General features: G+C 40.1%; 1 protein-coding gene across 2 annotated transcripts; it reads left to right on the plus strand.

Annotated features, from left to right (window-relative positions):
- The first annotated feature begins 28,608 nt into the window (after positions 1-28,608).
- GPR149 (G protein-coupled receptor 149) lies at positions 28,609-56,287 on the plus strand. Of its 2 annotated transcripts, XM_049803292.1 has the most exons (5): positions 28,690-29,664; positions 30,693-30,885; positions 33,833-34,080; positions 34,201-34,386; positions 55,658-56,287. In XM_049803292.1, the coding sequence occupies exons 1-5, from the start codon at positions 28,696-28,698 to the stop codon at positions 56,228-56,230; spliced, it is 2,169 nt and encodes a 722-aa protein (XP_049659249.1). In that variant the 5' UTR covers positions 28,690-28,695; the 3' UTR covers positions 56,231-56,287. The 2 variants fall into 2 exon arrangements, with proteins under 2 accessions (XP_049659248.1, XP_049659249.1); XM_049803291.1 differs by having other exon boundaries at positions 28,609-29,664; positions 33,833-34,386.
- Positions 56,288-60,948: the final 4,661 nt, after the last annotated feature.

The following is a 60,948-nucleotide window of genomic DNA, read 5'->3' on the forward strand; positions in this document are numbered from 1 at the left end:
ATCCCAGAAGCACAACTCTGAGTTTGTGTCTTACACTGATGTTTACTTTACCTTAACCCAGCTGAAGGCAGCAGAATATACATGACTTAAGCTCCCTAAAAACATTGCATTAAGCTAATGATGCCGTTACGACTAAATCCTAAAGGAGCTCTTTACTAGTTATGGTTAAACTGTTTTATTGATCAGTTCATTATTTTGGAGTATGTTATATCATTCAGCTAAGTAGTTCTTACCAAGGACTTACAAGCCGTTGAAATGTTTTATTTAAAATCTCTGATCAAAGCTAAGCTTTGGGATGAAAGGAGGTTTTTGGGTAAGGGGAGCAGTATTTTGCTAGTTCATCTACTTAATTTTTTTCTGAACGTATTTTGGGTACATTCTGAGGTATTTTTTACATTTCCATCTTTGGTCTTGATGCAATAGTTTTACATCAGAGGAGACTTTTTTTTTAGAAGGAAAGTGAATGTGAGAACTCAGTGGAGTTTTCTGGATGATGCTGCTATGTGCTGTTCATATTCTTGGAATGAAGCAGGGCTGAGCATATGCCAGGTATGTCAAGTGCCGTACAAATTATCCCTTGAAGTTATGTCTGCCTTGACTGTTTTAAATGTTTAGCTTGAACATCAATCATAGATTGTATAAGGGGGCCTTTTCTTTTATATTTGGAGAATCCATAAGATATGCCACGCTTTGTACAGCTCTCAGCAAAGATGGGAGCGTGTTTTGCCATAAAAGCATATCTGTCTCTTGTTCAGGGATCTGTGGGGAGATGTACAGCCCTCCCTGCAATGCGATAAGTGTAGATTACAAGAATGACTTCCAACGTGGATGCTACCTCTTTTCCAGGTCATATTTTTTTTCTGCTAACTAAACCAGTTCCCATTAGTTATCTTTTTCATCATCTAGATCATCTTTTCATACTTTAAAGTTAACAATTTCCTTCACTTTTTAAATGCATCATCTTAAAATGCTTTAGCTCTATATCTTTGTGTAAGCTCTGGCCAGAAGGAAGGGGCATGCTGCCGTTTCTGGTGAAGGGAAACCGTCTGGCATCCACAGATCCAGGGCTGAGATAGCAGTGAGAGAAGAGTCTTAAAAAGACAGCTTGGGCCTCTGAAGTCTGCTTTCCAGTCTCCTTGTCCTGGTTTCAGCTGGGATAGAGCTAACTGTCTTCCTAGTAGCTGGTACAGTGCTATGTTTTGAGTTCAGCATGCGAAGAATGTTGATAACACTGATGTTTTCAGTTGTTGCTCAGTAGTGTTTAGACTATAGTCAAGGATTTTTCAGCTTCTCATGCCCAGCCAGGAGCACAAGAAGTTGGCACAGGACACAACCAGGACACCTGACCCAAACTGGCCAACGGTGTATTCCGTACCATGGGATGTCCCATCTAGTTTAGGAACTGGGAGGTAGGGGGAAGGAATCGCCGCTCGGGGACTAGCTGGGTGTTGGTTGGCGGGTGGTGAGCAATTGCCCTGCGCATCATTTGTACATTCCAATCCTTTTATTACTACTGTTGTCATTTTATTAGTGTTATCATTATCATTATTAGTTTCTTCTTTTCTGTTCTATTAAACCATTCTTATCTCAACCCAGGAGTTTTACTTCTTGTTCCCGATTTTCTCCCCCATCCCACTGGATGGGGGGGAGTGAGTGAGCGGCTGCGTGGTGCTTAGTTGCTGGCTGGGGTTAAACCACGACACTCCTTATTCGAACTCTGACCTCACGTGCAAGCCTTTCGATCAGGGGCTGTGGGGGGATTTATCAACAGTGTTATTCTCTTGGAACTGGTCTGGAGCTGGTGAGCAGAGATCACCTTCTGCCTAATAGGTCTATGCAGATCTGAGTTTGTGCATAGATAGAGAAAAACATAACATTCATTCTCTGTGTGCCAAATATCACATGAAGTAGACCTGGTCCTTAACAAAAAAGCAAGAATCAGGTATTCATGTGCTATTATTTTGCATCAGTGAAGTTAGTAATAAAAGAAATGCAGACAAGTAAAAGCAATGACTTTGGTATGTTTTGTAAGGAGGGTACTTGACATGACAGTGGGGTTGCTCTTTTGGGCCCAGCCCTGGTAGAGCTGCAGATATAGCTCAGGGATATTCTGCCTGCTTTGACATTTGGCTCCCTATCTTCCGTTGCCTTTCCGTTCCTCCCAGCATGCCTCACACCCACAGGATTACTTTGTAAGAATACAGGGAGAAGACACTAAAATTAAGACTCTACCTCCAGCCAGTAGGTCTGACAGTAACCTAATTTTCAAGGACCAATGCATCTGGCAGCATCTGTGCATGTAATTCTGGGAAAAAAAGGTTCCAAGTGATTAAAAATAATACCACCCCACCCCCACCCCCCTGCAAAAAGTCAAGTCCTGTTTCCACAGTGGAGAATCAAAGCTTCGTTGTTTCATGGAGATTCACTCACTTGGTATGAGAATTGTAATAATGTTGCACAGCACATAGACTGTAGTTGGTGACTGGTCAAGACTGAGAACCTTTGATGATAAAGAACAATATACACATTTTGAATATACATTTTGAGTATCATAGTTGAAACTGACCACAGCATAGGAGTAAACTGAGCAAAAAGTGCTGAACAAATCTCACAAATAAGTAAATATAAGAGAAAAAATGTTTTTCTGCTGACAGACAAGTGGAGCTCTTCAGGCATGATCTTAACATTGCTCTATGCCTTAGTTTCTGTCATTCCTCATCTGGCCTAGTTGGCTTCATGCTCTCTGGGGAAGTGGTACGTCTCTTGTGATGTGTTTGTTCAGTTCTCACCGCAGTGGGTCCCAGACCTCATTTCAGGCTTCTGGAGTTACTGTTACTAGAAGTAGTCATCATCTTGGGCTTTGAGTTAATAGTTTTCTAGTTTATCTCTCAGGTCAATAATTGTAAGCTAAAGAAAGTTTCATATTTGCATTCATTTTTGCATACATAGCAATGAAGTTAAATTTAGTCCTGCTTTAAAAAAAGACCAAAAATACTATATAAGCATACAAATCAGGCTGTTTTTTGAAGCTCAGTAAACATAAAGGAAGCAGCATTTTAATCAAAATGAAGAACTGCATCCTAATCACATCTCAGCACATGTATATTTCATAAGTACATTTTCTGCAAAGCAAATACATTATAAGGGATTGCTGTTACACAGTTTCTGATCTCCTTAGCTTTTTCATCACAAACTAGACTGTTGCTGCATAAACTAATGATAATGTGATCCATATTTTTTAATTTATGTGGAAAATAGTCTAGGAAAATAAAACATTTTTTATTTTTTGGTGTTATTTTCTCTTGTCGTTTTTCAACTAATAAATCCAATCTTTTCTGTTCAGTTTATTGGTGTGGCTTTGAAACAAGTCCTTGTTTGTACCTTTAGTTACTACAAACAGGCTGATTTCTGAGGATGAGATAGCACTGTGTGACAGATAAAAGGAAAAATGGGAGAAAACAAAGCTTTGTATCTCTTGCGTTACACAGAGTAATTAGGGAAGACAAGTCTTGCTTTGACATAGACTATCCATCGAACTACATAGTAGCCATGTGTGCGTAGAGGGCAGGATTGATCTAAAGCTAACATTTGACATGCTGTAGTGGAAAACTTTAAAAAGGCAGAAAGGGACAATTGTCAGAGGCGTTCTAAAAAACTCTGGGAAGACTCAGCCAGTAAATGCATTCAAACTATGGAATACGTACAGTGTGTGCTGACCAAGTGCAAATAGGCCATGACATCACCTCCTACAGCTTCTGATCTTTTAGAAATGGGTATCAGTCCTGACATCTGTTCTTTGAAATTTTGTGTCCTAAAAAGAAATGGGAATAGGCTGTAATGCATTTTTTTAAGGTACGTCTTTGAGAAAATCCACAATTCCCCTCATGCACAGGCTTGTTTGAAATATACACACCTCAGGTGTTTTTACTTCCAAGTAATATCTTACAGGCAAAGAGCAGCAACCAATTTTCTTAGCAGCGCTAAGAAATGGATGCTCTGGCTACCAGTCTCTTAACATCTCTGTTGTTTGTCTGCTCTTTCCAACTGAAACTTAGCCATCAGTATTTGTTTCTTCCTGAAGCCTTCTTAAAACCTGTGCTATGAATAACTGCTTATTTAGTATTTAGAAGAAAAGAAATGAAATATTTTTCATCTGCCTATTTTGTTGTGGGACCAGAACACACCAGATACAGGGCTACTAAAACATTTCAAGAAACCTACATGAGATTCTGAGGAGAGACAGTGTATATTTGCTTGAGGTCTAATGCTCATTACCTAACAGTCAGTTAGATTTTTGCGACAATAGTAAATTTCCTAAAAATGAGGCTAGGCCCTCTCCGATTAGTGAAGTCAGGTCAGATTCACTGGGCAGTTTAGATACAAAATAATTTGCAAGCTAGGAAATGGAGGTTAAAGAGTAGCAGAGTTGTTGGAGAGGAGAAGTGCATTTCCCAGAGGCTGGCGGTTGGAGCACTGCGCAGGTAGCAGAGGGTGTTTGGATACTCTTCTGTATCTGCTTGAGTGGGTCTGAGCCCACATCTTTCAGCATTAGACTGTGGAGCATCCGAGTCTGCTGGCAACTCCAAACCTCTCCAGCTAAGCTAGCCTGAGGATGGATATGACCCTGCATCACTGTCTCCCACAGTTACGGACTGCCTAACCCAGCCTTCTGCTCGGTGAGCCTTCAACTGTGAGTGGTCTTCCCACCCATTTCGTTGGAGTGATTCTACTTTGTATGGCACAGAAGGAAACTGAGATGAAGAAAAAGGATGGCTTTACAGCCTGGTCATTCAGACATTCACCTGGGAGGGTAGGCACCTGTATTCCACTGCTGCCTAAAATAACTTTCAGTATTTGAGGATAAGGACTCTTGTAAAATCAGCTTTGGGAGAATTTGTGGTCTACCATTATAATCTGTTCTGTGGCTTTACTGGCTGGACCCCTGGAAGGTACCAGACTATTGCGTGAGTACTGAAACAGTTATGACTGGACTTAAAAATGGAAAAGAGAAGTGAAGAGTTATTAATGATACATGTAGAAAGTCAATATTCATTTACCTAAATCCCCTCTGGTATAATAATTATCATCTGGTAAAAGAACAAACTCCATGCTACCCTGTGTAGCCAAATTTTATCCTTTGTATTAAGTATGTGGGAAAACTTTGTCAAACAAATTTAGAGTAGCTGAAAAATTTGAGTTGCTTCTGGTTTAGGTGTCATTTTCCCAAGTAAGTTATTTTTAAAACTCCATTTCTTTTTCACTACATGTCTGATAATATTTCTTCACATACAAAAGGCAACACTGTGGTCTTGGTGTCCTGAAGTCTTCAGTTACAAGTTTAATTACCTTGGAACATCATTTCATTCTAAATTAGCTATCAGAGACAAGAAGATGCCCATTTCCAACTGCTCAATGACACTACCTGAGTGGACTACAAAACACAGTAAAAACAATAGTAATCTTGCATTTATTGACTCTTTCCTACTTTAGTTTAGTGGTTTTTAATAAGTGGCTGTTAAATTGATCAGCGTTCTGTACGCTATGGAGTCTGAAGTAGTAGGTGATGAATGAGGGCGGCTGGAAATGGGGCAAATCAAATACCTTCTATAACTGAATTGACACAAGGCCAAATCCCACAGTTTATTAGACTAGAGAAAACCTTGGGTTTCTACCAAGCTACTAGAAGGAGCTTTGTCTACCATTTTCATTGCTGAACAGAGAAGATGAGATAGAAATAAGCACTACTAAGTGCATGGCTGGCAATCACACATCAGCCAAATCCTTGTGCTGGCATTGACTAGCCCTCAGAATACCTGACTTTGCATTTTGACTACAACAAATTAAATAACCTTAATATGATTCTGCCACTTTCTCTGAATAAAAAAACCAAAACAAAAACCCCAAAAAACTTTCAGGAAGTAACTCCTTGAAATTGAAAGCTCTGAGTTACCAAAAGCCTGGGTATGGATCGCAATGTGAAATACTATGCTCCGAGAGATTCATTAAGCTTTGTTAGCATGCTGTGGAGTCTTACATTAGGGAGATGATCTAGTGCTTTCTCAATGTCTTAAGTCTCACTAGGTTGTATTATAATAAATAAAAAAAGTTAAAAGAGCCTGACCAAAACACTAAAGTGAAACCAGGAGAAGTTATAGTAACTATCCGTTTTTTCCTTATTGTAATGCAGTTATATGTTTCTTTGCTCTCGTCTTGTGTTGCTCTCTTGCTGAGGTTCTTTTTGTTATGTGAATGAATTTGTCCAAAACTTTCTTTACAAACTTTTACTTTACAGACTTTCTTTACCTGTAGGTAAGGTGCTGTTTCATTCTTAAAACAGACTGAGACATCACCCCATTGCTGCATGAAGAAAGAAGTTTCAGACATAGGGCATGACATACCAATGAAGGGTACCTGCTTACAGAACATATCAGGAACCTGAAATATGCCATACTCGTCTTAGAAAGTAGATACTCACTATGGGTTCTTTCAACTTTCTCTACTTGTTCAAAGCTTTCAGCTTTGGTACTTGTTTCAGCAGTGAATGGGTGATTGCAGTTGTGTTTCTCTCATCTGCCCTCAAATGGTTTTCCTTGAAAATGCTCCTCCAGTTGTCACCCACACTGCTGACAGATTTTTTTCCTCTTTAGACACTTCATGGATGGAAAAATATTTTCAGTTTGATAAAAAATGGAAAGCTCTAAATTCCAGCTAACACTTTTGTTGTTGCTTCACATTCCTTTGATTTTTTGGTGATGTCCTGTTGACTGTGATTAAAGAGCATCTCCCCCCTCTTTTACCTTTCTCACAAAAAAATTACTGATTGATGTAGATGAGAGGACTGTAGTATTTCAAAACTTGCTACTGGTACACCTACCTCCTGGTGTGAAGCACAGTGCAGCTGCCTGAGGCTGGGAACTGTGTATGGCTCCAGCCTTTGCCCAGTGGAAAGATGAATTTAGAAAAGACACTTAGGTCTTGGGTGTCACTGTGTTACATAGCAGGACTCTCCAGTTATTTCTGGGCTTTTAAAGGCAACTCCTGTGATTTTGTTTCAAGTTCTGCATTAAAGCACTGTAATTAAATAAGACTACCAAAATTGTCTTGAGTTTAACTAATGATGTATTCATGTCCTTTTGCCAATTTGGTATCATAATAACACTCTAAATCAGAGAAATATCTGAGTAAGCTTCAAATCCACAGTGTAAAGTCCCTGCAATAAGCTTGAATTTTTCTGTTTTTATCCTCTTAACTCAGTCGTGCTTTTATGAAACCTGACTAACTTGAATATTTTTCTTATTTATCCACAGTAGAAAATCATGTTTACTAATATAAATCTCATACTTTTTCCTTACAGTTTCTTTAAACAAGTATGAGGATTAGGAAAAACTGTCTCCTTTTTGTGGAAAGGTTAATTTTTGGTATGGTTGTCATACAGTTTAATTTCATCAGTAAGAGAGAACTGTATTCCTCTTCCCTGATGCACATATGCAAAAGTCTCAACCCTGCAATCTGTACTGAAATTAGTAACCTTGTTTATTTAAAGAAAAGAATTCAGTAGGGGTGGCAGCATGGTTCCTGAATCCAGGGTTGCAGAATAAGGCTGTAAATCATTTTACCCAATTTCTCTTTCTAGAATTGTATGTAGTGCGTGATGTTGGATTGTAGTATTGTAATACTGTGTTGTAAGTTGATCTAATTGAAGAGGAATGTTACCAGTTACTGACCAAAGGTAACTGCAGGGTCTCTGTGCAGATGAGTGTGTTTAAATTATGATGAGGTTGTTCAGTGCCATGAAATATAGGTTGTGGTGAATTGGAATGTGGAAAACAGGGCAAGAGAAGAAAAGGTAAACAGGATACATAGAGGCAGAGAAAGAACAGAAGAGGTGAAAAGGTAAAATAGTATCAGGAAACAAAAAAAAACAAAAAAAAAAGGAAGAGAACTAGATGAGTGAGAAAGGAAATGGAGGAGTGACACCAAAAGTCGTTCTGAAGTGAGTAATGGAAAATCTATGAGCAAACCACTGTAAAAAGATGAAAGCAAGAAAGTGGAAGGAAAAAAAAGTCTTATTAGTATATAAGGCCAAGAATAGGATTTTTTCTTCTTCCTGTTTCCTTTCCTGTTATCATCCCTGTCTGCTAAAGGTTCCTCTTACTACATTGTGATGTCTTCTGTTTCTTTTTTCTCTATTCTCCTTGTATACTGTCTTCTAAGAACACTCAAAGCCGCGTTTGATCAAGGCAGATAGCTGACAGCAGCTTTTTCACTGCACAGTAGTGCTGGGAAAACAGCTGATTTTAAACCTTTTTTATTCCAGTTCAAAACCTGTTTATATTCATAACAGAAACAGAAAAAGCTAGCATTGTCTGTCAGTTAAATCATGGAGAAATAGAATCCTCAGTCTTTTCACTGAAAAAAAATGTTAATGCATATTTTACTTTTTATGTTGCCAACTTTGACTTAAAACAGAAAAGGCTTTAATTGAAAATATGTATAAGAAGAATTGATGCTGGCTGGTCTGTTTCCTTGGAAAATATAGTGCTTGCAGTAAGCTCTTACTAATCCCAGTGACTACCTATATGACATTATAAATGATACTTTAGCAGCGAGATCTGGTCTAATTCCTTCTAGAACAGAAGAATCATGTGAAAGTAGGGAATGAGCTATTTGACTTAGGGAAAGACCTGAGGAAATTGTAAGAATGCTCTAGTTTTGCAGCTTGAAAGAGAAAAAAACCACCTAAAAAAGGGTATCTTTGTTTTCTGATCATCACATGTTTGCTGGGCTGCATTAGGAGCGTCACAGCAGGTCGAGGGAGGCGATCCTTCCCCTCTGCTCAGCACTGCTGAGGCCATGCCTGGAGGACTGTGTCCAGTGCTGGGCTCCCCAGTACAGGAGAGACATGGGCATACTGGCGAGAGTCTAGTGAAGGGCTGCTGAAGAGGGCTGGGACTGTTCAGCCTGGAGCAGAGAAAGCTCAGGGAGATCCTGCCAATGTGTATAAAGACCTGCAGGGAGGGTGCAAAGAGGACAGAGCCAAGCTCTTTCAGTGGTGCCCCGCGACAGGACCAGAGGCGATGGGCACACACTGGCGCACAGGAGGTTCCCTCTGAACATCAGGAAACACTTTTTCACTGTGAGGGTGACCAAACACTGGCACAGGTTTCCCGGGGAGGTGATGGATTCTCCATTTTGGAGATACTCAGAAGCCATCAGGACATGGTCCTGGGCATCTGGCTGTGGGTGACCCTGCTTGAGCAGGGGCTTGGACCAGATGGACCCCAGAGGTCCCTTCCAACCTCAACCCGTCTCCGATTCCTGGGTGTGAATGTCATCTGCTGTGGCTTTAAGTAAAAGGTCTTAAAAGTTTTACTGATCATTCACATTAAAACTAAATTAAGAAACAGATGATGAGCCTGACCTTGAGTCAGTTCTTATGTTAATTACAGTGTATTTTGTATCTGTTTCAATCCAAAAAACCCTGTTGTGTACTTTCTGAAGAGACACACAGGGAGCAGCCAGTGAAAGTCATTGTTTTTCCTCATTAGATCTGAATGACTGTTTGCCCATAGACAACTGAATGGGAGAAATTTTTTCATATTCCTTCAGAATTATTTTAGCAAACCTAAATTAACAGCAAAATGCATATGAGAAAAGCAAACTGCTGTCAATATATGAGGGGCCTTTAAGCAATTTCTTGCATACCACTAACCCTCAGACTGGGGTATTTATAATACAGCAACCAAACCTCAACATTTAAGGCATAATTGAGTGAAAATCAATCTATGGGAAACTGCATGGCCCAAGGGACTTTCTAGATGGATATATCCTTTTTTAAATTCCATGTATTTGCAGGAGAGTTTTCCCAGATTGCTACTGCCTTACAGTCAATATTATGACTTTATCTTGTATGTTTTCTTACTGAAAAGAAATTAAGTAGGGCAGCCTAAATTTAATGCATTCTGAGTAAGTATTTGCATAGAAGTAACTATGGTTTTGAACAAATAGACTTTTTTTTTCCCCTATTATTACTCTTTCTAGATATTTGTACTGATTACTGTTTCTAAATATTTGTAGTGATCTAATTCACAGGCTTTTGGTAAATGATTTCACCAAATATGGTTTGTGTAAAATAACTCTTGGGAAAAAAATATCTTGGTATTCATTAAGCATTAGAGTGTTATGATAATGCTTTGCAGAATCTATGATAGGATGATACTGTGCTGTATATTTACAAACAGGTAGAAAAAATACACTCTGATTTCTTTCATCTCAAAAATTTGAGTTATCTTACAATGTAGACTAACTGCTACAAAGCCACAGACTACACAACCATAAGAACTTGATTGCTTAGAGCTTATTAATGATACTAGATTTTCAGTAGTATCAAATAAGTGCCTGTTGGTGTAGAAAGAATAATCTTTCTGCCTACAGACTGAAAAAAATCTGGGATCAAATTAAACTTCCTTCTAAGCAAAATGTAGTAGTCAAGTAGTTGAAAATTATAGATTTATGGATTGGTGTTTAATCAGTTATTGTTTCCATGGTGGTTGAAACAGTTTTTAAAATGACTAGTGAGCATGCTATACTACATGGAAGCTTTCTGGTTGTCTCAGATGGATTTTTTGTCTTAATACCTTCAGGGAAAAGAGTAGCAAACATACAGTGGTGAGAAATAAAGAACTACTCCATTCCCAGAATGACTGTTGGTTGATGCCTTTATGGTGCTTGCAGAGCACAAGCACTTGGGTCCGTCTTTGTCAACCAGACTAATGCTCACGTGAGACCACACTGGGCACTGAGCTTACTTGGAGGAATAGGTGTTCTCTGTCTCGCACCTGGAGATAATATGCAAGAACCTTATTGCATCTTGTGTCAGATATGAAAGGAAGCAGCAGAATCTTTAAGTACATACATAATACGTACATTCCAGAAACATAATGAACTCCAGACATCTGCCATAAATTGGGATGTTAATCTGAGAATTTGTGACATGAATCGGAGGACATGAGTGAACAAGGTACGGAAAACACTTTAAAGAGAAATGGACAATTCTTCAGAGATTAGATTTGACATCTGAAAACTCTTGGTGATCGTTTAATACAAGGGAAGAAATGATAAACTATAACAGCTGAATGTATAAAAAAAGCTATTTGTGTAATATCAGGTAATGTAAGTGTTTATGGCACGATTGAGTGAAAATCAGTCTTGTGAGTCTAGATGGTTCAAGGGTCTTGTAGGTTGAAAGTGATACTGATTAGTCCTGACGATACAGATGGTCACACTGTTAGCTTCTGTTGCATGTTCATTTATTACCTATATAAAATTGAATAGGAAGTGAAAGACGTAGTTTAATACCTGGTAGATAGCTTGATATCACTTTTCTGAAAAGCACTGTCAGTACTGATGGCTTCAGGAGAAAAAGCAAAGATATGAATAAATGCTAATGATAACTACTCTCCACCTACTCTGAGGTGCTGACCCTCCAACAGTTCCCTCTCCTTATCTCATCAGAAATTAGATCTTCCATCACTGTGCAGGGTCAGGAAAATAAAAGTCAAGGTTTCTTCTGCTGTTGGCAGAATAGCAAATTATGATGGTATCCATAGCACACTGTGTTGTGAACTACAGAAAATCGTGTGCCGTTACTGCAGGCTACCACTGCTCTTAGATGCACTTGGAATGCTAAAAGAGCCTATGGTCGAAGAGCCGATCTGGTATACTTGGGGTCACAGTGCCTGCTTAACAGGAGAGGAACCTTGGGTTCAAGTACTTTGGGCAGGCGGAGCAGGCAGACTAATGATAGTCGCTGGCCTTCTGCACTCCTGTAGTCTTGAATTATCAGTCTTATGTTAATGATTCTGCTCTGATTTTTGGTGATCATGTACTGTCAGCAATGTGTAGATGCTTACTTGACGAAATGTCAGCTTCTCTAGTGTCTCAGAAGGAGGATATGGTTTTCTGTAAGATGCCAGGAATGGACCCAAATCACTGAACAGTTCTGAGATGAAAAGTAGTATTCACCAGAAGAAGTTCTATTATACACCTTGAAGTGCTTTGCTTTCCTATTAATTTCCTATTTTCTTTCATACTAATAGGAAGGGTTGTAGTGCTTTTTCTCCTCAGGACATAGCTAGACATTCTTGCAGAATTTGAATTTGATGGAGTTACCAGAACCTAAGAACCTGATCCATACTTTGTTATATGTTTTTTACTGGATAGTGATAAATAGACTCAGTTATTTTGTGGACTTTACTGAGCAAATCCCCATGTGTTTCACTGAGACATACACCATACGTGTTCATTTGTAAATCTGAAACACACACAGGAATGCAGAGCATAGCAGAGAGAAGTACTTTTAGCTTGTGATTCCAATCAGGAATGTGTTCAATTTTTCCATTAAAATTATCCACTGAGGGTTTAAAAACTGCTGAGAATGCAAGTCTGAGTGTGGAGGGAATCGAGATGATTTATTCCTATGTTATTATTAAATAAGTCAACCAGAAATCTGCTCACTTTACACCTGATTAATATGCGGCACACTGTGACTAAGTGTGCTTATTTAACCACACCTGTTTGCACTAGGAGAGGATGACTCATTTATACTGAGATGTGACCTTTCCAAGCTAATCACAAGTGTCTGTTCACTAGAAAAATACATGGGTTATGTGCATTTTTAGTATGTGTTTCCTGGCTCTTTTGAGTGTCATATGGTAGAAAAAATACTGACAATAGCTTAAAGCGATTTGTGTCCTCCTTCTGTGCCTGGGAACCATGGCAAAGCCATTGGGATTTGGAGCATCTAAATGAGAGGCCTGTATTTAAATTTCTGTGGTGGCCAGTTGCAGGAGTACACTTTTGGTGTATAAATGCAGGCTTTGGATTTTTCAGCCCTTTGTGCCTGATGCTTCCCCAGTGAGCCAGGGTAATAGAACACAGTGCCCAGTTTTTGCAGTAACTTAATGGGAGATATTTCAGACTTCTGCCGCAGTTGAAAACAGCCCAGCTGGGACTTCTGGACTTGGTTTATGGCTGTCCTCTCCAGGACCTCTGCGCGTAGTTCCGGGGAATTGAGCTGGCATCAGCTCTGCCTGCTGCAGTGTTTTCCCTTGTATTGCCACATCAGCTGCACAGAAATACACTGTACTGATCTCAAGCCAGTGTAGGGGGAGTGTCGTGTTCCCAGTTATGGTTGTTATACCAATAGCAACATTAATGAAAACTCAGCCTTGCCCTATGAATTCATAGTGAAGTTTTTCATCAGTCCCAGGGGGTAAGATAAATATATGAATTGAAAAGATTCAGTATTTCAAAATACTCTAACATTCCTCTCAAGCATTTTTTCTCTTCACTTTCTCTGAAACCTTAATCTCTAAGAGGAGTGATGCATGGTTTCCATCTAGCCTGATAAAGGAAGATTTTATGTCAAGGCTTTCCATAGTATCTTAGTATCTTGCCGACACACTATGTCCAGCTTATGTTGGCGTTAAGCCTGGATTCTGCAGTCTCTTTATCACATTTTCAGTCTCAGAAATTGCAGATCAGAGAGGCTGGACCTCAGTGCGTTTGAAAGGCTGTTTTCTAAGTGTGATTTTATCTTGTGCGGGAGTTTTCCATTCAGGATCTCATTAAAATATTCATGAGTTCTTTCTCTTGATTAGAATCATTACGAAAATGCTTGATGCCCAGTGGTGTAGCTCTGCACTTCCCTTCTTGCTGGATCTTTTATTATTCCACGTATTCCTAATCTGATAATTTTTTTACTTCTGTAAATTAGCAGTTTTAAATACCATTACTGGGAAAGATCAAACTGCAATATCAAAGAAGAAAATTTCATTATGAGTGCGCTGAAAATTACAGGAAACATTTATACCTTTGTTGTCTTGTTTTTCTTGGAATTATGATATCTGTAATTTGGTAATAAATATGGAGTTTTAAAAGCCTGCTGGGCTTTCCTGGCTCATATTTCACCAAAGTTGATAAACAAAACCTCCCTGCTTCAGCATGTACAGAATTGAGCCAAAAAAGGAATTATGACAAAGATGGTAGAACTTCCAATCTCAAGATTTAATTTCTGTTCATTTATTAGCTTTCTAACTTGTATAAACAAAAGTCTTTTGCTTTGAGCAAGGCAGAGAAATCAAAGCAACTCTTCGCTTACGCCATCTTCTGGAGGACACCATAGAAGTATGCTATTTTGTATTCTAGACGTGGTTTAGCTACACAAGTTGTAACATTCAAGTAAGGAGGTGATTTCTTAACCTGAGACTGGCACTGAAAATCCTCACGATGAACCTTCCCGGATTTGTGTGCAGATATTCTGCAGCACGGAATGGAACTGGAAGTTTTTAGAATTTCTTACACGTGAGATGTAGCATGTCCTTAGGGCTTATTGTAACTGGGGCTGAGCTCAGTAAAGTACTGAAACAATTGTAAGAAACCTTCTTTAATTACTTCCAGTTTACTCTTAGAAAAACAGCTTGCAGAATCAGCCTGTAACTTGGAGCATGCATTTGGAAATACCTGCTCCTCCTTTTACAATGCAAAAGAGTTTATTTAATAATTATATGGATTTAGGGTATAGTTTTCTTGCCTATACAATGTCTTGTCATTGTCCTTGCCAAACTGAATTCTACATAGACTGTTGAAATTTGTTTCAATTACTGAAAATGTAAAATATTACAATAGATTTCAAGGCTGAATTAAAACATCTATGTAACCTATAGTTTTTTGTGAACTGGTGGTAAAACTATCCTGTTAGTTTAATCAGACTATTTTAAAGCCTCTGAAGCTCCTTTAGTATTCTTTATCTTGTACTCATTATTCAGTAGTCATATGCCGGACTTTGTAGTTTGTTTACAGTAACTATCATTCATTATTTAGGTTTATAGCTGTGTTATGAATTCTAATATAAGGTGTACTATTTTCAAAAGTATATAAGTAGTATAGGATCCTGTTACCTTTTTTCCCTGTATTTTTTATACAACTTTATTTTAAAGTCACTCAGATACCTTTTAAAATATCACATCAGATATTAAAACTACATAATAAAGTAGTCAGTTCTTCAGTGTCATCTTCTGTTAAGTTTGTTAATTTTCTTATTGAAGTAGTCTGAGTAGATGAGCTTCATTCACATGTTTATACTGTTTCAGCAGTGCAGTCTGATGAAAACAGCTGGATTACTGTGCTGAAGTAAACAAATCGTTTGTGTCCCTACAAATGAAGAGGATCTCAAGAAATATAGATATATTTGTGCCTCAGAGATATGAATGTGTATTTTTGCAGATTTAAAAACTAGTCTGAAACTGTTCGGTAGTTCTCGGCGCCTCATTCATTGCAAGTACTGTGAGCAGCAAGACTAACGAGATCTGACTGGCAGTGGTTACTGTCAGTGTCTTTTGCAAAAGAAGAAGGAGCTGTTATGATTTTGTAGCCTTCTTTGCTGTAATGAATTTTTACTAGGATTCTTGAATGGCATTTAGCATACCCTGTCATGGCCCACACTTTCGGCAGGCATTGTAGGATTTAAAATGACCCCTTTGTTGCATACATTTTTAGGATGCTTTATACGCGATATAAATAGACTTGGTGAATACACTGGTGGCCTTAATTTGCTATGTCACTGGGATTATGAGCTTCCAGGGAAGCAAGGATACTGGCTGCTTGTCTTGTATTCTGTACTTTAATTTCCAATGGGACGTAGTCGTGCTTGCCACCTAGAAATGAGCTCTGTGAGGAGACCCCCATGCTGACACCAATGTGTCATGTCTTGCAACAGGAACAGCTCCTTAGAGCTGGGCCAAATGAGAGTTGGAAATGTCAGAGCAGGTAGCTGTCTTGTCCCTCATTGGTATAGGGTTCCTGCACATGGCTTGCTTAAACATCTTCTTAAATCATTAAATCATTACCCAGTCCACTGAAGTACTTGTCAGAGCTATTAATTGCCCTGCTGCATTCCACAGAGAGTCTCTCAAGCCCCATGAGAGCTGGCAGGCTTCTAAAATCCCTGTAAAAACAAGAAATACCAAAACAAGGGGTTCTGTATGTTCACTTGGATGGGCACTTCTGGGAACCCAGGTGTCACAAGGAGTTTGGTTTGATTTTGTTCTGCTTTAGGGAGCTGGGGAGCCTGTCTTTGCTCCTCATGAGTAACCTCATGGAAATACTTGAAATTACTTACATGAGCAGCAAGTAAGAACAGGTTTTGCCTTATGGTTTCGTGTTAACCTGTGTCTCTAAGAATCCTGTCACATTCATTAACATTCATCTATATGCTATGGTCTTTGTGCCTTCGCCTTACTGTATAAACAGGTCCTAAGAGCTTTTTCCCTGTGTTTTAGTAACAAAGGGAGGAAAAAAAATAGTAAAAGAGAAAACTTTTACTGACTGTTAGATAAAATTATATATTATAATTTGGTAAAATGTGGCATATCTCGCAAATGATACGTTGCAACAAGCATTGGTATTTGTCACCTACCCTGTTAGATTAATGTATATGTATAGCATTCTGTGTTAGAAGATACGAGCCTGAGCCAATAGTTAATGCCCGTCTTTCTTAAAAACTCTCTGAACAAATACATGCAGTAAGCTAAACCTTTCTTTCCTTGCTGACTGAGTTAGGGCAACATAGTCACTTTGTGTACAATGGTCAGGGTCTAGCAAAATTGGACCCTTACCCTAGTACTTACGGTAATTCAAATTAGTAAAAAAAGAATAAATTCATGACATCAGGGCTCCATGTGCTATGACTTTGTTGTGGTTCAAAACTTGGCCTTAAGTAATTATCAGAAATGGAGGAGGAAGGAGGTGGCAAAGAGGACAGAAAAGGAAGAGGTAGAACACAAGAGTGTTCGAGGCTAGTCCGGATACCGGTCATTAGAGCACTTTTCTGAGAGGTGGTTCTGCTCTTCTCATACGTTTTATTATTATGTAGCAAAATAGTATATAAAGCAAATTGCGGGATAGATATTAACAGGTATCCAGTGAATAATTTGGTAATAATATAGACATAAAGAAGTTTAATCTTTATTACTAAAGAAACACGTTTTGTATGTATCTGAAAAATGCCTTAACTTCCTGCTTTTATTATAATGTGCTAGATGTCACATCTTCCATGTTACTTACCTAACCATAAAGTTAATGAGTAAATGTGTAAACTGTAAATAGGACTTAGCAGGTGTGTGACAAATTTTGAAAATCAGTCCATATTTATTTAGATATACAAACAAGGTCTTCAGATTTTACATTTACTTGAAAACATTGCTGACTGTGTTTGGTGTTAATTCAGTTAAGTTAAATTTGGAAAGTTAAAGGCTTACCCCTTTTTAATTCTACAGTTCAACATTTGAATAGTTTTGTACATAAAATTCTAAATGACCTCATTAATTTCAATGAGATACTGTGGCTCGTCACAGTAACTGTGGCTGTTTCACTGGCTTGGATTCTTTTGTTAATGGCAAGTGACTTGCCATTTAGACACCATTCAATTAGTACGATTAAAATAAAAGTAACTTTCCCAGAACACTTCTGAACCTCCACTATGAATTTGCCAACAATTGATACAGCTTATCCAGTTGGAAAGGACAGATGAGTATTTAAGTCTAATATTAATCATGGCATTTTACATAGCTAAGTAAAGATAATGAAACTTCTTTTCCTTGGTCTCTCTTCCTTACATCTCTCCTTAAAGAAAAACATATATTAACAAATTTATGCAAGCTGAAAGGACTTAAGCTGTGGTGTTAAATTAAGAGGTAGAGGTGATGATGTAGGAGAAAATCTGGGGTGATGTGATTTTGTGGAGGATTTAATTCTCAGGGAAACATTGGCCCTTTTAAAATGTCTATCATACAGCTGAGAGAGTAAGGCTGACAAATTGAAAAGGTTAGTAATCTAATGACTCAGTGTTTTCCCAACATCAAGAGTAATTATCAGCTGAGGAGTTCAAAAGACTAACCCTGAACTCCTTTGCTGATGATGTAAATAGAAAATTGAAAAACCTTCAATTCCTTGCATCCACAGATACTTTAATGGAGGCTGCATTCATCCAGTGTGACTGCTTTCACCTCTAGGTAGCTCTCCAAAGTAAGAGAGCTCACTGACAATCACACTTATTTAGAGTTTTCTCAGTTGGGATATTTTGCTTTTTTAGACATCCCTATAAACTTAGTTTTTCATAAGCAGATCTATTGTTGAAAATTTTGTAGGAAAGGTTGGCTTTAAGAGTGGATAGCATTGTTAAAGCTGATAGAATAGTTTTCAAATAGATTATGAAAAGCTTTGAAAACTGTGATATGAGAGAAAGTTCTCTGCCTTTCTACAAACTCTAGCTGCAGGAAGGATGATAGACCTTCATCCAAAGCTTGCTGAAATCAATGGGAAACTAACAGGCTTTGGCCACGTTCTCCCTTTGGTATGAATCAGTACACAAGTCCAAATTAATTTGTGACTTGACTTTATAAATTTGACTGGAGCTATCATAGGTAACTATTTAAGTCTCTATTTTAGTGTTGTTGGTTAAAACATTTTGCAAGCTATTCCTTGCAAGAATGAAAAGAAAGGGGAATATTTGTGATGTATTGAGCTAGGTTTTTTTAAATCATGCTACATAAATAACATACATAAAAACCAAAAACAGTAAAGAGGAGGAAATACAAGTTACATCCATAGCAATGGAAATAGCTTTAGGTGTAACTTGTGATAACTTTTCAATGAGGAGAAATCATTTCTGAATACAAGGACATACACAACTTGCAGTGGCTCCAGTGGGGCAAGGAACAAGCTTTGAGCCCGTCTCCGCTTGTCACTTACAACTTCTGGCAGACTGATTAAATGTTTCCATGAGCTCAGGTCTGCTGCTGACTCACTCTGCTGTAACTGTTACGTGTCACTGAAGCTGCACAGATCATCTGGGAATCCACACTGACAACCCTCTTGTTTTGAAAGTTGCATCTGGTTAGCATAATATATTTAGTTTCTTTGCTGGTGATCAGTTTATTTAAATTATTCACTATTACTGCTTTTAAAATGAAAGATGAGTTTCTTTGTCAAAAATGTATGGAAGTACTCCTTGACTGCTTCTACCAAAATCACAACCTCAGCCAGAATATTTTTTTAAAAGGTTGAGCATACAGCTTAGGTCACTTAAAGTTCAGCTTAGTGGGGTGCAACATACCATGGCACAGAGTTTTGTCTTAAATTTGTAGGTGCTTGTAAATCAGAAAACCAGCAAACAGCTTAGTGCCTTTTTTCATACCATGAGCATCCCTTCCTCAGACAACATGTGGGAGTTAGACTTTACTGTGGAGAGTGGTGACACTGACTATGCCAGGGTGTTTCATCAAGGCACAGAATCCCAGAAGAGTTGCGGCTGGCAGGCAGCCCTGGAGTTCCCCCATCCCACCCCTGCTCAGGCAGGGTCAGCAACAGCAGGCTGCCCAGGGCTGTATCCCATCGGGAAGTGTCTACCTCTGAGGACGGAGAGCCACAGGCCTTTTATAGGCCTGCAGAAAGCTGACTGTATAAGGGACATGAGTCTGTATCCATCCTTTGTCAGTATTGTGTGAAATTTGTCATAATCTTCTTTGAAATTATGTCGAGGTTCATGAAGATTTGATTATTTTTTTCCCCTCTCTTCTAAAATGCAATATTCATATTGGGGGTGAAAAAAGAACATTTTTCTTGCTCCGTTCCAAGACTGAACACAGAAAGAAAGTATCAGACATCTCACGAGAGAGATGGATTTTATGGTAACTCTGGCATTGTTTTTCAGCTCCCATATATTGATATAACTTGGTCTGACTTTAAATAACTAATGGAATTACTGGCTGAATCCAGACAAACTCTGAAAATTTTGAGGCTCAGTAATCATCATGCCTAGAGGGAAACAGTTCTGAATGACCTTCCACTTTTCATTACGTCTTTATGCAGAGGATATCTCAGAATTTGGTGGGAAAATTCCCTGCTATCTCAAAATTGGGTGTCTGATCCTTTTCCGTACATTTCTTTTTCTCTGATTTCTCCTCAGTGCCAAAATACATTCTTCACAGATTTTATAAACTACTGTCAGATCTTTTAGGTCACAATACAGAAGCTTTCTGCCCCTGTATTGGAAACTCACCCTCTATTTAGAAACAGCCTCAGAATCTGGTGAGCAGTTGACAATAATAGGAGTTTGTTATGAAAACTAAGTAATGATTAATGTCTTTACAGGAGACCAATGTGTTTGTTTCGCTTCTTGTCAGTGTAACACAGGCTGTTACAGTACTAATTCAGCCCTTACTTGTGTGAAAAATAACCTTATTGAGAACCACTAGGTCCCTGTTACGTAAATACTCACAAATGATATTGAACTGACTGGAGAGGGAAATGGGTTTTGGGAGGAATGTATGGGTTTTTTCTTCAATAATGCATTTTCTTAAGCTCAACTAGTAAAGTTTTTTTATCAGTGCCCATCTTAGTTTACTTTGTGCAAATATATGAGATGATAACCAAACATCAGATTATACTGTGTGGTTTAAAAGCGAAGGTCTTCTATGTGACATGAATTTTGAGCTGATAGTTACAGATAAAGGCACTCAGGCAATTCCCAGTACCTGCAAAGCAAACTGTTGATGCTGTTGCTGCTCTGGGGGTAGGATCAGCCCAATGTTGGCATGTTAAAATTGGTGGTAGTTTTGATAGGCTATGGGGAATATTCCTGAGGAGTGAGAGTAACACAAGATAGCTTTGGGGTTTAACTGTTTGTGTTTTAGCAAAGGTTTTGTGGAACTCCTGGGGGAAGAACGATAGTGCCCATTACCCAGAATGTTAATGCTGTGCAGAAACACCAGAGCTAGAGATGGGTAACCAGCAGAGCAAGATGTAACTGTCTTGGCAGAGTGCAAAATAGTGTAGCTGCCTTGCTTTGTGTACCTGAGGGAGCTGACAGAGAGAAAGCCCAAGTGTCTCTTCATGTTGCATTGCCTCACGATCTGGTGACCTTTGGCCTTGCATAGTAGTTTTTATAAATACTTTACAGACAAAAATCCAATTACTGAAAAGTGAAGTTTGTTTAGAAGAATCTGAAACTAAAAAGCATCATAATCTGAAGTGAACATTTCCTTTCTCAAACACATACCACCTAGTGAGAGATATTTGGAACGTACAACTGATTTCTTTTGTAATCTGCAGTATTCCTTCCTTGCCATTCTTCAGATTTGATGAAAACACTGTCCTTTTGATGAGCTCATACTTCAATGAAACGTCTCCATAAAAAAAAAAAATATTCTTCCATAAGAAGAAAGATTTCATTTTGTATTCCAGTATCCTCTTCTACTACCTTTTTCACCCCTTCCAATACAAACTTAGTCATCCTTTACATCAGCAAAGCTAACAGACCTTTTTACTGTCACTCAAAATAAATTAGCAGCCCCATCTTTGCTCAGTACTGGAAAAACACTTCAAAAACACATGCACATTTGGTTACCCTTTGGGGAAGAAGTTAGAGGCTATGGCTATGTTATGGAGTGTGATTTTTAGGGTCTCCAGAACACAGCTATTACAGAAAGCAGTGGCGAGAGCCAACACATGCATTCTCAGCCGGTATGACTTTTCATATCTTTTCAAATTTATTAAATCTATGGAAAAGAAACATTTAGTGTTGTTTTCAATGGTCTTACAGAATATCTGAAATCCACTGAATTTGCTTTATCTGCTGTATTTGTTTTACAATATTAGTTGTGGTTTTTTTCAGCTTTACCCCAGACTCTCTTTTTTCCTATTTTTCCAAATTTTTCAATGCTTCAAGTCAGAATAGAAGTCTTCCTAAGGAACTCCCAGGAAAATCGCTACAGTCTAAGCCACAGGAGCCTTCCCTAATGGGTGAGCTTAAGAAATTTCCCTGTAGAGACTTTCTTTCTCATTCAGGCTGGTGAAAGGCTGCCATCTTCCTGCAGAGCTGCTCCTCTCCTTGGAGCTGCTCCTCTCCTTGGAGCTCTTCCTCTGGGAAAGAGCAGCACGTTTCTGCTACTCTGCTTATTTGGAGAAGGAATACTAGTCTGCTGCACAAAAATCATCTCTTCCTTTCAAGTAAAGACCCTTAAAGTCTCTGTAACATATGTGGAGAATAGACAGGATTCCGGGTTTTTTTTGTTTGTTTGGTTTTGGTTTTTTTTAGAAAAAAGATGTTTTCTTTGATTTTACATGTGGTAAGCTGTGTCCTATGCTTTGGGTATCATTTATGGTAGCCTTTATATTTGAGGTTTCAGGGTAAAGCAACACTTAAAACACTGGCTTCCTTGCAAAAATATCTGGTGAATAATAGTATCTTTCCAAGAAACGAGTCAGTGCTAGAAAGAGAATAGTTTTGTTGATACAGGTAAAAGCAAATAACCAGCAAATACAAGTTCTTAGACCTCTAGAGGCAGAATTTGGTTCCAGAGCTTTCAATCTTCACTCATTAAAACTTGATTTCATCCTAACTCCTGGGGCTGAATGTCCTGGTCTGCTCATTCAGCCTTCCTTGAAGGTGAGTGGGAGAGAATATGATGAGGAAGTAACAATGGAAAGAGAAGTGAAGGGCTAAGGCAACCCACTGCAGAGCTCTTGAGACTATACAGCAGGCAGTGAAATGTGCAAACAGTATTACAAACGGCTCTTGCGGTCATTAATTTTATTACTATTGGAGAAAGTTCTACATATACAGCTGATTTTCCTGCTGCTTCCAGATGGGGTCATAGCTGGGTCACTCAAAGGCATATGCTTTCTTCCTTTTCTTTTTCCCCTCCTTTCAGAAAGGAATAATTGTTTCTTCCCAGCTGTTTGGATTCTTCAGTTAACTCTCTCAGTGCAGTTTTCCACAGGAGTGTGGTATTACTGCTGCCCAGCTCCTAGTAGATTGCACGACATTTGCTTTTTCTCCAATATGCTACATACATTTTGCAGCATCTAAAATAGGAGTGATTACTGAGCACAATGTTACATTTACTGGATTTGTTCAGTGATTAGGTATGATCGTGCTAATACAGCTGCATTATGGGTGTTCTACTACTAGTAGAGCTGCACAGCAAAATTAAAAGCATTCATATCATGCTGTTCCATGAATTATATTCATAGCCTGCTGTGCTCTCTATTAGAAAGCAAACAGTTACTGTGAGGAGGTGTACTGAAGAATTGCCTCCCTGCTAGCTGTCTGTCTTCTCCTATCAATTTGGTGAGCCAGGGGCTCCTGAATAAAAGTGACATTGTGAAGTGTCTTGTCTCAAGGGAGCAATTATGCCACACCTAGCAGAATGTCTTACTCTCCATGTTATCTAGAATTGAGCTTCTCTCCACTTTGGTAGCTGCAGATTTTACTACCATCTCTCTGCCTTGCCATCCGCTAGAGAAATAACACCTTCCTGACTAGAACTGACCCTTTCTCCTCCTTGTATACTCTACATACTTAATACCTCTTCCCTCTCAGCATTGCCATCCTGGAATTATTATTTTATAATTGCTTGTTTCTCTTCTAGTTGGTCCCACTTTGGATGTTTCCTGAATAACAGCACATAATCATCTCTGGTAGTGTGCATACAGTGCAACGCAGATGGATTCATTCTCATCTCTCAGCCATCTTGTTTATTGCCAGCCTCACTGAAGTGCTGGCATGGTTTTCATTTCCCATTGGCATGCTTTTTATAGGCTTCTGAACATCTTGCGGAAAGATGCACACCATGATTATACCTCACCCAGTGGACACTTTTGGGTTTACTGACTTTTAGCTCCGTTTGTCTCTTACTAATTCTGTAATTCTCCAAAAACTTCCCGTTCATTGCAGTCTCAGTTCACTGTCTGTATTTACAGCATGGAACCAAAAACCCAAAGCTGGGGAGCTCTGACAGTGGGCACTGCTTCATACTGGCCCATCTGCTCAGAGAGGCACTTCCTCACGGAGGGACAGGCTGTGACGTGCTACTGCAAGGAACGATAACCCGTTGGTTTCAAAAGGAGCATCTGCACAGCAAGGTTCTGTTTTGCTTGAGTTAAAGCTGGTGCAGTCTAGCCCATAATGAGCACATAAGTTAAATCATATTTTTAGGTTTAATGGAATTACTTGTGATTTACATTGCTCTAATTGCTCCAAATCAGTAAGCACCCTTTTCCTACAGCACAGCAGTACAGCTGCAGCGGAAATGGATTAAGTATAAGAGTATCTGCCTTTTATTAGAAGCCACCATTGATTTAATTCATCTGAGGCAAATAACTAGATGAAATAATTAGCTGCAGTTTAACCGTCTTGTATCTGAAAGTGACGTCTGAGTCCAATAGACCAAAAATAATCATTTAGTTCGACATCTTTTAAAAAAAGTCTATTAAAAAGTTCTAGAAAAAGCCCCAACGTTTTCTTGCACATACTGTGAGGAGTAAATTACAAAGACATTTATGGAGTTTTACATATATACATTTGTGCCTGGTACAGAGGTTATATCACCTTCTGAAATGAAATATTTGTACAGCTGCTGTAATAACCTTGTCTCTCTTGGGTGACGAAAGGAAGCAAAATCATAAGTCAAAGCTTAGCTTAGTGCAAGGTGTGAAAATAAAATATGACTCATACACTAAATAGGATAAATTTTTAATAGCCTGTTTATTGGTTGTATTTTATGAATGGTGAATATTTGATTCTCTTTACAAGCATTTCTGAATTGTTACATGCAATGTGTCTCTTAGAAATCCCTTCGTGGACTGTCGAGTAGTGCTGACTCTTCCTTTAAAGAGACATTGTTGTGTAGTGCTGTCTGAAATGAGGCCAGAGAGGAGATTTCCGTGCCTAATGTATTTTCTCTGTGTGATCATTCCTTAGCAGAAAGAATTCACACCCAGATAAAGAATATATACCTATATTGCAGAGGACAGTATTTGTATTAGGAACCTCCCATAATTCAGGAGGCTAAATGCGGAGAAGAAAGGGAATAGGTAGTAAGGATCTTAATCTATGAATTCATGCCTGCATTTACACAGTCCAAACCAAGGACACAGCAGCAGACAAAGGTGTCTTTTTCTTTCTCTTGGTTTCTGCAAGATCATTACCTGTGGCTTTTTGGCAGTGCTGTATTATTCCATTCTAGCACTATTTCTTTAGAAAATTTGGGAGAAGGTGGGTTATGATGACACTGTCTACCTCTCTCCTGGTTTACCTGTCCTTGCCACCCCCTGATGTAGTTGAGTCTGTTCACCAATTTCAGGGAAATTTGGGAGTGAAATGACAATTGCGAAGGTAGTGTTCCTGTAAGTTTTGAAAGATTGCAATATAAACTCGTCCTTTAGAAGAGATCAAAGAATCTAATTCAGATTCATTTGCCCTAGCCACTAGAGAAGTTTCAGAGCTTAGACCTTACTGGGCGTGCAAGTCAACTACCTGGAGACACAGCTTCTCTTTGTAGAGTTGTTATTTCTTACTACAACCGAATTCTGTCTTTAGTCTTAAGATGAAACTGATCTTTCTGTACATGTTTTATCGGAATTTATCAGTCATGTTAAAAAAAAGATAAATAAGAAGGGAAGCTGCTTGAATTCATCGCTCCTAAGACCTTCGGTTTATAACTATGAAATGACCGGAGGAAAGAACATTTCACCGTATTGTAATTTATGGTAAAAGCTGCCACAGAGAATGGCAAGGTGCAGTTCATATAATAAAATACATTCTGTGGGAAGATAAACTGAAGTGAGCAATATGTCATCTGCCTTGAATGGGTATGGCGATAAATAAAAGTGACTTTCTTCTTAAAAACACTGACGACCATTTCATTCCAAATACAAATGGAAGGCACAGAATGGACTGCTCTTATAAAAGTTTCAAAAAGCGACAGAGAGGCATAGAGGCCGTATATGCACAGCCAATAAAGCAAGGTCAGTAGAGTATGTGAAGAGGGTTGTACTGAGGGAACTTTCAGAAAATTTGTGGTTGATATCTGCCATGAGGGCTATTGGACATCCAGTGTGGGTATAATGACTCAGGATAGAGGAGAAAAATTTTCTGAAGTAGGGAAAATAAATTTCCCGAGCATCATTAAAATTGTTTCTAAACACCCAGCAGTAATGTAGCAAGAGCTAATGAAGATGACACAGACAATGGAAACAGGGAATTTAGGAATGAAGGTAACTAATCACTTATCAGGAAGCACTAAGACATGCCAGACTGAATGAAGCTGGTTTCCCGCAGTTTAGCATCCAGGTTAATTGAAATTTCAGCTGAAGCTTTCTTTATGGTTGGAGTATTTATAAAGCCTCTGCTGTGCGTTCACTAGTTTCTAGCGAAGAAGAGGGAACTCTGCTGCAGCCTGCTGTGATCTATCTCCTCTGATTGGCTGCTCATTTTCGTAAAACTTGTCAAAAATTAATAGCTTTGACACCATCAGACTGAGATGAAAAAGATTGTTTTGTCAAAACGAATTGAGGGATGGGGAGTGGAAGAGAGAGACATGTGCACGCATATATCCACACTCAGGCAGTGTGGTCATGTGTTTCCTGAGGAAGCCAGGCTAAAAAATAAAGGTCCAAACAAGAGTGAATGATGCTTCTTTCTCTTCTTATCTCTTGACTGTACTTCTGACCAGGCTCACACTGTTAATCTTAAGATTTAGAACACTGTCCTTAATTTAAAGTTGACTTGCGGGGCAGAGGTGACTGTGGTTTGTAAATAGAAGGAAACGAGCCCTGGCCTTTAGCTGGCACAGCACAGATTAACAATCAATAGTCCAACAGGACAGATAAATCACAAAATCCAAGTCAAATCCTGTACAGTTAAAGGCCAAATGGATGGTCCAGATCCAGGACCATGCCTTGTGTGGAAGGCAGGATGGATGCTTCCTCTCTTTTGCAAATTTCTGACATGAGGGTTGACAGTTGGTGCTGATAAATAATGCAGAATCCTCAAAAGAGAGGCAGCTGCAATTTGAAAGGGAGAATGGAGAGGCAAAGGCTCCTGGTCAGGCTGCGTAGGAGGAGCGTGGCTTTACAACAGGTCCTGCAATGAGGACAGTTCTATGGCTGTATGGGGCACACGGGGTTGACTGGAAGACCTAGCCTGGTTTGGGGCATCAGCCTTCTCAGGGCCATGGCAGGGCAGCTTGAAAATTGGAAATGAAGGAGGGGTTATTCAGATAAGTTGTCATTGCCCTTAGCTCTGATCCTTGTATTGTGGGCTCTTGTCACACAACACAGCTGTGGCTGTGTGTTCTCTTCCACTGCCTGTCCCGTTTGGGGCACAATTGAGAATTGCTGCCTCCAACTAACTCTGCCCTGCCCTGGCAGGAGGGAAAAAACCACTTGAGCAATCCAGCTGTTGGCTTGACACAGCTAATGCATTTCAAAGTGGGTGGAATCGAGCAAGGATCAGGTTGTTAATAACGCAGATTTCTAACTGAGTGGATTTGTAATGTTACCCAGACTAGCAAGTAATTCCAGCAGCCTTACAACATCACCCTTAATCAGAAAATATTTGTCCCGCATCCCATCGCATATTTGAACTCAAAGTGGTGCCAAGAAGAAAAGAGAGGCAGAGTCCTCCAAGAAGATTGAATTGAACTTATCTGTCCACTTAACATCTGAGTGTTGAAAATTTTGTCAGCTTGTAAGTTTCACCAGTATTGCACTTTCTCAAGAGAAAACATTCAAAACGTGCCAAAATGCGCTTGGCTGTGATCCTATCCATGTATTCAGCTAGAGCAGATAGTCAGCATTTGATGCGGGTCAGATTTGAATCACGCAGGGAATGAAAGTTTTATAAGCCCCAGAGTGAGCTGAGATACCACATAGGCAGGCAACACCTGGCTAAGATGAATGGCATTTACCTGTCATTAATGAAAGGTTGTCACTATGTAGCTGTACGGTTAGCATCCATGTGCAGTGTATGTACATACACACACACTTGCAGTGGGAGTAGGAATACAAAAAGGCAGAGCAGGCACACCCCTTCTGTTTCATCTTCATAAAAGGCTCCTGCGGCTTTTCTCCTTGCTAAGCTTGGAGTACAGAAGTACGAAAGAATAAAAGCAGTGCTCTAGCTCATGATGCACAGCCCTGGAGCAGCCATGGGCTTTACGGGAATGACATTTACAGCTGACATCAGATCTGAGTATTTGCATTGGATTTCAGTGTCAGCATTGGAGGTGTGGCTTAGCAGGGACACTGTTTCAGTCTTCTGATCCAGCTAAGAGGCAGCTCCGGCTGAGAAGATACTCACTCCCCTCGTCTCTGCTATCCTGCTTGCATCTGACTCCTCCCTCCTGCAGCTCAGAACAGCGCAGGGTGAATCCAACAGCCTCTCATTTCTACTATGTTTCTCCCTGAGCTACTAGAGCTTGAACATACCTGATATTCTGCCTTCGTTTCACCTGAACTCGTGAGTAAGGCACGTTGCCTGATATCTGTCAAAAGTGAATGGCATGTTATTACCTGAAGAGCCTAAATTAACCATCTTTCAGTACTGAAGGGATTATGAAGAACTGCATTTTTTTCAGCACCTTTGATACTTCATTGTTGCCTGAATTTTCGAGAGCATGAGTTGTTCTGGTTATCAAGGGTGCTTTCACCTGAATATTTCTTCATCGGATGCCACAATAGAGAGTCTAGGTTAACAAAGAAACTTGTGATGTGGAGCTAACTATTCTGGTTTCAGCTAGTGAAAACTTGCAGAGTCAGTGAGAAGGCAAAGAAAAAAATTTGCCAAGGACGATGTCGGTAACGCCTAGTAATTTGTCACTCAATGGGACAAGCTTCTTTGCTGAAAATCATAGCATTATGGATAAGCCTAGCGAGCAGAGAACTTTGAATGTCTTTCTGTTCTGCTTGACTTTCATCATTGCATTCACAGCACTTCTGGGCAGCATTTATTCACTAGTTTCCCTGCTGAAAATGCAAAACAAAACCACGGTTTCAATGATTGTGACCTCTTTGTCAATAGATGATTTGATCAGCATCGTGCCAGTGATTATTTTCATGCTCACCCAGTGGTCAAGTGACATCCTCCCCCAGCCTCTGTGCACCACCTCAGCGCTTATATATTTATTCCAGGGTATTTCTAGCAACCTGAAAGGGTCTCTTATAGTTTCTTACAACTTCTACACCATCAATAAAACGGAGACAATGAGCTGCAGCACTTCCAAGCGACAAGTGAGCATGGTATGGGCCATTCTTACCATTTGGATTGTCAGTTTGCTGATCTGCATTTTGCCTCTCTGTGGTTGGGGCAAGTACATCCCCACCTCCTGGGGTTGCTTCACTGACTGTGCCAGTTCCTATATCTTGTTTTTATTTATTGTCTACTCGCTGTGCTTTTGCCTCCTCACAGTGCTTTCTGTTCCTCTAACTTACCAGCTGTTGTGCTCAGATGAGCAACAGCTATTACACGTTGATTACCAGGAAATCTCTCGAGGCTACATCACCCCTGGGACACCTGCAGGCTGCAGTACTGCTACCCCATCTCTGTCACCGGTGGACCCTGTGGATAAAACCCTGAAGCATTTCCAAAACGCATGTCCAAGCTCGGAGGCAGTTTTTAGGAAAGGTGTGGCTGAGAGCGGTGCACTCGAGCCCCGTTGCATGCACAGCATACAGAGCAGGAGCTTCACGGTGGGCTTTGCCCAGAAACGATTCTCGCTGATTCTTGCATTGACAAAAGTCATTCTCTGGCTTCCAATGATGGTAAATTGTCAGATTGCTTTACTTTCTCATGTTTACTTACATTTAAATGGGATGTGAGTTGGTGTGCCATGTATTGAAACAAATGAGCAGTAGCCATTGCAATTGTTCCTTACAGGATAGTTTGTGCCAGCAAAAGTCCTTTAAAGCAGGTCTGTGTCACTACATGAATTTAACTGGCTTTCAGCAGGTTTGGCAGAGCCTGATTCATCAGTATGTTACTCTATCATCACATCATTTGTATCACCTGAATACAGGGATGAATAAGGTCCACTCTTTTGTATTGCCAGCTGTCTGACAAGCATTTGTTCAGCATTATGGGGGTCTGTGAATTGTACTAAGCTAGCTCTTCTGCCCCTCCTCACAGCTGTGAGTCACGTCCTTTGCCAGACTGGTTAAAAAATAGGAGTTTATTAGAAAAATGAGGTTTGCTTGCATCTCTGTAATCTCTGTAGTACTGGAGGCAGGGGGAGGGAGTGCTGTCCGTGTGCATGCACTACTATATTTGGGAACAGTTACATTCATGTATAATTAGACAGGAGTCTGTTGAGAACACGGAACATGGGTCTGGGGCAGTGTTATCCCAGTCCCCAGGATGTGTACAGAGTCAGCACCTGAGCTTCTCTCAAGGGAAAGAGAGCATTACAGAGCATCTGCAGTGCAGCCCTCTGTGGTGCTAAGTTCTCTCCTGTTCCCCACCAGGAGTTGGGGTTCCTCGATACCATGCAGGAGAGACTGCGCTAGCAGTGCCTTCTAAGTTGCTTGGATTGCGAGTTGCTTGGTTTAATGGTGCTCAGATGTCTATATTTAGCTTAAGCAAGGGTTTTTCTGAGAAAGGCAGAATGAAGAGAGTCTCTTGTCAGTGTATTTTCTCTACTCTCTGTTAGAAAGAAAATTGTTAGGCTTAGCAAACATTAATGACAACCTGTGTCTTTTACTTGTGTCATATTAATGGTGAGATGTTCTGTTTATTCCTGGAAGTATCTCATGTGCCTGAAGTGATTTAAATTTCAAAATGCTCTGCCTTTCAGATACAAATGGTTGTCCAGCACATCACTGGTTTTCAAAACCTTTCATTTGAGACGCTTAGCTTCCTGCTGACTTTGCTGGCTGCCACAGTCACCCCAGTATTTGTCCTGTCGGAACACTGGATCCACCTGCCCTGTGGCTGCATCATTAATTGCAGGAGGGATTCTTATGCAGTGTCTTCAGAAGAACTCAAAAGTAAGTATGGAAGGGTGACACGCAGCTGGAATGTATCTTGTAGTAAACAGGATAGGAAGTTAGTGTCAGTAGCAGTACTTTGTACTGCTTGAAATAATTTACGTGAATTATACAGACATTATCGCAACAGTAAATGAGACTCACAAAATTCATGCAAGACAGCTGGAGGGAAATAGTGGATGCTGAGGCACAGAAGCTTGGCTGATTTTCCCAGGTCACTGTCAGATCTTTTAGCAGATTCTGATGGACTCTGAATCCCAGTTTTGCTCTCCTCTCCTACCCTGGGAAAGATGTATCTACCAAAATCTGACTTCTGCTAATCAAATACATGGAACATGCTAAACATGTTTAACGTTGTGGGGGAAAAAACATGCTAATTGCGAGCAAATTATAAGAAGGAGAGGAGCTATTGTTTGTACACCTGTGCTGTAGCTACTAACCAGAAATTACGGCAACACCAATAAGCAAAGAGCGAAGGACATGATTTATGGGAGGGGCCTGTATCTCAGTGTGTTCATGCCGCTTGTTGAAAGCTGAGGAACTCCTACACAGTTTTTGCCTAAAAATATTTCCCTGCATGTTTATAAAGTTTACCTTGGTGTAGCAGAGGATGCCAGACCTTCACTGGTAACCTTCCTGGAATCTTCTAAAGCCCTGTTTTTCTCTGGGCCTCCATGTAAAACCAGCTGGAGGAGTCCCTGCACACGCTGACTGCCACAGCCTGTCTCCTGCAGTTACACGACTTCTGTTCTTTTCATAAAGAACTTGATCATGTGGTAATACTCCATCAGAGAAACAGCAGCAGCAGAAGAAGAAACACAGCAATCACTCCATGAACTTACTGCTAGGGAAAAACACATTTAGGCTTCTGTGAATATGAATAACATCATCATATTTGTGGCTAAAAGACTGCATAATGCTTTCCTGTAAATTTCCTGGCCACGGTTACTTATGAAATACATGAACATCAGAGACTGAGGTATCTGCACAGAGGGACTGCATTTTGAATTACAAATGAAAATACCTTTCCAGTGTTCTTCTCAGAGAAGTGTTTCTTATTTAAATGTTTTATTGAAGCTTATTATACCTACTAATATAAGTTTCGTATCTTTATTAGTGATGAATTTACATTAATTACACACAAATGTATGAATTTATGTTCATACATGTTTGCTTTCTGGGACAACTGAAAATGTATGAACTTAAAAAAATTCAGCTATTCAACAGTAGGTAATTATGGAAAGTTTGAAGGATAGAAATCTGCCACAGGATATTAAATACATTTGTATCTGTTAGATGTCTGTTAACATATAATACATATGATCCAGTAAAAATATAGTAAGGAAGTGTACAAGGAAGGAGGATAGAGCAATAGTTGATCTTTTAATCTGCATTCATAATTATTATCAAGAATAACTCAACAGAAAAATAATTTCAATTTCCTATTTATAATACTGCAATTATATTAGTATACAAAAATAATAGATTTATGCATTAATCTTTCAGAAGTGAGAGTTGTAGTGCTAGAGTTTGATACAGTTGTCCCTTGAGGCCTGGTCCAAGGGGGATTGAAAGTGCTGGCAAGTTTTATTTAGAAAGTTAGGAATAGAATAGAACAGAATAGTTCAGTTGGAAGGGACCTACAAGGATCATCTAGTCCAACTGCAAAAGTTAAGAGCTAAATGCTTTTGAGGATCTGGGTGTTGTTTCCCATTCTCTGGAGTTAAAAGTCCTCTGACATCGGCGGATGAATTCCTGACATTCACTGCATGTTTAGGGAGAAAGAAGCTCCTGAATCCTAGAGAAAAGCCATTCTCATTCATAGCTTTCACTTGCTTTGAACACATTCTCCAAGTGCAGAATGGCTTGTGCTGCAACTGATGCCGTTTTAACTGTTTTCCCAGAGAGGATGACTGCAGTTCATCACGAAGGCAGTTTATTTCAGATGTATTTGATAATGCTATTTAGAGAGATAAATATACAGCAGATGGAAAAGTAGCAATTACAAAATAATTTAAAATAAATCTGTGACTTTTAGATATTTGTACTGAAGACTATTCTCAAGTTTTAATGTAATGACTACTAAGGCCAGAATTTCACCCACAATTAAATATGATCTAGTAAGCACAAAAACTGTTGAATAGAAACAGAGGTTGTATAAATGTATCCCCATACCTTTTATTTTATAATTTAGCATGAAAGGTTTGGTGGGAAGATGATTTCATTAGTTAAATAAAAGGCACTTCTTTAGTTACTACCTAATGTAAGATGAAAAGGGAGAGTATGAAGAATCTCAGGTGATTTGTGTTAGAAGGGAGGAAGAATGAAAGGGTATAAATAATGATTGAGAATTTTTATTTAATTGTTCAATCACTGTGTAAGATTAGTTGGAGCACTGAATTTAGAATGGAGAATATACAAAAATTTCATTGTGTAAATACTTCAAATATTTATTTTTTATTGTAGAATTCTGTTTTTCTTGCTTGACTTTTGATATCAAAGGTTAGTTATAGATTCTCAGGAATATTTTATCATTTTGTACATTTTTTCACCGTCAGGAATATAGCTGAAACAGGCTGTGGAAAAAAAAAAAAAGAGTATGACAAAATTTAAATTTTTTCTTCTTGTGTATATCCGACAAAATATCATATATTGTAGTGGTTTTGAAAATGGCAGATAATCTACCAGTTTCTGGGAATCCGGTAATCCATTAATTTTGGAATGTATAATTTCTGAATCCATTAAGAAGGCAGTATAATAACATACTGTCTGTGAAGTCTTTCTTCTCAACAATTCATTCTTTTTATGGATAGAAAATTGTCTGTTTCTAGCAGTAGTTAAACGATTTATTCCATGTTTTAGAATGTCATTTTCACTGTGAGCGTAATCTCATTTGTCTTCTTGGTTTTGACTCTTCCAATGTGACATTTCTTTCCTTTCCCCTTAGCCAAACGCAGGGGTTTCGAGTTCAACCTGTCGTTCCAGCAAGGTTATGGAATCTACAGAATATCCCGCGAGAACCACCCCCGCCACGACGCGGGTGGTCAGTCTACGTCCTGTCACAACCTGGTGAGCTACGGCTGCGGTAACGCGGACGAACCTCGGAGCGGGAGCGACGACCCCCCGCGCTGTGGGAAGGCGGACTTCAGCACCACGGCCCCGGCGGACAGCTCCCGGGACGCCCCGGCGGGCCCCGCGGCCGCGCCGGCCCCGGGCCAGGAGGGGAGCGCCGCCCGCAGCCTCCCTGCCGACGAACCGGGAGCCGACCGCCTCCTTCCCGACAAACCGGGGACGCACCGCCTCCTTCTTCCCGAGAGACCGGGAGCCCACCGCCTCCTTCCTGGCAAACCGGGAACCGCGAGAAGAGAAGAGGTCAGAAACTTTGAGAAGTCGACCTTTTCTGAGGGACCAGAACGGAGGCTGTCTCATGAGGAAGGCCATAAACCTGAACTCACAGACTGGGAATGGTGCAGGAGCAAATCCGAGAGGACCCCTCGGCAGGTAAAATAGGAATTTGCCCTTATTTTTTCTGATAAGAAGAATTACCTTACCAAAAAATAAGGATAATTTTCACTACATTGAAATTACTATTAGTCCCATTGGTAGTGTAGTTACTTTTAGTAAAAATCATGCTCAGCATTGTATATTTTAGTAACCACACACCTATTTGCAGATTCTGATCCTGCAATAATTTCTCACTTGTCTTCTCAGTCATAGGTTTTTAATTATTATTAACTATTTTGTGTGCACCTGCGTGATCCGTATATGGTAAGAATTCAGTATGAATTATGTTAATTCATCTTAATGAATAGGAATTTTCTCTCCAAAAGACTCCAGAAGATTATATTTGCAAGAGTATTTCCAAGCATCTGGTGACTTTTTTTTGTCATGCTTACGTTTTGGGTAGGGGAAAAAAAGAGGACTGCAAAACCAAACGTGAATGGTAAGTCCACAGAGAAATACAGATTTCAATCTGGGCACAAAGATTCATATTAGATTCAAACAAAAAGATTCCAAGTATTATATTGTTCATCCCTTTCCTTTAGATTGTGGACAGTTATTGGCAAGAAGAAATTCTGAGAAGTGTGTTAGTTTGCAGGCGCTCTGAGGGAAAAGTGAAGGCGGAGTCTTAATACATTAGCGCTTCAATTGAAAGACTTGTTAAAGATGTCTGCAACCTCAGCTTGTGTAGTTCTTTGCACAGAGGTTCTGATTCTGCTCTCTCACATTTGCTGTGCGCTGTACTGAATCCAACAGCTTTTCACAGCTTGGGAGAAAGGGAATATCAAAAACCATAGGCTTGAGGACATGCCATCTAAAAGTACTAGAGAGCACTCCAATCTTTCTGTATAACTCTTTCACCTAAAGAGGTGTCCTATTGAATGTACCACCATTGCCACAAAAGCTGGGGTTTGCTTTTGGTTATCAGATTGCAAGACTACGGTCTGTTCCAAGAGCAGACTACTCATTTGCCTATTCCTTGCCGTGCTGATAATGGCATATCAAGGACAGCAGGATCACCAATTTCCTCAGCTTAGAGGCATTTTGATTCTGCCATGACAAACCTTGTTGTTAGTGCGCATACTGGGAGGGTCTGCACTGACTTCTGATTGGGATTGGGTTCAACGCTAAGGAAGAGCTGTGAGAGAGAGTTGCCCAAAACTGCTACTTGTAGAATGGCAGACTGAAATTGGATCCAGCAAAAGGACAGCTATTATCTTGTGTAAGAACGTGGACTTCAAGGAGAACTGCCAAGCTTTACTATTATTTTCTATAATCAGTGTTTGTTTAAGGGACAAAATTTCACAACTGCGGGTGGAATGCCCTTAATGAAAGAGGGGAAAGATTGTTAGCCATTCCTTGTCAACTGTCTGTTAAGCAGGCAATGAGTATGAGGATTTTCTGTCTCCTGAAAATTCATGATTATGAACCAAAGGCCAAATGCTGCTATGAGGCACCAGGTGAGCCTGCAGTGTGATATCTGTAGTGGAAATTGAAATGAGCAACAAGTGTTTATTCCTGTGGAATTTACATGATGCTTTCGTCACATACTGGACTCTAAAAAGCATCTCAGAGTGGCCTGAGGAGTGAAAAGAGGTAGTACTGTATCATGCAATTATCTGTTCCTTCTGTGTGCACCTTTCCTGTGCTATGGCATTTATGCTCCAGTACACAATTTTGGTCTGCATAGTGTATATAATGGTCTTCTGGCAGCATAGATATATACCCATTTTCAGCATAAACCAGGGCAGTTCTGTGTACATGTAAGTACAGTTTTCATGTTTTATATGTGACACAGTCATAGATTCATATTGCTGCTGTAAATTGACTCTGAGACAACTTAAAACGTCAGTTCTGCCTGCTCACCTTTGGAAGTTTCATTGGCGGAATCCAAAAGGAGCCAGTATTGGCTTTCGATTTATTATGCATGAGCAACCAAGAAACACATGCAGAAGGACTAAACCAAAGAAGTATTTGAAGTATTGAAGTATTTTTAAAAATATTTTATTACTATTTGAGTAATAAATAGTAATACTATTTGAGGCTGAGTTTTCATTTTATTTGATTAAATTTCAGGAGCTTTTGTAGTATGTGGCAAAATTACTGCTTTTCTTCTATATTTGCACAGTGAGAAGTTCATATTGGACAAAGGAAAAGCATATCTTCAGTTTTTCTCTAGGATTGTGACATTGAGAGAAAACAAGAGTGTGTATCTCTCTTCTAAGGAATAAACAAAAACTTAATTGAAAACTTAAATGCTCAGGAGGATGATTTTATGTTTGGGGAAAGCTGTTTCTTGTGTCATAAGCAGTTACTCTCCCACTGTCCTTCAGTGGTCACAGAAACTAAAGTATCAGTTGCCTGTTAGTGTCTCCATTGAAATAAGCGGCAGTCTCTGTAAATCTGAGAAACACGCTTCCGGGTGATGTAGTTACATGCTTATGCCCTATTCAAGGGCAATGGAAGCTGGTCGATAATTTTCCAGAAGGCTTAGTTTTTTCCCAAGCTATCCTGCCAATGTTTGGAAGGGCAAATTTGCATTAAGGAAGTTGAATGTTAAGGTCCAAATGGGAGGGAAGGACTTGACCTTGCCTGGGTTATGAGAACCATGTCTTCTGGAGCGCGTGCTGCCTGGGCTAAGTGAGATTGTCATGCTTTTTTAGCATTTCCTGCAGAACCACGGCTTCTGTTAATCTTTCCAACGTGTCACTTCAATGAACTCCACAGTCAGTACAGTCTCTCCTTGTTTATTTGAATTCCAATACCTGCTGATACCTAGAACCCCAGTCTTCCTCCCACCGCAACCCTGAGGTGATGCAGGAGGCAGGAATTTGGGCACAATGAAGTTAGAAGCCAAAGCCAGTCTGCCTGTCTGAGTGTTAACTAAACTCTGAGGGTTTGAGTGTGCACTGTGGAATTAAGTAGACATTGGGCATTATAATGAGTGGGAGTGGGGTAAGAGCCTGTGTGAAGTCCACAAGACAGGAGCTGCAGAAGGCCTTAGGGTGGAAAGGACTTCTGGAAGTCACCTAATCCAACCTCCTGCTCCAAGCAGGGCTGACTTCAAAGCTAGATCAACTTGCTCTCGACCTTTGGCACATATGTAGATAAGATGTGTAAGATTGTATTTTATATCTAAATAAGGGAATCCCCTCTCCCTCTGATAAACACAAGTTTATCATTTGAGTCAAAGTAGGAATTTGTTTGATATTTCAAATTTGACTGATCACCCCTTTCATGAAAAAGCAAATGTTCACTCTGTTGCAGTGTGCAGTGATGAACTACTGTGTTTGTGGGCAGAAGTAAATGATGACTCAACCCGGTTTTAATCTACTAGTTCTTGCTAGCCTCGTGCGCCATGTATAGTTTGATTAATAAAGTCAGTATATCACTAGGTTCATCATTAACTGTGGCTCTCCTTGCAGTAGTTTTCAGATGGTGTTTAAAATTAAATAAATTCTTCTTCCCATCTCCCGTCATTGCCATTTCAAATTGCTAGACCTGTGACTTCCATTACAGCAGGTACGAGCATCTCCTTGTGAAGCAGCTGGCAACGACTGTATGTGGATGGCTTTATTTGCCCTGAGGCTTTATATGTCACTTTTGGACATACTTCTTCACTACTTGCATTACAAGGAATCCCAATTCATCCTTCCCTGACATTTTCCAAGTTATAACCTGGTGTGCAGCTGCCAGGCATTAAGGCTCCTATGGTCTAAAAGTTCAAGGCTTCTGAGTTACAGATCTCACTGTTTCTGACATTCAGCATGAGTTTCCAGAGCTCCACAGCACTGACATTTGCTTTGCTGCTGAAAAAGGGCAGAATATGAAACTCCAGCAAGTGTTGTAAAAATAACTTTAATGCATTTCTCAGATGTATGTTGGATGAAAGATCAACTTGGACCAAACATTAAATAAGTTGAAAGCCATCCCTTTTATATATCCTGTCTGGAAGTCCCTAAGTGTCTAAGAAATGTCACTTTCTCCACATCACTCTCCATTTCTCACCTTTGTTAAAAAAAAGGAGTCTTTCCCTAGCATTTATTGGCCGTGTACTTCTGCTTAATTTGTCAGTTAAGCTAGCCAACTGGGGAGAAGGTACCAAACGTTACAAAGAAATGGATGATTATCCTAATAGGATAAAAGTTCCTCATCTTCAGTACTTTCAGACTATAAATGCTTGATCACAGAAATAAATATAGATGTTCTTATTAGAGTACTTCCAGGGTTCTTTTCAATAAGCAGAACTTGTAATAACTTACAGTAGGAGGAAGAATAGCAATTATGCATGGATTTTCAGCTTAGCTGTTAGGTGATGCAGTAAATGGGTCCTTACATGCTGAATTTCCACATAGCAAAGGGCATAGATGCTCGACAAGAGAACTTGAGAAAAACATAATCTCAGTCCTGCACATACTGGTTGAAAACAGACAGTGAGTTGTCTTATAGAAAACTAGAATGCATTGTTGTTACATTAAAATTCTTTTGTCATTTCTGTTGTACTATGTGGTTTGAAAGCTTTTGAAATTAAGAGCTCCTGTGATAGCCCTGAGAGCAGCCGGGTCGGAGTGCTACATTTCTCTGATGTTGTTATTGGGGTTCCCCCTCCTGTCGTTGTGCCTTTGTGCTCTTGTATGTTCATGGAGAGGATCTTTTACTCATACAACCAAACAGTTTGCAGTTCTGCAGCAAAATGGAGAGCATTGCAGTAATCAAATCTAGAAAATTCCATGTTGATTGAAGTTATAGTTGGGAGAACTACAGTCACCTTCAGCCAGGTATTGAAGAAATCATTGTGAGAGTTGCTGCTGCTGAATGAGTAATACAATGTGCATTGCTGTAGCTGACAGGTGTCCCATTTGGAATAAAACCTGCTTTGCCAAGTGCAGTAAGCCAGAACATTTTGGTCAGGGCCAAAAAGGTGTAATAGTCTCATCGTGATCTCCAGGCACACAGAATTTTCACAGAGGACAAGTATTTCTTAGCAGCAGGACAAGTAAACCCTTTACAATATAATCCTACTGCTTCCATCAGTGCATCAGCATTGTTTCTGCTGTGCAGATGAAGCACCAAGTAACTGCCTCGGTGTTTGCCTAGCGCTGGCCACAGCATTTTCCTGTACTGCGCAGGTCAGCAGAAATCAGCTGGGTGTTACCAGCTTTCTAAGGGCCTGTTGTCATGCCTTTTTATTAATCCTTCTCATAGCCACTTTCCAGATTGAACAGGAGAGGAGAGAGAAAAGGGAGATGAGATGTAGTGTGCAAATAAAAGCAGGCTTGAACAAGCATCGTTTCATGAAAGAATAGTTGCCCTGAGTTTCTCTGAGAAAGCTCAGGAGGAAGAGAAGTGACATACTGGAGAACAGTCCAGCCTGAGTGTGCTGTGGTCCAGAAATAAACCCAGCACACATCCTGCTCAGGGTACCTGCAGCAGCAGTTTTATCCTTTACAGGGTCACCTACTGCTTCAGCCTTTCAAATGGCCCAAGTTATGTGGGACACAACTTGGCTTGAGGAATTTGTTGGCACAAGTAGCAGTGATGAGAATCAGAGCGGGTTGTGCAGAATGGTCTGAGCACCATTTCAGTAGAGGGATGGGTGTGAGGGGAAGGGAAAGGCAAGGAGGACTTCTCCCACAAAAGAGAGCAAATCCATGCTCATGTTTTATTTGAGGGACCTGTCTGAAATACAGAAACATGTCACTCTGTTATTTTTAAAAACCATGAAATCAATGAAAGGTAAACTGTTAACTTGAAATAAATTCTGTTTTCTCTGTAGATCCTGTTATTTAGTGTTGCTTATGTAAGGAAACGTAATTAGGATGTATACTTCTGCTGCAGATCATGTCAAGGCCATGTTGAATTCCAGAGTTCATAGCAGTGAGTGAGATTTTTACTGGCACTGATTTATAAAATTGACATTGTTTAAAGAAATTTGTGTGCGTGTGCGCATGTTGATTTGTATCAGGCTGGTTAATGAGTTATGCTATTTTTGTAGGTATCTGTAATGATCCGGAGGTAGAAATACCTTGATCTGGTAACATTAAAATGATGATGCTACTCGGAAGATGCAGTGCAGCTGCGTTCCATGCAATGCGCTTTGTCGGCACATTGCTTCTGAGAGGGTAGCAGGGATTGCACCAGCCCTGTTGCCTTGCAAGTTGTGTTACCAGAGAACTGGTAACGAGATCTTGCAGCTGTTAGTTTTGTGCTTCTGCTTACTCAGAGCTGGGGTAAAACAGAGAAAAGCAGGATGGGAAAGAGAAAGCTCAGTCACATGCGTTGAATGTAGTTTAGAGTGAAAGGGCTTTATGTCTGCTCTGGCAAAAACCACTCTCCAAAGCCACTGAAATAGTGCTGGTCAAATGCAATACAATTCAAGAAAGATCCATCTTCTTTTAGCCTTCTTTTTTTGAGGAGTCTCTCATTTACTATATAACTTTTTTTTTTTTTTTTTGCCATTCACTAATTTTTTCCAGTTCTTCACCCAGTCTTGTGCTATTAACCAGTTTTAGTGACTGTATGGTGGCTGCTCTTCAAGCTTTTAACAGACCACAAAAAAAAGTTACCGCAAAAGCAGGGTATGAAGCGTTCTGTTTTTCATTTCCAGAAACATCCATACGTTCAGACTGTTTTCCCTTCTACTTAGCAACAAAACCTCTGATTATTTTGCAATACATCTGTTATAAGCTCTGCCTGTACTGGCAGTACTTCAAACTTCTCTGCAGTTTTTTGCAGGCTGCCATCAAAAAGAATTGACCTAATCTCATGGAAATTAGTTGGTCCCTTGCCTGATCATAGACACTGCTGCTCTCACTGAGAGTTGATCCTAGTTCTGGACTTAAAAAAATTGGGTTACATTATAAGTTGATGTAGCGGGTTGAGTTCCACAGGCAGCTCCTCTACCCCTGCGGCTTTATGCTGCTGACAATCTACTGGTTTCTTCTGAAACCCAGATGCATGCAATGCAAACACTGTGAGGTACTAAAACTGGAGGTCTAGGCTCCTGGAACTGCGGTGTCTCTAATACGTTCCCTCTGCCAGGGAGGAAAACGAAGTGTGAAGCAGCAGTCACTCTGCAGTGTCCAGTTTTCCTCTTCTCTGCTCATTATTCTGCTGGCTCCCATGCTGGGAGGACCTAGGGGAAGGAACCCCAGGCTGAACTGAGGATGGGAGTCTGCTTGCTCAGCCAGTACTGAATCCTCTTGAGAATATAGAGGGAAAATGGAATTCATCTCTGTCCTGCATATCATCTGAACACTACTGAGCTTCCCACAAGTCAAGTTGGGGCAAAATACACGTATAGCCCAGCGGTACTACGAGCTGCTGCTGGCTGCGATCTCTGGTCACAGCACAGTTATAATATCCAGCAAAACTAAACTTTTATATGGCTTTGAATGACAGCAGGTCCTTTGCCTGCCAGTTGCTTGGTTAGAGACAGTTTTGTCTTTGCTTTCTGGAAGGAGCCCAACATTAGTGCCACAAAAAGCCTGTAGAGATGCAATGTTTGCTTGTTACTTTTTTTGTTGTATGGGCTGGCAGTTCGTTGGGTGGAGTAGGAAGCATGTCTGATCAGATGAAGCTGAGCCTGAGGCAGACTTTCAGAGTTTCCCTGCCAGGACTTCAATGCTGCAGCTGAAGGGCGGCTGGAGCTGGGATGGGGGCCATGGGGGCTGGTGCAGCCTTTCTGTGCCATAGGAGGGAGGACATGCACAAGAGGAGGTACTAGGAAGGAAAGGGAAGATAGGGCTGCTCTCTTAGGCTACTGCAGTAAATTCATCCTTGGAACTCCATTTATAAATGCTTCTATCCATACTATGTAACAGCCCTAAAGAAATGCAACAATTTCCTTGGCTTGTGTTTGGCCTTTCTTCTAGTTTTCCTTTATTTTCATAGCCAGCGCCTGATACATTGCTCCACTGTAGAAGCACTGTACCAGCTACTAGGAAGACAGTTAACTCTATCCCAGCTGAAACCGGGACAATTTGTTTCAGTGGAACAAAACCTGATGACAGCTGAAGGGGGACATCACAACGTGGCTCCCCTGGGGCTGAGAAGCAAGTGGAAGGTGCAACATGGCATAAGTGTAAAGGACATTAATGAAGACATATATTTCTTTAATACTGGTTTACGTATTATAAGACTTTGGATTGACGTCTATTCCTGCTTGTCAGTATATGAAGAGAAATGTCACCTATTCCACCCCTCCCCGTAAACTCCTTCCTACCATGTCATGTCCACTTTTTTCTTTCTTTCTTTAGCACTTTCCAGTAAATTTACTCAGCTCTTTCACCTAAAAGCTGTGGTTTTGCCTCTGTTTCAACCCAGGGAAAATGAGCGCAAAAATACAGCTTCCATAAATCTTGTCTTGCTGCAAAGCTAGCACATGGCAGTGGCTGTGCTGATGAAATGAAGGCAGAGGTGGGAATACTGGGTGCAGTGCTGTGTACTAAATTGCAGTGTTTACAGGCAAAAATATCCTTTTGGGCTGCATCCTGAGGGTAGGGACATAGCTGAGTTTTTTCCATTATCACTAATGGAAGTCAAAAGGCTGAACCACACACCATGCCCTGGAAATGTGACCCCTTATGTTTCTGCCCTACAAAGCCATCTTGTGGATTTTCCCCCAGCTCTGCTTCTATAGCAGGAGGTGTTCAGAGGTGGTAAATGGTTATAGCCATCATGCTGATGGTCATACATGCTATTCTCTCAGTAACAAAGAAATGTTAAATTCCCTATTTTGCTACCCACAAACTTACAGTGTGTGTTGGGCAGATTGGCCCAGTGGCCCATACCACTTCTTAATATTAAAAAAAAGCCTCCGAGGCAAATAACTTGCTGAAATGTTACTGCATTTTGGGTGATGATTTCCATCTCATTTGAAGGTGGTTTGCACTGCTTGGTAAGGGTAAGGATCCAGTGAAAGGCTTTGCATCTCTGATAAAAATTTAACAGAGTAAGGAGCTAGAACTGCTGGTCTCCTCTCAGTGTTAGGTCAGGTACAGTAGGAAATAGTGTCTGGTGTTCTGGTATGACCCAACCATTCAGTTGCACTGTGATTAAGAATTACAATGTGAAAACCTGTGTGCTTGGCTAAAACTCGGTCAACCACCTTGACAAAAGGTAATTAGTTTCAGCTGAATGGAAATTGGCCAGCATTGAGGACTCTGCGGTTTGAGATTTAAACCTTGCCAATAACAACTGGAACTGGATCCTTGTGAATATGACTTTGCTGATTTTAAGGTTATCTGATTCACACAGTGGGATAAAGGCATATGGATTTAATAGTTAAACACACAATCCTGCAATTACTGTGGAGGTGGTCCTCACTGACAGCCTCTTCACACGCTGTACAAGAGATGAGAGTTTCAGGCTGACTTGCTGACTGCATGTCAGCAATAGAGGCATGATATTGGAATAGTGTTAAAAAATACAGCTTCCCCTGATAACTAACCTCTTACCTCAGGTAGTAAACTGGAGTTGGCTTTGGAAATTGGAAAGTCAGAAGCAGATGTGGGTAGTTTACCTTTAGCAACTCAAACTTTATCAAAATGGGGAAACAAATCCAACCATGTTTTACTAAAGTTTGTAAATAGCAAGGTTAGTCAACAGTGGGTCTGATCCAAAGCATCCCAAGTCCAAACATCCCAGCTTTTAGTCGGGTAAATATTCCATTATATTTAGTGGGACTTTGTAACAGTCTGTGCAAAGCTTTCATTTGAAAAACTCCTGGTATTTCCCATGTCTGATGCCAGCAACCACTCCAGCACTTCAGGGGAAGGTAACTCTTACAGGACTGAATATTTTTCAGTGCTGTCTGCTGAGAGGAGGGATAGCGCATGCTGGCTGGCCTGCACTGCTCGCTCGCCTGAAGTGATTCAGGGAAACAAGGGATAAGAAGTCTCTCCCTACATTACTTTTTATTCACCCTCTGAGCAACAAGTGATACTTGCAGAAGGCTGCCCATTTTAATTTGTATTGTGAAAGCAGTATTTTTTATTCTGTTATTTTCAGACCTTAAATAAGCAGTAAGAAAGATATCAATTACTTTGATTTAGCTTTTTGAAGAGTAGGGTGCCAGACATTATATGTGATGCCTTTGATTTTCTGTTGAAGCTATGTGCTACTTGGAAGATGGCACTACCTTGGAGTGATAGTAATGATGCTGTACCTGGTTGTCTCATCATCGTCTGTTCTGTGAGTAAAGAGTTACTCCATCAAAGTGATTTCTGTGGAATAAAAGTGACATGAAAGGAGAATGAGGCAGCGGGTTTCATTTAATACCCATCTAGCCTAGCTGTAATTGAGAGGGAGAGAAAAAATGGTACTTGTCATTTCTAACTCTTGCTTAGCTGCATTTTTGAAAGATACCTTTAACATTTCATAAAATACCAGTGTATCTCCCTTTTCTAAAGAGATTGAGTGTAAATATGTCATGTATTTTTTTGCCTATACTTAAGTGCCTTCAGGCAACAGAAATCTCCCAGGCTTGCAATATGTTACAGGCTTTCTGATTATTTTTCTTCTTTGACTTTATACCTTATCTATGGGTTGCCTCAAGCAAACTCTTTCAAGAGGCTCTCTGTATGGAATCTATTTATGTGCCCTGCAAAGAGAAAGAGAGGGAGGCTGTGTGAATTTTTTCACTTAGGAGTTGTCAGCCCTGTATATCTGGATGTCTGCGGTTTGAAGGTTTTTTAGCAGTGATAAATACACAGGATCTTTCTCACTCCAGGAAAGTTCTAAACATTCTACTAAACACCAGGCACAGCATAGAAGCTGAGTTACGAATGGGCTTGAAGATTTTATTTGCTTTCCGCTGGCCTATACAACTGTACTGATGCTAATCTGCTGTGATGTTCTCGTCTGGTCTCTTCCTGCAAGTGGTGTTCCCTTGGTTGGAAAATCAATGTAGCATTTCACCATCATCTTCTAACTTTGCTCCAAGTGGGACGAAGTGTTGCAGTCCTTGTGATGCTTGCTGACTCTCTGCTTGCAGTTAAACTGCAATTGGCACTCTGTTGAGTTGCACAAACAGGAGAAATACTGAGAGTAGAAACATTTGCCCGGGAGGGCAAGGCTGAATAAAGGCAAACTCCTAGCACTTCCCTCATGCTGGCACCTGTATGAAGCAGCTGGCTTCCTATGGCTGCTGTTTATTCTGTCTGGATCAGATCTGTTGCTTAAACAGGTTTTTATGAATTCTAGGTACAAGTATACGTGCATGCATGGACTAGAGAAAAGAAATAAAAAACTGGGCTGTGGAGAAATAATGAGGATAAATAAGCCTTGTGGAGCTGACTAGTGACACTATGTCAGAGACTCTTACAGGAATCAGTCCTGCAAAGAGCTGCCACTGATTGGTATCAGTGTTCCTTTTCTGAGAGAACAGACAATGCTACAAACGAAATCAATATCACACTGACCAAGGGATCCTTGTACATTGGCCCTAATGCCACTTAATGGAATAGGAGTTACAAAAGCAGTGCAATTTAGACACCTTCCAATAAAGCCATTACATTCTAGGCTGATATATTCTCCATTTTTAAAGGCTTGTGCTATTCTTCAATGTATTTTTCTTCATTATATTTTCCTAGTAAGCAAAAGCACCGTTTCAATTTAACTTTACAATAACCTGCAGCTCAGCAGAAAGCCTGTTAGTATGATGCTTGCAAATGAACTCAGAACTTTTTTCCAGGACTGGCAGTACACATGTCAAATAAACTTCACCAAATCTGGTGAACAGGGTAAGGCCCAGTTTTGCAGCTATTACAAAAAAAAGAGAATGAATGTCAGCAGACCATCCCCTGTGCAAAGAGTGACCACCTCCTGGTAGCAGGGTGATGGAGAGAGCTCGATCAGACATCCCAAGCTCTGATTTCTGTACCCACCACATGCTGCCCGATAGACCTCTTCTCTCTTCTGCAATACTAACCTTCTTCAGACGGTTAATAATGCAATCAGCCCTGTCAGTCAAGACCATAAGAAATAGTTTAAGAACGTTCATGGCTGGAAAGCTTTGGCAGATACATATAACTATGCAAAAGCCCTGTTCTTCAGAGTGCGATATGTAGATTGCAGAGTTACACCTTTCTAAAGCAGGAAATTTCAGTTCTGTGGACACTAACACTGCTTTAATTGTGGTCCAGTTGACCTGTGTCTGTGCAATGGAGATGCAGGGGTAGAGCTACCTCTACAGCTAGGAGTGAGGTGCTTGCCTCAGTGCAGTGCTAGGCTCGTTGTTCTGCTTTTAAAACCTCAGGTAGCTTCTCCGCCCACCTCTCTGTATGAACATAGGTGTACACATAGACCATGACCTTGGCCTTCAATTGCATGGTTAGGTGTTGCCCACATTCACTGTACCACATGAGGAAACCACATGAGGAAACCACACAAGATAGAAATACAAGAGCCAGAATTAATTTGCCCAGGTAGCCACAGTGCTGACAGTCTAATACTTTCAAGTGCATGACTTCACATTTTAAATGTTCCTCTAGTGTAAATTTTTAATATCTGTTTCTTGCACATACCCCAAATATTTATCTGCATGCAAATAATTAATACTACACTGAAATGTTAATTCTGCGCACTCTTTCCTACCTGAAAGTGCAAATAAATTATTAGAAGTTGTCGTAAATACTTCACGCTATGTTGTGAGAACAAACGCACAGAATTACGTAAGGACCAAGTCTGTACTTGTTCCAAAAATCTTATTAAAAATAGCAAACATACAAATTAAAACAGACGTGCATTTTCCCAGTTATTTTTGAAAGATCAGTTTAGGATGTGAGACAGGTGTCCTGAAGGCAAGTAGTTTGGTGAAAGCCAGACATACCAGCAAATCCCATCAGGCAAGCCTGTTTCCATAAGGGAGAGAGTTGTTTCTTGTAAAATCAGCTATTCTGTCTGTGAGGAAGACTATTTAAATATAATAGATTTGAAACAGCAAATCTGTACATGAAAATATAGATTGTAGTAATTTTAGCATAAGGAGGTGCAGAGCATCTAAACTTCTGTAGGACAGCGGCAACTAGAGACAACAGAGAGACCGAAGCTCATGACAGATGACTCCCATGAAGGCCAGCAGTCAGGAGAGCCCTGGACTCGTCTGAATGGCCTTAAAGCCATGCTCCTTCTGAGCTTCTGTGTGTACTGCACCCATACTGCATGGGGTCACTAAAGGTGCCATATTAATTATTTGTGGAATGTTAACGGGCTTTCTGTTGAGCTCATTTACTTCACCCCAGACAACTGAGTACAGAAGTTCTGGTACGTGGATGCAAGTATTCTTACCTTGGATGCCTCTGTTGCACTTTCTGTTACTAATTTGCTCCAAATACGGGTCTGTCCACGTTGGCCAGGCCAATGACAAATACTGGGTTTCAGGTCATCTGAGGTGAGCTTGTCTATTCTTGTCATACCCTATTAGCTCTAAATTTACTGCAGTCAGCCTCTCAAAGGGCAAATCATTGCAGTAATTAATTTTACTGCAGCTAATTTTTATTTTTAGGGAAGTGGAAGACTAAGCCTCTATTTTAAAATAAACAGAAAACACATTGTCTCTGGAAAGAAACATCAGGGTCGTTACTGGAAGCATTCTAAAAATAGAACTTTTCAGCTAGAGCTGTATTCCACCAAAGTAATTAGGAATGCAAACTCATTAGAGCTTTATTTAGATTGCTAATATTTCTTTTTGGGAACGCAGCAAGGCCCAGTGGAATTAGCATTGGACTGGGATGCAGCAAAACCTGCTGTCTGTTCTGGTCTCTACCACTGTGCCATTCTGTAGGCTTGGGAGAGTCACTCTTTGTTCTGGGACCTCACATCAGAGCTCTCCTACCTTTTCTAGAGATAAGATACACACTCTAATATGATCTTTACTTCACTGTAACACTAATGTAACACCTGTCTTATTATTCCAGGGCCTGAGATTCATAACATTTGAAAATTAGGAATCATGAGGGAGAGTCTACAAACTACCTTGCGCTTGAGTCCGTTTCCCAGACACAGGCATGTAGAACCAGCTGAGATGCCTTAGGGTGTCCCACTTGGCCTCCCGCTGCTGCTTCAGGAGGCTGTAGGTCTCCCATTAGTCCTCTGTTATATTTGAAAGTTTTTTGAGGATATCCCAAATCCTCTATGGCATCTCTGATGGCATTAGACAACCATGTCTGGGCAACTAGCTCAAACTTTAAATGTCTGAGTACGCAGCCTTCTTGCAGAGTCAGCAAGGGTAGCTCCTAACTTAGGTGTACTGGAGTACCCTCCAAACAAATTTTCTTCTTCCCCTTGTACGTAGGAATTCCAGGCTCTTAGGCATTTCCTTTCTTCCACCAGTTAACCTCTTTTTCTCCACTGGCCTTTACCATATTGCAACAGCAATTTATTGTCTTTGAAATGAAACTGATCTGCGAGCTACGTAAGCCACCATTCAGGTCATGTGGCTCTGAGCAGTTTATCTTTGCTTTCAGTTGCTAACAAGCATTGCCTAGCCAAGAATCCACTTCTGGAACAGAGTCAGTTTGGTGCTCAGGAGATGAAGTATTAAATGATAACCGTGTTTGGGGAATGGAGCTGTTCATGCTTTCCTTTCCCTGCTGTGCAGTCATTCATACCCTGAAACAAAAAATTACCAGGAAATCCTGGGAAGTGTGTGCTTATCCAGACTGGATGATGGTCTCTGCAGGTGCTAAGCACTGGAGAATTAGGACCACTGAGCTTAAGATATTTGTAACAGGATGAATCCACTTACACTTAATATAAAATGCGAAAATATGTAGAAATGTTTGATACTTGACATATTATTAATACATTAGCCTTAAAGAATTTTCTAGGCTTCCTCTAGCAGAATAAATTCTTGACCACTTGGAAACTAGAGTTTTAAATTATTTTTACCGTCACATGTAAATACATCAGAAACAGTATTCAAAGTTGATTGCAGTCATACATTCCTGACTTTTCTGTACGCGCCCAGCTCTGCAAATTGCTGATCAGCTCCTGCAGACACTAAAGGGAAGCAGAGGGAATGCCATACACCCTTTGGAGGCACTTACCAGCATACAGAATAAGGCTCTGCTTTGGCAAGTGATGAAATTAAAATTTTCTTCAAGTGTACTTGCAGCTTAATGCCCCTTTATTAATATTTCACAAAAGTATAAGTATTTCATGGCAAACCAGGTAGAAGAGGGTGTTTTGCTTTGGTTTCTGCCAGTTTTCAAGGAGAAATACAATAACAGATTCTGTAAAAGTTACCTTCCCCTTTCCTTCCCTTCCCCCTCAAAAAAACCATAGGGATCAAAAACTTATTTTCTGTGCAGGGAAGGCTGTGTAGTTTCTAGGTTCCATAAATGGCCATAGTAAGATCATTTAAAAACTCTTGTCAGATGGCTCTTGGTGGGCCCTTTCTCACTGCTTTGAGCATTTCCAAATCGAAACCTCTCTGCCAGGACCCATTGCCCAGCTGCTGTGGAGCTCAGTTACATCCTCTGCAGAGACTGAAGCCTCCCCTATGCTACAATATCCTCCCTGGTGAACCTGCCTCAAACTCTGCTCAGGCAGCCGGAACAGAACAGGGGAGCCTCGTTTAAAACTACAGCGATTATGAGGAAGGTTTGCCTCATAGCAACAACAACTACTTTCTGTCTTCTGTGAAATCTGAAAGGTGGATAATTTATTTTAATAATGAAAGGATTTGCTTTATCAATTATGCAGACATTTCTCTGTTTGGAATGCATCAGCACTCCTTAAGGAACAAGTACATTCGTGATTTATTTCATTGTAATTTTTTGTCTTTGCTTGTGAAATATGCATGTGCTGGTACATGTAGTTCTCCAGTGAAATCCCTGTCCCAGATTCTAACAGACAGAATAGCCTCCAGCCATCTCGGGCAGGAGCTGCACAGGGGGTATGCCTTGTGGTAGGACATGATAGAAATAAACACTCTCCACAAAAAGTAAAACTAGGCAAAGGAAGGGCCAGCTCCTGTTGGGGGGAGCTCATGGCAAGCATCACGGCAGTAGAGATCCTGAAGCGTTCCGGCATGATGAAATGCGTGTGGATGTTTATTAAGCAACTTTGAAAATTACCTACTTGCTGTTTCTGTGATGCAAACCTGCAGAAAACAGTCCTCCAGAGGGATAGTTCAGATTTCGTGCTAGGTTGCAACTTTTATGAGACCTGGCAGATATTTTGTGGTATTCAGTTAAAGCTGGCCTCAGCATAAAGATAGTGATTTTGGCTTGCAGAATGTTTTGATTGGAGAATGCCATGATTTTTTTAACTGAAACATTTGAGCATTTCCAAACTGAAACCTTTCAATCCTACCAGAAATTAAGAAATTAATTGTAAAAAGGTAAATATTTTATATACATATATGTGTATGTAAAATGAATAAATAAATACTTATATATATTTATGCATGTGTGCATGCAGAGAATAAGTATATGTAAGTGGATATAAGAACCAGAACAGACTTAATTTTAAATCTATTGTGTTCAAGCAGATAAGTGTCTGATCCTTCTTTCACCTCTCCTAGCTGAGAGTGAGTAAGGTCTCAGAAAGACAAGTCTTCACTTCACAGGATCGGAGTTGTTGATAGCAAGGCTGCCTTGTCCTGTGTAGTTGCCATGGATGCCAGACTGGTATGGGATGCACGAGAGTTAGAAAGCATGCACGTCAGCTATGGGGTGTCTTTGTGATAATACTACAAATCCTCGTATAAGTAATTCTGATAAAACAAACACAATACTGGGGTTGTAGAAAAATTTCTAAATTTATTTAGGAGTAATGATAGTTGTATCTGTGTATCTAATACACTGCAAAACTGCTGAGACACAAAACCTGCAAAATGGCATATGGAAAAGATAGCATTTTCTTCTATTTCACAAAGCTCTTTTACCTTTATGCTAGTGCCTGATTCCTGCATGCATTGTCAGGATATCGTCAAAACATTTCCTTTCTGAAGAAGATCCAAGAAACAAGTGGCTTTTAAGTTTTCTGTACGTTCTTAAAAACATCTGTGTAGAAGTGCTTTAAAAAGAGAAGACATAGCATAAATTGTGTGGGAAGAGTTAAGATGTGTATTTCTTTTAGAAACTAGTTTTTCTTTTAAATACAGGAATACCAAGTGTGTGGGCAAAAGAGCGTGGAAAGAGCCTGGTGGAGTAGTACCCTTTCAAAAAGCATGTTGGGCTCAGGCTGTGGAGAGTGAGATGGCAGATGTTCAGAAACAGCACAGTGGACCTCTTTCTATTTTCACTGAAGTAAAAATGAATCATAACCCTTTTACAACTGTGGATGCTCTTGTTCATGCTGAAATAACGCAGAGATGAGAAACAGGAACCTGGATGGATGAACTGAAGGCCGCTGTTAAGCATTACTCAAATTGCCTCCTATTGCTTTAGAATTAAATTGCATTGTAAGGCTTAAAATCAGAAAGCTGAACTGTAGGTTACAATGGGAGTGGAAGATAAAATACTTCTTCAGAGAGTGCACCAGTATAGTCTGGTTTACTAGTAGATTCCTATTTATTGGCATGGATGTGTCATAAGAAGCAAAAATGGATATTTAATAATGATATCAAGGACAAGATAAGGGTCACATTCTGTTGTCATTAATAGTACTTTATACTGAAAGTAATTGCAGTAATAATCAATTTTACTTGGCTATACATAAAACCAGAGAAATGCATTCTTCCATCTTTTGGGTTAACAGTGGTTTTATTTATAGCATTTTTCTGTTGGGCTGCTTGACTCCAGAGCAAAGATGGCAAAGCAAGCACAAGGTGGGTGACAGCTCTGAACCCAGGAGGGAGTCTGGCTGTGGTGTTTGGTGCCCTGTGCATTGCTAACGAGCTGAGGGGCCAGATCCAGTTCTTGGTCACTAGCCCCTTTCTGGCTTTGGTGCAGAGTCCTTTCAGGTACTCTAGCTGGAGAGGGACAGTCGCCATCAGTGGCCGCAGCATCTCCCCTCCAGCGTGGAGCATAGAAGTCTTCCTGGGGCTGTGGCACTTTCAGGCCAACCACAGCTAGTTCCCCATAGCACTCAGTGAATTTACAGTTCAGTGGCTCTGATCTCTCCTGCTTTCCCCTATCGTGTAATTCCACAGTTTGATTTAATTTTTAATAAACTCTGTTTAAGTTCTGTAGTGTCATGAAAATGCTGCTTATTTTTTTTTCAGTAACTAGTTGGACTTTTTTAAACTTTGAACATTTTGCATTGATGATGAACAGGCTTGTTTCTCACACATGTACTTTGTCAAAGCTTGCAGTTAAATAGTGTAGTTTCCTTGCAACTCGGTTGCTGCACTGAGGGAGTTTATTCTGTGATTTGAAAGCTGCTTCCTGCGAGGGCAGCAGTTACTAAGCAGGCGCCTGTCACAGTCACGAGTGCATGGCATTATGATGCACGGTTTGCAAAGAGACAAATGGATTCTCTACTTGTAGAAACAGGTGAAGGTGTCTGTAATTGAATGATATTTCTACTGGAATTGGTCTAGTGGAAAATGACATCGTTTACTGGCTTCCTGGTTAGTGACTGGGAAGTGGCATAGAAGACTTGGCATATCCTATTCACTTCTAAAAGTAAATACTGATTTCTCAACAGAAAACAGACTTTCGGAAAGAGCCACTAAATCTGTGGTCATTGGAAAGTTTCTCATTCTCCACTACTGGAGTATTCGTTGCAGTGAGTGAGGATTACTCATTCTCCCTCCAGGTGCCTCAGACATATCCTCTGTCTTGTTGACGTTCAGTCTGACAAATCCATGGTGTTTCATTAAGTAGAACGTAAACCTGCACTGAAGTAATCAGTTCTTATTTAACTTTTTTTTTTTCATACTCTTTAGATGTCTTTCTGTATAATCTAAGTGCTGTTTTAGAATGTTCTTCAGATTCTGAGCTTGATTAACAGCCAGAAATGCAGACACTCTTAACGGACCCTGCAAAGGACTTTCAGTGTTGATTGCAGAAACTAGTCAGGAGGCTGGAAACAGAACTGTAGGGCTTGTCTCCAACAGAAACACCATTCTAAATGTGCGTTACCAAAATTGGTAGGTATCCAGGCTCTATCTATTGCAATATCCAAGACGCTAACCTTGTGTTTGTGCTGCTAGAATAGTAGGCTTTGCCCACTTGATCTTACCCAGAGCTCGATTTGTTGCTCTGTCCTCTCATGACCTTAGGAAGCACCTGGGATGGAAGACAAGTGGACAAGAGCTTCCTCAACCTGAGAAAACAGTTATTCTCACATCTCTCCTTTCCTGGAGGAGTGATCCTAATCATTAATTACTACAGAAAATGTAAGTGCCAACACCTAACTGTGCTTTAAAAAAAATCTCCCTTGTCATTGCTTTGAAACAGAGGCTGCTGGTGCTTACTCTTAGGAGAGCTACCACTGAGGGAGCCCCTGTACCTGCCATGGCTCTGTACTCGAACAGCAGCAGCTGGGAGCTGGCAGTGAGCTGCTGTCATCTAACGTTCACCAATCTAGGACCTTTGACGGCTCAATGGACAGCATGATAGCTGCCTCTGTAACTGCACATTGGAAAAACACTCGAGGACCATTTTTCTCTGACAAATCTATTAAGGAGACTAATACAACTTTGATTTCCTTCCAGTAGGGTAAGCCAGCTCCTCGGGTTTTGTCAGGCAAATTCCTTTGTCGAAGGACCACATTAAGTCACAGTCTGGCAAGATTTTGCTACGCAATGAAACCTAATTTCCTCTTCATGCTCTTTAGTGAAGGTGAGGTAATGTGGCACTTGATTTAGCTGTGTGGTTGTAAAGTTGTGCCTAATTCCATAAAACTCTCATCACAACAGCTTCCTTTAGCATTCAGCAAATAATTGCCCTTCCCAGCTCCTATGAACAATTTCACCTTTCCAATCGGTATCCTAAACCTCTCTGGTTTTACTCGCTTTCTCAATTTTACTAGAAAGGCAACATTAATCGGAATTGGTCCAAGTAGAAGGGGTCCTTTCAGTGCTGAAATAATGCTAGCACTTCTCCATACTGGCAATTATTAGACCTGGTCTTTCTGTCACTCCTCCTTTTCTTCCTCTCTCTCTATTCACACAGTTTGCACAAGACAAATCAGTATCCAGGAGGACAATATTGGAGCTTCTGCTTCCGAGGGTGAGCTCAGGGCATCCCCCTGTAACTTGCATGGGAAAGACTGGTCCTTTCCAAAGCCCAGGGTTTCTGTGGTTTGTCTCTTGGTTGCAGGTAAATTAATCACAACACTCACAAACGAAGAGGCATATCCTGCTCTTCTAGACAGCTGTCTCCCTCTCTCATCTTAGCCCTCCCTTGCATGGACAGGAAGAAATGTGAGTGCTATCCAAACTCCTTAAATGCCTCAGACTTACACATCCTGATAAATCAACTGTCTGTCATTTTTTTCACCTCATGCATTGATTGCCGTAATGTTTCTTATTCCCAAATCATCCAGAAAGTTAAATGCTACTAAGGAGGGTATCTGTGCATGTGTTGTGTGTGTGTGTAGAGGAAGCACAGGGGAGGCTGAGGTTTGGGCTGGTGATTTGCCCTGCCAGGCAGCAGCAGCAGGAGGTAGGAAGGAGTGATTGGGAGGAGTAGGAGTGGTGCCGTAAATCCTTATTATAGATTTCAAACTGACACCATTGAATGAATGTTTTTTCCACTATAAAAATGAAATGCACAAAAGAATTCCTTGAATAATATCTGACAAGTTGTTTTGGGAAGTTCAGCTTGGTAGCTAAGCCATCTAACTTCAGGCACCTAATTTAGTTAAGACTAATTAAGGCAGGGTGCCCAAGGGAGACAGATGTTGTCAGCGTAGGTTCCTGGTTTTGAACAGTCCTGTGGTGTCATTTCTGTCCTTTTGGTCACTGTATGAGAAGCTTTAGGAGATCAGTATCTTGATCTGATTGAAGCAGAGTGAAAACGCTTTCAGAAGTGCCTATGAGTACTGGCTAGAGAGGTGCCTGCTAGTGCTGGCGTCTTTTTGTGGACTGGCTGCAATGAAACATTAAGTGTAGACTATTCTAATAAAGTGTGAGTGTCCATAAACTAGCTGAGTCACAGTCACTTGGGACTTCACTTTTTATACTAAAGTGTATCATTATAAAACACTTCTTTCTACTCTTTAAAGTCATAAATACCAGGTTTCTAAAATACTACAAGGAAAAGTCTACAACAGTAAAATAAGTTAACAAACTAAGCATAATTGGATTATTTATAATGGAATCTAACTTCAAAAATTAGCATTAGTAAAGGTCATTCTTTCTCTTTTTCAGCGATCAGGTGGGGCCTTAGCTATCCCTCTGTGTGCATTTCAAGGAACTGTATCTCTTCAGGCACCCACGGGAAAAACTCTCTCTTTATCTACATATGAGGTAAGCACTGAAGGGCAAAAAATAACACCCACGTCAAAGAAAATTGAAGTATATCGATCTAAAAGTGTTGGTCATGAGCCAAACCCAGAGGAGTCTTCTAATACGTTTGCTGACACAAGTGTTAAAATTCATTTAGAGGTACTTGAAATTTGTGACAATGAAGAGGCCCTGGATACTGTGTCAATCATCAGTAATATCAGCCAGTCCTCCACACAGGTAAGGTCTCCATCCTTACGTTATTCACGGAAAGAAAACAGGTTTGTCTCATGTGATTTAGGGGAAACTGCTTCCTACTCCCTCTTCATACCATCAAACAATCCTGACAGCGATATTAACATATCAATTCCAGACACTGTCGAAGCTCATCGGCAGAATAGTAAAAAGCAGCGTATGGAAAGAAGTGGTTATCAGGAAGAAATACAAATGTTGAATAAAGCTTACAGAAAACGAGAAGAAGATGGCAACAGCAATTAAAAGGCATTTAATCTAGACATTTAAACTGATTTGACAGACGTTGGTCCTCTTGACTCAAGTTACCCTAGCAAATACAATGTCAACTGTTTTTCCCTAATATATAAAGTAATTTTATTTGGGTACACTGTTAAATAGATTAAATCTTCTAATGATATATATATATGAATGGGATAACAAATATTTAAGTGCTTTACAGCTTTGCGTAGTGAAATTCAAGTTATTTATATATCTTATCTATTTGAGGAATGTGTGTCTAAAAGAAATCCTAAATAAAGTCTTAAACCCCAGCTTTGGTTGCTTGTCGGCACTGGGTGATCTCTCTGTGGGAACCTGCGGAAAATGAGGGAGCAGCTCCACAGGTATGAACTTACAACAATTTTGGCTGACTTGCAATTCTGCTCTTACTAATGTGCCCAACTTGAAACATTTGTCTGAAAAAATGTAGCCCAAACCTAAGACTAGGTCATTTAGTTGACTAAGTAGAGGATTAAAAGATATGTAAATGGTTTAATTTTCTACTGCTCTATACATGCTTCATATGTAATACCTATGTAAGTGTCCATTGTATAGTCCTTTGAATGTGGGTGGCTGAAAAGTAAGCATGCACATTCTGTAAATATGACATTGTGAAACTTAGGAGTGTTCTCATGGTTGACATTTCTTTGATCAAATGTGACAAATGTTGCTTAATTTTATGCCAGTTAGTCTGAAGAGTCCCCTTTTTTGCCTCCATGATCTCTTACCAAGTTAAGAAGTTTCCCAGCCTTACAGAATATTTGCAACTGCATCCAGATAAAGGCAGCATTTGAAATGTTTGAAGAGCTAGGACGTCAAAATTAATTTGAATAATTCTTCATGTCATAGTTGTCCCAAGCAAGGAAGTTTTACAACGTTGTCTTCCTCTTCAAGGCCCACGTGAAGCTAATACTTTTCTCAACACAACCACGAGAGTGGGTGTAGCTTGCAGATGGTTGCAGGAGTCCCACTGGCTCACAGAAAAAACACTACTGTTTTTTCTGCCATATGTATTCTGTCAGTAAACCTGTCATCACTCCTCTTTGGGTGGATCCTCATGCTTTAGATCTGAGTCAGGAGCTTGGGGTTACAACTGATTTGTGACTCCTTAGGAGAGAGGAAACGAGCTATTCACGGTGGCCAAACTTAGAGACTGAGCTTAGACATCAAGAGAGTGGTCTGGTTACCTGAATCAGGTCCCAACCTGTATCATCCTCAGGAGGAGCTCGTCACTCCAGTGACTTACAAGGAACCTAGAACAAAGTCTAAAGCCAACCTAAAACCAGCGAGTACTCTAATTTGTGTCAAATTCAGACAAGCCAAGGCGGAAACAGTGAATGGAGTCCTCAAGTCTTATATTAAATATGCTGCATATGCTTGAAATGCTAGTGCATTTTGACCAAGAGCTCTCTCTCTGAGCATTGGTCATACATTTCAGTTAAACAGAGGTAAATATACTCTCAGGACTTTCAGCAGTTTGATTAAAAATTACACTGCTTCTTTAAGGAATGGATTTAATTTCCAGTGGTGTGCATGACAACATAATCATTTAGGTGTCTGCAGTCACACTGTTGTCCACTCAGTGGGAACATGCAAGCCAAAATAAGCACAACCCTATTCAGGATTCCTTTATGGGTTATGAACAGACAGAGCAAAAGGGCCAAATACTGCATCTCTTTGCACTCAGCATTCGATACAGAGGCATGAAAACAAGCAGGCAACTTGCCTTCTCACTTCACCAACATAAATCAGGCCTGCCATCCCTTATCAGTGGGGCTGTGCTGGTGTGGTCGAAGACTGCAGGTTGCTGTGATGGAGATGGATCACTCTGCAAGTTGTGCTTTCCGTGTGCTGCCTTTCCAAGATGAAAACAAGGGCTCTTGTAAGATTGCCTCAAGGCTCTTAGTTCCACTAAGATGCTATGTGATATTTCAGAATATAAGAACAAGAAACTAGAGTAGAAGGAACAATCAGTGGTAAGTCTATCGAATAAATCTATATTCATACATGTAGAGCAGAGACACATTCTGCTGTCTCTGAGTATGTTGCTTTTCTTTGTGTTCTGTAGAAGGAATGCAGAAAGTATCTTCATAGCAACAGACACACTCAATCCGGATAAAGGTAGCAAAGTTGTGATGGAGGATGCAGTTCAACACAACTGTAGTTTGGTCAGGTGTTCTGTTTTCCCTGGAAGTGATTTGGACTATGTTGATAAGATTACATGCTGATGTGTTAATCTCTGTTGGATGTATTTACAAATGGTTAAAATTTGGAGACATTAAAATTCTGCATACCTGTGACCCAGAGCTTGACCTAATTGTAGAGTGTTGTCTTGCTGCTGTAATAAAATATAGATAATGAATCTGTAAATTTGATAATGTACAAATGTCCAATTATTTTTTTTTGCTCTAAATGACTCACATCATTAAACAAATTAAAGTGTCTGAAAACCCGAGTTGTAATTATTGAATAGATATCAGCTCCTTGCACAACACACCAGAAAACTTGCTGTTTGAGAAAATTTGCTGCTGTTTTTTTTATTCACATAAGTGTTAAGTGTCTTCATTTATAATTTGGACTTAATTTTTAAAACAATTCTTTTGAGTTTTTAAGGAAAATTTTTTTCTTCCTCCTCTGTTGTTTTTCCACTGTCTGACCTTTTAATGTATTTCAGTCACAGCGTGACATTTGAGGGCAAAGTGTCAATGACCATTTGAAGGTGACTTGAAAGAGACCTCATCTCTGTTCAGACACCACAGCAACTGACTGAAAAAAAATCCCTTGGAAAAGGTTACTTGAATCAGCGCCCAGGCTTCCTCTGCTCTTAGGACGTGGGTTGTTGAATAATGCAAAGGATAGAAAACAAGAAACTGGGAAATAATTTTGAGATAATCTTCGGTAAGCAGTGTATCCAGTGGGTTGGAGTTGCCTTACAGTGGCACTCATGTACACTGAGAATAATGTTACGTTAACAGAGTTACAAGAAAAATAAATCTGTAATACGCAGGGCCAGGCCCAAGAACCCCAAATGCCTCAAAGGATTGAAACAAAAGATAGAGCCAGGTGCTGAAATTTAAATATTCTATACTAATCTTGATAGAAAATATCTTGCAGCATCATACTATTTCAAAATACAGTAATTTCATAAAAAATAATAAATGTTACTTATACGTTATTTTACCTTAATAGATTTGGGGTTGATGCATAGATTCTAGAATATGATTTCACTTCCCAGTATGTATCATTATAAGTGAGTGTTATGTTCCTCTCTCTTAATGACTTTTGCAGATTTCAGTGTCTCAGAGGAGAATAAATTCTGCTTTTCTATACTCCAGCAACAGCTCCTATAAGAATTGCAATACCCACATCTGTATAGTCCTGTATGTTCTGCACTCTATGTTTTATAAAACAAACTAATTTTAAAGACCTTCAGTCCCTGCACAAACAATCTTTACTCATAGAGACAGTCCTATTGACTGCAGTACTGCTAGTGTGCAGTAGCAAGATTTACTCACTGGATTGAGAGCTGTAATGTGGGATCCTCTTTTATTTTGTCTCCCCCTTCTCAGTGTTTACCTGACCTGTTTCGTGTTTCTTCATTAGGAATTTGACTTCAAGGAATTTCACTTCAAAGTACTGAAAGGAGAACACCATCTTCTGTCCTCTTTGAGAGCATGCTGCTGCGTAGAGACCATTATGTGCAGATGCATTACTTTACATCATGATAGTGTGCTACTGAAGTGGATGAAAACTGACGGTGAACAGTGGTTAAAAGGAGTTGAAAAGGCCCAGCAATAGGCAAACCAGTGAGATAATTTCAAGAAATGTATCTTTTCATACATATTAGAAAATTATCTTTACATGAATAGATGCACATTTACTATATTTCCAACATCTAAATCTACAAATCTACTAAAAATATTTGAATTTGTAATTTTTCTTTAGAATGTGTGGGGTTTTTGCAGTGTTAAAAAAAGACATGGCTGAAATGCAGTAGCCTCATGCATGCATATGGAAATCTCCTCTTGCACTAAAATCCCATTTATTTCCAATGTGTGCCCTGCTTAGGTGTCCAAATACACTATCATGGGGAGATACTGGATCAAACAGAATGAATCTGTTGAACTCACCCAAGTGATTCAAGGTAACCCTAGAACATTTTTCTTCAGTAATTTTGAGGAGATACAACAGACAAAACCAGCTTTCTGACAGCTTACTTAGGCACGCAGAACCTAACACAAGATGGAATGGTGCAAGTCAAAGCGGCATATCTGAGAGTGTGGCCGCACACGTTGCTGACGGGATACATACCATAAGCCCTGGCTGGTGGTACGTGTTACAGATGGTCACCAGGGGCCCCTTCATTCCAGGCTTTGATAGTTTCGAATTAGCATCAGACACTTGTCCTGTCCTGGTGTATCTAAATAACAGAACTAGAGATAATAATCGCCCCAATTTATATTCACCTACAGGCTAAAGAAGGCCCAGAAGGCAAGCTGGTTTATGTGTGGTTGATGTTGTGCCACTGACATGGAAGTTCATACCTGAGCAGCAGGATGTTTTCCCATCTAGTCTCCTACCCCCGCCACCCTTTTGAAAGGAGTTGTGCTGTTCTCCCTCGTTTGGCCTGTATAGGTATGCCAGTGACCTCTTGCAACACAGGATCTTTTAACATTTCCTAGATTTCTGAGAATTTTGTGCTA

The sequence above is a fragment of the Accipiter gentilis genome, chromosome 6 (assembly GCF_929443795.1).
Source record: "Accipiter gentilis chromosome 6, bAccGen1.1, whole genome shotgun sequence".
NCBI lineage: Eukaryota > Metazoa > Chordata > Aves > Accipitriformes > Accipitridae > Astur > Astur gentilis.

Bases quoted from the DNA above. Each gene is read 5' to 3' on its own strand.
- GPR149 (XM_049803291.1), top strand. From the start codon at position 28,696: ATGTCGGTAACGCCTAGTAATTTGTCACTCAATGGGACAAGCTTCTTT. The intron at 29,665-30,692 runs GTAAATTGTCAG...TCTGCCTTTCAG, and splicing joins TTCTCTGGCTTCCAATGATG to ATACAAATGGTTGTCCAGCA. The intron at 34,387-55,657 runs GTAAAATAGGAA...TCTCTTTTTCAG, and splicing joins CCGAGAGGACCCCTCGGCAG to CGATCAGGTGGGGCCTTAGC.